This window comes from Elephas maximus, chromosome 11, assembly GCF_024166365.1.
Source record: "Elephas maximus indicus isolate mEleMax1 chromosome 11, mEleMax1 primary haplotype, whole genome shotgun sequence".
In the NCBI taxonomy this organism is placed as follows: Eukaryota; Metazoa; Chordata; class Mammalia; order Proboscidea; family Elephantidae; genus Elephas; species Elephas maximus.
The window spans coordinates 37503902-37575990 of record NC_064829.1 but is presented as its reverse complement, the minus strand read 5'-3'; the positions used below and the strand labels follow the sequence as shown (position 1 = coordinate 37575990).

The 72089-nt window shown below is 36.8% G+C and overlaps 1 protein-coding gene across 1 annotated transcript; it reads right to left on the bottom strand.

Annotated features, from left to right (window-relative positions):
* Positions 1 to 33127: 33127 nt before the first annotated feature.
* Positions 33128 to 34291, bottom strand: LOC126085481 (breast cancer metastasis-suppressor 1-like protein). Its single transcript, XM_049900921.1, is given in 2 exon segments — positions 33128 to 33604; positions 33607 to 34291. Coding segments are annotated over 2 exon segments (990 nt in total). The 5' UTR covers positions 34181 to 34291; the 3' UTR covers positions 33128 to 33188.
* Between the last annotated feature and the right edge of the window lie 37798 nt (positions 34292 to 72089).

Below are 72089 nucleotides of genomic sequence, written 5' to 3'. Positions count from 1 at the left end.
TTTATCTGCTGAGAGTTTTTCGAAGTACTTCGCATCTATTAACTTATTCAATCCTCATGACAAATATATGAGGCTGATATTATTATGTCTATTTTAGAGATGTGAATATTGTCACAAAGGGTGATTGTTGGCTTTTCCAACCGAGCTAGGAGTTTATCAATATGTCCATTTTGATGAAGTTGAATGAAATGACTGATGAAATTATATTTCAGCAAACAAAATGTAGAGAATCACATCAGGTCTGAAGAGGTTTTTATTCTATTCAGCTGTTCATGTGAGGAAGAGGATAAAAATGGTTCGGGTTTAAAAAAAAAGAAAACTACAGAATGCTTCAAGCATTCTGTTTTCTATACAGTGTTAAGTTACAACCATAGAACTTTTTTCTGAGTCTCCTCTTTTCACTTTTGAAATTATCTTACTGCTCTTTATGTATTTTCCTTCTATCCCATACACCTTTCAGCTGCTTCAGATCAAGGTCCTGAGTCCCAGCATCCATTAGTCAGCAAAATGCACTGGGTAATAATAAAAGTGGGCAACATATACTGAACAGTTACTGTTTTCCAGAGATGGTGCTAATTATTCCATATTCATTACTTCATTTAACCTTTACAAAAAACATGAAGTTCTGAGGAATTAAATATATTAAGTAAGCAGACAAGGTCACATGCTACCAAGAAGTGAGACTGGAAATTCAGAATCATTTCTGCTAACTCAAGAGCTTAACCACTATGAGAGAGGAGGCGTGGACAGCGAGGTGCATGAATGCTTCTCAATCCCATTTTACATGAGGACGATTTTCTTCTGCATGTACTGTGCTAATATGTTTTCTTTTTGTTTGTATCTTCATTTGTTTGATTTTTTTTTTAAATGACAAAACTTGCTAACTCTCGTAAAATGTTTCCTTATATTTGGTAACTCTAACCTACTTCATTTGTTTCAAGCACAAAAACCTGTAACTGTTTTAAAGCTTGCATGTCATTGCTTAAGTTTCAAAAAATTCATTGAAGTTTTGATAAACTGCCAAAAGAGGATTTTACTGCTATAAACAATATAATTTGAGAAAAGTATTTTTTTTTTTTTCGGATTTTATGGCCCTCCTTTTTTTTTTTTTAATTTTTATTGTGCTTTAAGTGAAAGTTTACAAATCAAGTCAGTCTGTCACATATAAGCTTATGTATATACCTTACTACATACTCCCATTTACTCTCCCCCTAATGAGTCAGCCTGATCCCTCGTTCCAGTCTCTGCTTTCGTGACTGTTTTGCCAGTTTCTAACCCTCTCTACCCTCCCATCTCCCCTCCAGACAGGAGATGCCAACACAGTCTCAAGTGTCCACCTGATACAAGTAGCTCACTCTTCATCAACTTCTCTCTCCAACCCATTGTCCAGTCCCTTTCATGTCTGATGAGTTGACTTCAGGAATGGTTCCTGTCCTGGGCCAGCAGAAGGTTTGAGGACCATGACTGCTGGGATTCTTCTAGTCTCAGTCAGACCATTAAGTCTGGTCTTTTTATGAGAGTTTGGGGTCTGCATCCCACTGTTCTCCTGCTCCCTCAGGGGTTCTCTGTTGTGCTCCCTGTCAGGGCAGTCATCAGTTGTGGCCAGGCAGCATCTAGTTCTTCTGGTCTCAGGATGATGTAAGTCTCTAGTTCATGTGGCCCTTTCTGTCTCTTGGGCTCATAGTTATTGTGTGACCTTGGTGTTCTTCATTCTCCTTTGATCCAGATGGGTTGAGACCAATTGATGCATCTTAGATGGCCGATTGTTAGCATTTAAGACCCCAGACGTCACACTTCAAAGTGGGATGCAGAATGTTTTCATAATAGAATTTATTTTCCCAATTGACTTAGAAGTGGCCTTAAGCCACAGTCCCCAAACCCCCGCCCTTCTTCCGCTGACCTTCGAAGCATTCAGTTTATCCCGGAAACTTCTTTGCTTTTGTTCCAGTCCAGTTGGGCTTACCTTCCCTGTATTGAGTGTTGTCCTTCTCTTCACCTAAAGTAGTTCTTATCTACTAACTACTCAGTAAATACCCCTTTTCCACCCTCCCTCCCTCCCTCTCCCCTCTGGTAACCACGAAAGAATGTGTTCTTCTCAGTTTATACTATTTCTCAAGATCTTATAATAGTGGTCTTATACAATATTTGTCCTTTTACATCTAATTTCACTCAGCATAATGCCTTCCAGGTTCCTCCATGTTATGAAATGTTTCACAGATTCATCACTGTTCTTTATCGATGCGTAGTATTCCATTGTGTGAATATACCACGATTTATTTAACCATTCATCCATTGATGGACACCTTGGTTGCTTCCAGCTTTTTGCTATTGTAAACAGAGCTGCAATAAAAATGGTTGTGCATATATCTGTTTGTGTGAAGGCTCTTGTTTCTCCAGGGTATATTCCGAGGAGTGGGATTTCTGGGTTGTATGGTAGTTCTATTTCTAACTGTTTAAGATAACGCCAGATAGATTTCCAAAGTGGTTGTACCATTTTACATTCCCACCAGCAGTGTATAAGAGTTCCAATCTCTCCGCAGCCTCTCCAACATTTATTGTTTTGTGTTTTTTGGATTAATGCCAGCCTTGTTGGAGTGAGATGGAATCTCATTGTAGTTTTAATTTGCATTTCTCTAATGGCTAATGATCGGGAGCATTTTCTCATGTATCTGTTAGCTGCCTGAATATCTTCTTTAGTGAAGTGCGTGCTCATATCCTTTGCCCACTTTTTGATTGGGTTGTTTGTCTTTTTGTGGTTGAGTTTTGACAGAATCATACAGATTTTAGAGATCAGGCGCTGGTCGGAGATGTCATAGCTGAAAAGTTTTTCCCAATCTGTAGGTGGTCTTTTTACTCTTTTGGTGAAGTCTTTAGATGAGCATAGGTGTTTGATTTTTAGGAGTTCCCAGTTATCTGGTTTCTCTTCATTATTTTTAGTAATGTTTTCTATTCTGTTTATGCCTTGTATTAGGGCTCCTAATGTTGTCCCTATTTTTTCTTCCATGATTTTTATCCTTTTAGTCTTTATGTTTAGGTCTTTGATCCACTTGGAGTTAGTTTTTGTGCATGGTGTGAGGTATGGGTCCTGTTTCATTTTTTTGCAAATGGATATCCAGTTATGCCAGCACCATTTGTTAAAAAGACTATCTTTTCCCCAATTAACTGACACTGGGCCTTTGTCAAATATCAGCTGCTCATACGTGGATGGATTTATATCTGGGTTCTCAATTCTGTTCCATTGGTCTATGTGCCTGTTGTACCAATACCAGGCTGTTTTGACTACAGTGGCTGTAAAATATGTTCTAAAATCAGGTAGAGTGAGGCCTCCCACTTTCTTCTTCTTTTTCAGTAATGCTTTACTTATCTGGGGCTTCTTTCCCTTCCATATGAAGTTGGTGGTTTGTTTCTCCATCACTTTAAAAAATGTCATTGGAATTTGGATCAGAAGTGCATTGTATGTATAGATGGCTTTTGGTAGAATAGACATTTTTACTATGTTAAGTCTTCCTATCCATGAGCAAGGGTCCTTTTTAGGTTCTTGCACTAGTATTTTGTAGTTTTCTTTGTATAAGTCTTTTACATCTTTGGTAAGATTTATTCCTAAGTATTTTATCTTCTTGGTGGCTACTGTGAATGGTATTGATTTGGTTATTTCCTCTTCGATGTTCTTTTTGTTGATGTAGAGGAATCCAAGTGATTTTTTTTATTAACTTTTATTGAGCTTCAAGTGAACGTTTACAAATCAAGTCAGTCTGCCACATAAAAGTTTATATACATCTTACTCCGTACTCCCACTTGCTCTCCCCCTAATGAATCAGCCCTTCCAGTCTCTCCTTTCTGACAATTTTGCCAGTTTCCAACTCTCTCTATCCTCCCATCCCCCCTGCAGACAGGAGATGCCAACACAGTCTCAAGTGTCCACCTGATATAATTAGCTCACTCTTCATCAGCATCTCTCTCCTACCCACTGTCCAGTCCCTTTCATATCTGATGAGTTGTCTTCGGGAATGGTTCCTGTCCTGGGCCAACAAAAGGTTTGGGGACCATGACCGCCGGGATTCCTCCAGTCTCAGTCAGGCCATTAAGTATGGTCTTTTTATGAGAATTTGGGGTCTGCATCCCACTGATCTCCTGCTCCCTCAGGGGTCCTCTGCTGTGCTCCCTGTCAGGGCAGTCATCGATTGTGGCCGGACACCAACTAGTTCTTCTGGTCTCAGGATGATGTAGGTCTCTGTTTCATGTGGCCCTTTCTGTCTCTTGGGCTCTTAGTTCTTGTGTGACCTTGGTGTTCTTCATTATCCCTTGCTCCAGGTGGGTTGAGACCAATTGATGCATCTTAGATGGCCGCTTGTTAGCATTTAAGATCCCAGACGCCACATCTCAAAGTGGGATGCAGAATATTTTCATAATAGAATTATTTTGCCAATTGACTTAGAAGTCCCCTTAAACCATGGTCCCCAGACACCCGCCCTTGCTCCGTTGACCTTTGAAGCATTCATTTTATCCTGGAAACTTCTTTGCTTTTGGTCCAGTCCAATTGAGCTGACCTTCCATGTATTGAGTGTTGTCCTTCCCTTCACCTAAAGCAGTTCTTATCTACTAATTAATCAATAAAAAACCTTCTCCCCTCTCCCTCCCCGCCTCGTAACCACAAAAGTATGTGTTCTTCTCAGTTTATACTATTTCTCAATATCTTATAATAGTGGTCTTCTACAATATTTGTCCTTTTGCCTCTTACTAATTTTGCTCAGCGTAATGCCTTCCAGGTTCCTCCATGTTATGAAATGTTTCACAGATTCGTCACTGTTCTTTATCGATGCGTAGTATTCCATTGTGTGAATATACCACAATTTATTCACCCATTCGTCCGTTGATGGACACCTTGGTTGCTTCCAGCTTTTTGCTATTGTAAACAGAGCTGCAATAAACATGAGTGTGCGTATATCTGTTTGTGTGAAGGCTCTTATTTCTCTAGGGTATATTCCGAGGAGTGGGATTTCTGGGTTGTATGGTAGTTCTATTTCTAACTGTTTAAGATAACGCCAGATAGATTTCCAAAGTGGTTGTACCATTTTACATTCCCACCAGCAGTGTATAAGAATTCCAATCTCTCCGCAGCCTCTCCAACATTTATTATTTTGTGTTTTTTGGATTAATGCCAGCCTTGTTGGAGTGAGAAGGAATCTCATTGTAGTTTTAATTTGCATTTCTCTAATGGTTAATGATCGAGAGCTTTTTCTCATGTATCTGTTAGCTGCCTGAATATCTATCTTCTTTAGTGAAGTGTGTGTTCATATACTTTGCCCACTTCTTGATTGGGTGGTTTGTCTTTTTGTGGTTAAGTTTTGACAGAATCATACAGATTTTAGCTATCAGGTACTGGTCGGAGATGTCATAGCTGAAAATTCTTTCCCAGTGTGTAGGTGGTCTTTTTACTCTTTTGGCGAAGTCTTTAGATGAGCATAGGTGTTTGATTTTTAGGAGCTCCCAGTTATCTGGTTTCTCTTCATCATTTTTGGTAATGTTTTCTATTCTGTTTATGCCTTGTATTAGGGCTCCTAAGGTTGTCCCTATTTTTTCTTCCATAATCTTTATCGTTTTAGTCTTTATGTTTAGGTCTTTGATCCACTTGGAGTTAGTTTTTGTGCATGGTGTGAGGTATGGGTCCTGTTTCATTTTTTTGCAAATGGATATCCAGTTATGCCAGCACCATTTGTTAAAAAGACTATCTTTTCCCCAATTAACTGACACTGGGCCTTTGTGAAATAGCAGCTGCTCATATGTGGATAGATTTATATCTGGGTTCTCAATTCTGTTCCACTGGTCTATGTGTCTGTTGGTGTACCAATACCAGGCTGTTTTGAGTACTGTGGGTGTATAATAGGTTCTGAAACCAGGTAGAGTGAGGCCTCCCACTTTCTTCTTCTTTTTCAATAATGCTTTGCTTATCCAAGGCTTCTTTCCCTTCCATATGAAGTTGGTGATTTGCTTCTCTATCACCTTAGAAAATGACATTGGAATTTGGATCGGAAGTGCATTGTATGTATAGATGGCTTTTGGTAGAATAGACATTTTTACTATGTTAAGTCTTTCTATCCATGAGCAAGGTATGTTTTTCCACTTAAGTATGTCCTTTTGAATTTCTTGTAGTAGAGCTTTGTAGTTTTCTTTGTATAGGTCTTTTACATCCTTGGTAAGATTTATGCCTAAGTATTTTATCTTCTTGGGGGCTACTGTGAATGGTATTGATTTGGTGATTTCCTCTTCAATGTTCTTTTTGTTGATGTAGAGGAATCCAAGTGATTTTTGTATGTTTATCTTATAACCTGAGACTCTGCCAAAGTCTTCTATTAGTTTCAGTAGTTTTCTGGAGGATTCCTTAGGGTTTTCTGTGTATAAGATCATGTCATCTGCAATTAGAGATAATTTTACTTCCTCCTTGCCAATCTGGATGCCCTTTATTTCTTTGTCTAGCCTAATTGCTCTGGATAGGACTTCTAGCACAATGTTGAATAAGAGCGGTAATAAAGGGCATCCTTGTCTGGTTCCCGTTCTCAAGGGAAAAGCTTTCAGGTTCTCTCCATTTAGGGTGATGTTAGCTGTTGGCTTTACATAGATGCCCTTTATTATGTTGAGGAATTTTCCTTCAATTCCTGTTTTGGTGAGAGTTTTTATCATAAATGGGTGTTGGACTTTGTCAAATGCCTTTTCTGCATCAATTGATAAGATCATGTGGTTTTTGTCTTTTGTTTTATTTATATGGTGGATTACATTAATGGTTTTTCTAATACTAAACCAGCCTTGCATACCGGGTATAAATCCCACTTGGCCGTGATGAATTTTTTTTTTGATATGTTGTTGAATTCTATTGGCTAGAATTTTGTTGAGGATTTTTGCATCTATGTTCATGAGGGATATAGGTCTGTAATTTTCTTTTTTTGTAATGTCTTTACCTGGTTTTGGTATCAGGGAGATGGTGGCTTGATAGTATGAGTTAGGTAGTGTTCCGTCATTTTCTATGCTTTGAAATACCTTTAGTAGTAGTGGTGTTAAGTCTTCTCTGAAAGTTTGGTAGAACTCTGCAGTGAAGCCGTTCGGGCCAGGGCTTTTTTTTTGTTGAAAGTTTTTTGATTACCATTTCAATCTCTTTTTTTGTTATGGGTCTATTTAGTTGTTCTACTTCTGATTGTGTTAGTTTAGGTAGGTGGTGTTTTTCTAGGCATTCATCTGTTTCTTCTAGGTTTGCAAATTTGTTAGAGTACAATTTTTCATAGTAATCTGATATGATTCTTTTAATTTCAGTTGGGTCTGTTGTCATTTGGCCCCTTTCATTTCTTATTCAGTTTATTTGTTTCCTTTCCTGCATTTCTTTAGTCAGCCTGGCCAATGGTTTATCAATTTTGTTAATTTTTTCAAAGAACCAGCTTTTGGCTTTGTTAATTCTTTCAATTGTTTTTCTGTTCTCTAATTCATTTAGTTCAGCTCTAATTTTTATTATTTCTTTTCTTTTGGTGCCTGATGGATTCTTTTGTTGCTCTCTTTCTATTTGTTGAAGTTGTAGGGACAGTTCTCTGATTTTGGCTCTTTCTTCTTTATATATGAGTGCATTTATTGATATAAATTGACCTCTGAGCACTGCTTTTGCTGTGTCCCAGAGGTTTTGATAGGAAGTGTTTTCATTCTCGTTTCATTCTATGAATTTCTTTATTCTCTCCTTAACGTCTTTTACAACCCAGTCTTTTTTGAGCAGGGTATTGTTCAGTTTCCAAATATTTGATTTCTTTTCCCTGATTTTTCTGTTATTGATTTCCACTTTTATGACCTCGTGGTCTGAGAAGATGCTTTGTAATATTTCGATGTTTTGGATTCTGCAAAGGTTTATTTTATGACCTAATATGTGATCTATTCTAGAAAATGTTCCATGTGCAGCAGAAAAAAATTATACTTTGCAGCTGTTGGTTGAAGTGTTCTTTATCAGTCTATGAGTCAAGTTGGTTGATTGTAGCAGTTAGGTCTTCCGTGTCCATATTGAGCTTCTTACTGAAAGTCCTATCCTTCTCCGAACGTGTTGTGTTGAAGTCTCCTACTATAATTGTGGAGGTGTCTATCTCACTTTTCAGTTCTGTTAAAGTTTGTTTTATGTTTCTTGCAGCCCTGTCATTGGGTGCATAAATATTTAAAACGGTTATATTTTCCTGGTCAATTGTCCCTTTAATCATTATATAGTGTCCTTCTTTATCCTTTGTGGTGGATTTAACTTTAAAGTCTATTTTGTCAGAAATTAATATTGCTACTCTTGCTATTTTTTGATTGTTGTTTGCTTGATATATTTTTTCCGTCCTTTGAGTTTTAGTTTGTTTGTGTCTCTAAGTCTAAGGTGTGTCTCTTGTAGGCAGCATATAGACGGATCATGTTTCTTTATCCAGTCTGAGACTCTGTCTCTTTATTGGTGCGTTTAGTGCATTTACATTCAGGGTAATTAGAGATGTGTGTTTAGTGCTATCATTTTGGTGCTTTTATGTGTGTGTTTTTGACAATTTCATTTTTCCACTTACGTTTTTGTGAAAAAAAAAAATTTCTTTTTTTTTTATGCTGAGACATTTTTCTTTGTAAATTGTGTGTTCCTCATTTTCATAGTATTTGACTTTATGTTTGCTGAGTCGTTATGTTTTTCTTGGTTTTTATTTTGAGTTATGGAATTGTTAGACCTCTTTGTGGCTACCTTAATATTTACCCCTATTTTTCTAAGTAAAAACCTAACTTGTGTTGCCCTATATCGCCTTATTTTCCTCTCCATGTGGCAGTTCTATGCCTCTTGTATTTAGTCCCTCTTTTTGATCATTGTGATCTTTTACATAATGACTTCAATGATTCCGTTTCAAGCATTTTTCTCTTTTTAAAATTAAGCTTAATTTGTTTTTGTGATTTCCCCATTTGAGTTGATATCAGGATGTTCTGTTTTGTGACCTTGTGTTGTGCTGGTATCTGATATTATTGATTTATCTGATCAAACAATTTCCTTTAGTATTTCTTGCAGCTTTGTTTTGGTTTTTGCAAATTCTCCAAGCTTGTGTTTATCTGTAAATGTTTTAATTTTGCCTTCATATTTGAGAGAGAGTTTTGCTGGATATATGGCCCTTGGCTGACAGTTTTTCTCCTTCAGTGCTCTATATATGTCATCCCATTGCCTTCTTGCCTGCATGGTTTCTGCTGAGTAGTCTGAACTTATTGATTCTCCCTTGAAGGAGACCTTTCTTTTCTCCCCGGCTGCTTTTAAAATTTTCTCTTTATCTTTGGTTTTGGCAAGTTTGATGATAATATGTCGTGGTGATTTTCTTTTTGGATCAATCTTATATGGGGTTCGATGAGCATCTTGGGTAGATATCCTTTCATCTTTCATGATGTCAGGGAAGTTTTCTGCCAACCGATCTTCAACTATTCTCTCTGTATTTTCTGTTACCCCTCCCTGTTCTGGAACTCCAATCACACGCATGTTATTCTTCTTGATAGAGTCCCACATGATTCTTAGGGTTTCTTCATTTTTTTAAATTCTTTTTTCTGATTTTTCCTCAAGTGTATTGCTCTCAACTGCCTTATCCTCCACCTCCCCCACTCTGCATTTCAATTGCTTGATTCTGCTCCTCTGACTTCCTATTGAGTTGTCCAATTCTGTAATTTTACTGTTAATCTTTTGGATTTCTGAATGCTGTCTCTCTATGGATTCTTGCAGCTTATCACTTTTTCCACTATGTTCTTGAATAATCTTTTTGATTTCTTCAACTGCTTTATCAGTGTGTTGGTTGGCTTTTTCTGTAGATTTTCTTCAACAGCACCGGGTTTTATTGATGGGAGCCTTATTTCATTTATGAGGTCATCCCTAATGTCTTGAAGCATTCTGTAAATTAGTTTTTTATACATTGCATCTGGCAATTCCAGGATTGTATCTTCATTTGGGAAAGATTTTGATTCTTAAATCTGGGGAGTTGTAGACGCAATCATGGTCTGCTTCTTTATGTGGTTTGATATTGACTGCTGTCTCCGAGCCATCTATAAGATATTGTAATGATTTATTTTATATTTGCTCACTGTGTCTTATCTTGTTTTGTTTTCTTTCAATATACATAGATGGGGTACTAGATTGCGCTGTCTTGATTGTTGTAACCTTTGAATCACTTTTGTCCTCTTTCCAGCTGGTTTGGGCTGTTACCAGAAATATAAGCCTAAGGGTCCATTCACTATTCTTGAGTAGAATCTGATTTTGGGTTACCAAGTGTGTGATGTAGACTGTCACCTATTCACTTAGAGGAGTAGTGGTGATAGCTGTGTGCACCAGATTCTAGTAGCAGCAGGGGGTCACATTCCGGGGGGGGGCAGGATGCTGACAGGCTTCCCCCAAATGCCAGTGAGGTAGATGTGTTTCTATTCCTAAAGCACTTTGGCGGGTGGGTTCTGCAGCTGTACCTTAGGCCCCCAATGCATATACCTCTATAGATTGGTAGGTGTCACTATCCTCAGACCCCTATGGCAGGAGGCTAGGTGGTTTGGGTGGAGCTTCAGCCCTCAGTTCCCCATTGTGGGTCAGTAAGGGCTCCGTTTAATAGGCAGAGATGTCAGACCTGGGAAACATGTCTTTCCAGTAATCAGGTAAAACAATTACAGTCAGATCACTATTAGAATTGCCTTCGCATTATAATAGCCACCTTGTTCCCTGTAGGGATGAAAGCCCAAGACCGTGGATCTCATATGCTTGGCGGGAGCTGGTTCTGTATTTTTAGTCCAATTTCGGGAAGTCAGGGAAGGATTGTGGTCCTTGGGTTTTTTGTAGCTGCTTCTCTCAGCCAGAGAATGGGTTAGGAAAAGACAAAAACAAAAAAGCAAAAAAAAAAAAAAACGCAGAGCACTTCACTCTCTGGCCTAAGAAATTCAAATGTTAATGAAGTCACCTGTGAAGGGGATGGAAGGGATCTGATAGATAGGAGAGAGTAGCACCCAAGAATATAGACAAATTTACTTACCTTGCTTGGTGATGACTGTTTTATCTGAGATTCCCGAGGGGTGTGTAGCCTGTGTGCATTGGCTGGGTCGAGATTTTTCCCAAGGGTCAGGCCTGTGTCCTGTGCTTGTGCTGTCTCAGAAGCCTTGGTCAGTTCCTCCGCTCCCAGTCCAAAGCCCAGCACCAAGGTTCCCTGGCTGGGATGCCACACTCCAGGCTCCAAAACCAGTCACTCCCTCCCAGTGACTTCCCTTTCTCTCAGCCACTTCACTGCACTGCCTACATGCACTGGTTGGGCTTCTCCCAAGGTCACTTCTGGGGGCCAGGGCTGCATCCCATGTTTGTGCTTTCTCAGGAAGCTGTGCTCAGCTCCCCTGCGTCCAGTCCAAAGCCCGCCACCAAAGTTTTCTGATTGGGACGCTTGCTCCAGGCTCTGAAAACAGTCGCTGTTTCCCCGTGGTTGCTTGTTCTCTCGTTAGCCTCATCAGTGTGCAGCCTGCTTGCGCTGGCTGAGTATCTGTCACTCAGGTCAAGTCTTTAGATCTGTGTTTGATGGTCAGGGTTTGTAGATTTTCACGTATGTGATTGATTCACTTGTTTTTCCGAGTCTTTGTTGCAAGAGGGATAGAGGTAGCTTCTACCTAGTCTGCCATCTTGGCCCCGCCTCCCTTTTTTTTCTTCCCTAGTTTGATGTGTGTGTATTGTATTTTGTTATATGGATAAAAAAAAGTTGAAAAGTCAAGTTAGTAAATTGGTGTGCAACTTTTTATCATTTTTTTAATGACAGTAAAAAAATTACCAGAAGAAGCTTTTATTACTTCTATTACTGACACCAAAATTCTTGCATGTGTCTTGAATCACAAAGGTGTGATGAGAGGTACTTCCATAAAGTGAACAAAATATCAACTTTATAAAATTTGTAATTTATCCACACCTTTAAAATAGGAAGTCTGACAGAGCGAGAGAAAAGAGAGATGGGTACAACTTAGATAAACGAGACTTTGAATATGTTAATTTCTTTAAGCATATTTTTAACCCACATCTCTAAATTGCCAACTAATTTAAAATATGACTTGAAAACATTATCAAGAAGTGACATCAGCAAAAGTGTTGGAATAACATTTTCCAAGGGCCTATCCCCCCACAAAAACACCCCCAAAAATAAAAAAATCTGTTAGAATCAACTTTGTCAGAACTCTGCATAATAGTCAAAGGTTTAAGCCACCAAGTGAATGCTAAGTCAAGGAAGAAGCAACTTAAAAATGTTAGTCTATCTTTTTGGCCTTTTTAAGTGCCTTTGCCCCAACTCCTCCCTGGTTTGGTGGGGGTTTGAATATGGCAGACTACATTTCTAGTGTGGGATTCTGGTTCCTGGCTCTAGAGGAAACTGGGGGGGGGGGGGGGCAGATTTTGTTCTCAAAGAATTGTGTTTGTCCTTTTTTTTTTTTTTTAATCTATTTGGGCATTACCTGGGAGCCCTGGTGGTGCAGTGGTTAAGAGTTCAGCTGACAGCAGTTCGAATCCACTGATCACTCCTTGTAAACCCTGTAAGGCAGTTCTACTGTGGTCTATAGGGTTGCTATGAGTTGGAATTGACTTGAGGGCAACAGGTTTGGTTTTTCTGGTTGCGGGTTACCTGAAGGACTGTCACAAGATCTTGCCTTTTTTTCACCTAACTAGGAACTCTGTCAGGGAAGAAAAGTGTCCATGCAGGGGGCATTCCTCAAAAACACTGAAAGGCAAATGAACAACCTGCTGTCACCTGAGTCAAAACCTTCCAATTTCAGCAAACAATAGATACACCAAAAGCCTGAGGAAAAGAAGAACAAAATTGGATAACTCACATGTCCCATTTTCACAACTTATTGCAAAGCTACAGTAATTAAAACAGCGTGGTACTTGCATAAAGCTACACATTCAGACCAGTGGAATTGAACTGAGAATCAAAAAAAAAAAAAAAAAAAAAAAAAAAACCCATACATCTATGGTGGATTCATTTATTAAAAGAGTTACGTGTTCATTCAGCGAGGAAAGAATAGTATCTTCAACAAATGATGCTCGTACAATTTGATACCATATGCAAAATAACAAAACTGAACACCCACTCTCACACCATATACAAAAATTAACTCAAATGGATCAATGACCTAAATATAAGAGCGAAAACGATAGCACTCTTAGGAAAAAAAAAAAAAAAAAAGCAGGACTACATCTTTATGATGTAGAATTTGGCAATGAACTTTTAGATATGACACCAAAAAGATGAATAGCAAAGCAAAACAAAACAACAAATAGATACATTAGATTTCATCAAAGTTATAAAATTTTGTACCTCAAATTGCCTTATAAAGAAAATGAAAACACAATCCACAGAATGGCAGAAAATACTCATAAATCATTTATCGGAAAAAGATTTGTTGCTGTTGTTGTTAGGTGCAGTAGAGTTGGTTCTGACTGATAACGACCCCATGTACCACAAAATGAAACACTGCCCGGAACTGCACCATCCTTATAATCATTGTTATGCTTGAGCCCATTGTTGTAGCCACTGTGTCAATTCACCTTGTTGAAGGCCTTCCTCTTTTCCACTGACCCTGTACTTTACTAAGTATGATGTCCTTCTCCAGGAACTGATCCCTCCTGACAATATGTCCAAAGTATGTAAGACGCAGTCTTTCCATCCTTCCTCCTAGATGTCCAAAGTATGTAAGATGCAGTCTCTCCATCCTTGCTCCTAAGGAGCATTCTGGTTGCATTTATTCCCAGGCAGATTCGTTCATTCTTTTGGCAGTCCATGGTATTTTCAATATTCTGCGACAACAGCGCAATTCAAAGGCTTCAGTTCTTCAGTATTCCTTATTCACTGTCCAGCTTTCACATGCATATGATGTAACTGAAAATACTATGGCTTGGGTCAGGTGCACCTTAGTCTTCAAGGTGGTATATATGCTTTTCAACACTTTAAAGAGGTTCTTTGCAGCAGATTTGCCCAGTGCAATGCATCTTTTGATTTCTTGACTGGTGCTTCCACGGGTGATGATTATGGATCCAAGTAAAATGAAATCCTTGACAACTTCAATCTTTTCTCTGTTTATCATGATGTAACTTAATGATCCAGTTGTGAGGATTTTTGTTTTCTATATGTTGAGGTATAATCCGTACTAAAGTCTGTGGTCTTTGATCTTCATCAGTAAGTGTTTCAAGTCCTCTTCACTTTCAGCAAACAAGGTTGTGTCATCTGCATAATGCAGGTTGTTAATGAGTCTTCCTCCAATCCTGATGCCCCATTCTTCTTCATATAGTCCAGCTTCCTGGATTATTTTCTCAGCATACAGATTGAATTGGTATGGTGAAAGGATACAACTCTGACACACACACTTCCTGATGTTAAACCACTCATTATCCCCTTGTTCTGTCCAAAAAACTGCCTCTTGATCTATGTACAGGTTCCTCATGAGCTCAATTAAGTGCTCTGGAATTCTCATTCTTCACAATGACACCCAGAGTTTGTTATGATCCACACAGCTGAATGCCTTTGCATAGTCAATAAAACACTGGTAAACACCCTTGTGGCATTCTTTGCTTTCAGCCAGGATCCATCTGAAATTAGCAATGATATCCCTGGTTCCATGTCCTCTTCTGAATCCTGCCTCAATTTCTGGGAGGTCCTTGTTGATATACTGCTGCAGCCACTTTTGAATGATCTTCAGCAAAATTTTGCTTGTGTGTGATATTAATGATATTGTTCTATAATTTCCTCATTCGGTAGGATTACCTTTCTTGGGAATAGGCATAAATATGGATCTCTTTCAGTAGATGCCTTCCAAATTTCTTAGCATAGACGAGTGAGCACTTTCAGCACTGCATCAGTTTGTTGAAACATCTCAATTGATATCCCCTCAATTCCTGGAGCCTTCTTTTTTTTGCCAATGCCTTCAGTGCAGCTTGGACTTCCTCTTTCAGTGCCTTCAGTTCCTGATCATATGCTACCTCTTGAAATGGTTGAACAGTGACTAATTCTTCTTGGTATAATGGTTCTGTGTATTCCTTCCATCTTCTTTTGATGCTTCCTGCATTTTTTAATATTTCTCCCATGGAATCCTTCACTAAAATGGAAAACCCAGAGAGGATCATTGAAAAACTGCTCACAGAAAAATTCTCTAGTAGAATGAAAGAGGAAAAGCCGATCCACCCAGAAGCTCAAAAAACTCCATATAGGATAGGCCCGAAAAGAAAATCACCAAAGGATATCATAATCACATGCCCTAAAACCAAATACAAAGAAAAAATCCTGAGAGCAAATCCAGAAAAATGAAAAGTCACATACTAAAAAAATACAGAGGGGAAAAAATGAGACTAAGCTCTGATTACTATAGAAGGCAATGGGATAACATATATAAAATGTTGAAAGAAAAAATTGCCAACCAAGAATAATATATTCTGCAAAACTCTCCCTCAAATATGATGGTAAAATTAGGACATTTCCAGATAAACAGAAATTGAGGAAATATGTAAAAGCCAAACCAAACTTATTATTAAATTATTATATTATTGAATTATTAAAGCGTGTCCTTTAGTTAAAGAACCAACATTAGGCAACAGCCTGAATCTAGGATGCAAGACCACATCTTCCAGTGATAAACCTAAGTAATGAACTCGAAAGGATAAAACAAAACTAAAAGATTTACAGCAGGAAACCAGAGAGATTAATCTGTAAATGACAACAACATCAGTACAATAAAATAGGGAATAAAGGGTGTAGTTGTAGAACTTTCAAATGGAAAGGAACCTCAAGATGATGGAAAGTAATAAAAGTCTGGTTCAAACTTAGGAAAATAAGAGTAACATTCAAAGTAACCACAAAGTTAACAAACCTACTCATCAAAATAAAGAAGAAAAAATAAAGTCTCAGTAAACAGAAAACCTACAAAAATGAAGCAAATGAAAAAAAAAAATCCACAAACAAGGAATTCAGCAACAGGAGAGTAAGAGGAAAAAAGAAAACATCAGCATCACACACAAAAAAATCACTATAAAATGACAGGAATAAACTTATACCTTTCAAAAATTACACTGTACATAGCCTAAATGCACCCATAAAAAGACAAAGGGAGACAGAATGGATACAAAAAAACAGGACTCATCAATGTGCTGTCTACAAGAGACACTCCTTAGAAGCAAAGGCATAAATTTATCAAAAATCAAAGGATGGAAAAAAATGTATTAAGCAAACAGCTACTAAAAAAGGGAAGGAGTAGCAATGCTAATCTCAGATAATTTTTTTTTTTTATCTGAGATAGAGTTTAAAAGAAAATCCAGCCTAAAAGACAAAGAAAGACATTATATAATGATCACAAAGGCAATTCACCATGAAGACATAACCATAACAAATAAATGGTCACCCAATTACAGGGCTCCAAAATACATAAAACAAACTCTAACAGCACTGAAGAGAGAAATGGACAGTACCACAATAATAATGAGAGACTTCAATACACCACTCTTGGTAAAGGACAGAATATTTAGAAAGAAACTCAACAAACATACGAGAGATCTAAAGGCCACACAATCAACCAATGTGACCACATAGGTATTTCCAGAACACTCCACCCAATAGCTGCAAACTACATATTCTTTTGCAACACACAAGAAATGCTCTCCAGAATAAACCACATCTTAGGCCACAAAGAAACCCTCAACAAATCCAAAACATTGAGATAATACAAAGTAACTTTCCTGACCACAACATCAACAAAGTAGAAATTAACAACAGGAAGAGCAAAAAAAAAAAAAAAAAAATCATACTTGGAAGCTGGGGGAGGGGCCAAGATGGTTGACTAGGTAGACACTACCTCGGATCCCTCTTGCAACAAAGACTCGGAAAAACAAGTGAATCGATCACATACATGACAATCTACGAACCCTGAACAACAAACACAGATCTAAAGAGTTGACCTGAGTGACAGAGACGGAGAACGAACAAGTACGGGGAAGCAGCGACTGTTTTCGGAGCCTGGAGCCAGCGTCCCAGTCAGGTAACCTTGGCGCTGGGCTTAGGACTGGGCGCAGGGGAGCTGAACACAACATCTTGTGAAGGCTCAAACACGGGGTGCAGCCCTACCCCCTGAACTGACCCCAGGAGGGGTCGCAGCTGGTCCGTGCAGGTGGCGTGGTGACGCGGCTGGTGGGAGGAGTACCCGGGAGGCAGTGACTGGTTTTGGAGCCGGGCGTGCAGCGTCCCAGCCGGGGAACCTTGGCGCCGGGCTTTGGACTGGGCACAGGGTAGCTGAGCACAGGATCTGGTCATGGCGAAACACGGGGCACAGCCTTACTCCCCTGAACTAATCCCGGGAGGGGGCCCAGGCAGTCCGCGGAGGCAGTGCGGCGACGCGGCTGGAGGGACGAGAAGTCCCCGGGAGGCAGCGACTGATTTTGGAGCCGGGAGTGCAGCGTCCCAGCAGGGGAAGCTTAACGCTGAGCTTTGGACTGGCAGCAGAGGATCTGATCGTGGCTTCAGTGGGCCAGACCCTTGAGGGCAATCACCACACAGCCAGCACACATAGGGGCACGCCCCTCGGGAGTCTCAGATAGAATAGTCATCCCAAGCAAGATAAGCAACTTTGGCTATATTCTGGGGTGCTACTCTCTCCTGTTTTTCTGAACCCTCCCCTCCCCTTCCCAGGTGGCTTCATTAACATTGGAATTTCCTGAGCCAGAGGGAGAACAGCTCTGGCTCCACGGCTTTGCTTTTCCCTTTTCTTTTTCTTTTTTTTGGTCTTTTCCTAACCCATTCTTCCAGTCTGAGAGAAAAGAGAAGCAACCACAAAAAACCCAAGGACCAAAAATCCTTCCCTAATTGGACTAAAAACACAGAACCAGCTCTAGCCAAGCATATATGATCCAAATCTCGGACTTTCATCCTTACAGGGAACAAGGTGGCTATTATAATGCAAAGGCAGTTCTGATAGGGATCTGACTGCATTTTTTTTTTAGCGGATTGACTGGAAAAACAAATTTCCCAGGTCTGATATCTCTGCTTATTCAACAGAGCCCTAACTGACCCACAACAGGGAACTGAGGGCTGAAGCTCCCCCCAGACCACCTAGCCTCTTGCCTTAGGGGTCTAAGGAGGGTGACACCTACCAATCTGTAGAGGCACTTGCATTGGGGGCCTAAGGTACAGGTGCAGAGCCCTCCCACCAAGGTGCTTTTGGAATAGAGACACACCTACCTCACTGACACTTGGGGGAAGCCTGTCAGTATCCTGCCCCCCTGGAGTGTGAACCCCAGCTGCTACTAGAATCTGGTGCACACAACTATCACCACTACTCCTCAAGGTGGATAGGTGACAGTGTGCATCACACACTTGATGACCCAAAATCTGATTCTACTCAAGAATAGTGAATAGACTCAGGCATATATATCTGGCAACAGCCCAAACCAGCTGATAATAGGTCATAAGTAAGTCAGGGCTACAACAAACAAGACAGCACAAAACAAGATAAGACTCAGTGAGCAAATATAGAATAAATCACTACTATATCTTAGTGATGGCTTGGAGACAGCAGTCGATATCAAAACACATAAAGAAGCAGACCATGACAGCTTCTACTAACCCCCAAATGAAAGAATCAAAATCTTTCCCAAATGAAGATACAACCCTGGAATTATCAGATACAGAATATAAAAAACTAATTTACAGAATGCTTCAAGACATCAGGGATGACCTCAGAAATGAAATAAGGCAAACTGCAGAAAAAGCCAAGGAACACACTGATAAAACAGTTGAAGAACTCAAAAACATTATTCAAGAACATAGTGGAAAAATTAATAAGTTGCAAGAATCCATAGAGAGACAGCATGCAGAAATCCAAAAGATTAACAATAAAATTACAGAATTAGATAACCCAATAGGAAGTCAGAAGAGCAGACCCAAGCAATTAGAATGCAGAGTGGGAAATCTGGAGGACCAGGGAATTAACACCAACATAGCTGAAAAAAAATCACATAAAAGAATTTAAAAAAATGAAGAAAACCTCAGAATCATGTGGGACTCTATCAAGAAGGAAAACTTGCGTGTGATTGGAGTCCCAGAACAGGGAGGGAGAACAGAAAACACAGAGAAAATAGTTGAAGATCTGCTGACAGAAAAATTCCCTGACATCATGAAAGACGAAAGGATATCTATCCAAGATGCTCATCGAACCCCATTTAAGATTGATCCAAAAAGAAAAACACCAAAACATATTATAATCAAACTTGCCAAAACGAAATATTAAGAGAAAATTTTAAAAGCAGCCAGGGATAAAAGAAAGGTATCCTTCATGGGAGAATCAATAAGAACAAGTTCAGACTACTCAACAGAAACCATGCAGGCAAGAAGGCAATGGGATGACATATACAGAGCACTGATGGAGAAAAACTGCCAGCCAAGGATCATATATCCAGCAAAACTCTCTCTGAAATATGAAGGCGAAATTAAGATATTTACAGATAAACACAAGCTTAGAGAATATGCAAATCCAAACCAAAGCTACAAGAAATACTGAAGGAAATTGTTTGGTCAGAAAACCAATAATATCAGATACCAGCACAACACAAGGTCACAGAACAGAACATCCTGGTATCAACTCAAATAGGGAAATCACAAAAACAAATCAACATTAATTAAAAAAAAATGCTCAAAACAGGGAATCATTGAAGTCAATATGTAAAAGATCACAATAATCAAAAAGAGGGACTAAATACAGGTGGCATAGAACTGCCATATGGAGAGGGATACAAGGCGATATAGGACAATACAAGTTAGGTTTTTACTTAGAAAAATAGGGGTAAATATTAAGGTAACCACAAAGAGGTATAACAACCCCATAACTCAAAATAAAAGCCGAGAAAAACGTAACGACTCAACAAACATAAAGTCAAATACTATGAAAATGAGAATCTTACAATTTACAAAGAAAAATGTCTCAGCACAAGAAAGTAAGTGGAAAAATGAAATTGTCAACAATACACATAAAAAGGCATCAAAATGACAACATTAAACACTTATCTTTAATTACGCTGACTGTAAATGGACTAAATGCACCAATAAAGAGACAGAGAGTCTCAGACTGGATAAAGAAACATGATCCGTCTATATGCTGCCTACAAGAGACACACCTTAGACTTAGAGACACAAACAAACTAAAACTCAAAGGATGGAAAAAAATATATCAAGCAAACAATAAGCAAAAAAGAAGAGGAGTAGCAATATTAATTTCTGACAAAATAGACTTTAAACTTAAATCCACCACAAAGGCTAAAGAAGGACACTACATAATGATTAAAGGGACAATTGATCAGGAAGATATAACCATATTAAATATTTATGCACCCAATGACAGGGCTGCAAGATACATAAATCAAATTTTAACAGAACTGAAAAGTGAGATAGACACCTCCACAATTATAGTAGGAGACTTCAACACACCACTTTTGGAGAAGGACAGGACATCCAGTAAGAAGCTCTAATAGAGACAAAGAAGACCTAATTACAACAATCAACCAACTTGACCTCATTGACTTATACAGAACTCTCTCCCCAACTGCTGCAAAGTGTACTTTTTTTTCTAGCGCACATGGAACATTCTCTAGAATAAACCACATATTAGGTCATAGAAGAAACCTTTGCAGGATCCAAAACATCGAAATATTACAAAGCATCTTCTCAGACCACAAGGCCATAAAAGTAGAAATCAATAACAGAAAAACTAGGGAAAAGAAATCAAATACTTGGAAACTGAACAATACCCTGCTCAAAAAAGACTGGGTTATAGAAGACATTAAGGAGGAAATAAGGAAATTCATAGAATGCAATGAGAATGAAAATACTTCCTATCAAAAGCTCTGGGACACAGCAAAAGCAGTGCTCAGAGGCCGATTTATATCGATAAATGCACACATACAAAAAGAAGAAAGAGCCAAAATCAGAGAAGTGTCTCTACAATTTGAACAAATAGAAAGTGAGCAACAAAAGAATCCATCAGGCACCAGAAGAAAACAAATAATGAAAACTAGAGCTGAACTAAATGAATTAGAGCACAAAAAAAACAATTGAAAGAATTAACAAAGCCAAAAGCTGGTTCTTTGAAAAAATTAACAAAATTGATAAACCATTGGCTAGACTGACTAAAGAAATACAGGAAAGGAAACAAATAACCCGAATAAGAAATGAGATGGGCCACATCACAACAGACCCAACTGAAATTAGAACAATCATATCAGATTATTACGAAAAATTGTGCTCTAACAAATTTGCAAACCTAGAAGAAATAGATGAATTCCTAGAAAAACACTACCTACCTAAACTAACACAATCAGAAGTAGAACAACTAAATAGACCCATAACAAAAAAAGAGATTGAAATGGTAATCAAAAAACTCCCAACAAAAAAAAGCCCTGGCCCGGACGGCTTCACTGCAGAGTTCTACCAAACTTTCAAAGAGATAACACCACTACTACTAAAGGTATTTCAAAGCATAGAAAATGACGGAATACTACCTAACTCATTCTATGAAGCCACCATCTCCCTGATACCAAAACCAGGTAAAGACATTACAAAAAAAGAAAATTACAGACCTATATCCCTCATGAACATAGATGCAAAAATCCTCAACAAAATTCTAGCCAATAGAATTTAACAACATATCAAAAAAAATACTTCACCACGACCAAGTGGGATTTATACCAGGTATGCAAGGCTGGTTTAATATTAGAAAAACCGTTAATGTAATCCACCATATAAATAAAACAAAAGACAAAAACCACATGATCTTATCAATTGATGCAGAAACGGCATTTCACAAAGTTCAACACCCATTTATGATAAAAACTCTCAGCAAAATAGGAATTGAAGGAAAATTCCTCAACATAATAAAGGGCATCTATGCCAAGCCAACAGCCAACGTCACTCTAAATGGAGAGAGCCTGAAAGCATTTCCACTGAGAACGGGAACCAGACAAGGATGCCCTTTATCACCGCTCTTATTCAACATTGTGCTAGAAGTCCTATCCAGAGCAATTAGGCTAGACAAAGAAATAAAGGGCATCCGGATTGGCAAGGAGGAAGTAAAATTATCTCTAATTGCAGATGACATGATCTCATACACAGAAAACCCTAAGGAATCCTCCAGAAAACTACTGAAACTAATAGAAGAGTTTGGCAGAGTCTCAGGTTATAAGATAAACATACAAAAATCACTTGGATTCCTCTACATCAACAAAAAGAACATTGAAGAGGAAATCACCAAATCAATACCATTCACAGTAGCCCCCAAGAAGATAAAATACTTAGGAATAAATCTTACCAAGGATGTAAAAGACCTATACAAAGAAAACTACAAAGCTCTACTACAAGAAATTCAAAAGGACAGACTTAAGTGGAAAAACATACCCTGCTCATGGATAGGAAGACTTAACGTAGTAAAAATGTCTATTCTACCAAAAGCCATCTACACATACAATGCACTTCCGATCCAAATTCCAATGTCATTTTTTAAGGTGATAGAGAAGCAAATCACGAACTTCATATGGAAGGGAAAGAAGCCCCGGATAAGCAAAGCATTATTGAAAAAGAAGAAGAAAGTGGGAGGCCTCACTCTACCTGATTTCAGAACCTATTATACACCCACAGTAGTCAAAACAGCCTGGTATTGGTACACCAACAGACACATAGACCAGTGGAACAGAATTGAGAACCCAGATATAAATCTATCCACATATGAGCAGCTGCTATTTCACAAAGGCCCAGTGTCAGTTAATTGGGGAAAAGATAGTCTTTTTAACAAATGGTGCTGGCATAACTGGATATCCATTTGCAAAAAAATGAAACAGGACCCATACCTCACACCATGCACAAAAACTAACTCCAAGTGGATCAAAGACCTAAACATAAAAACTAAAACAATAAAGATCATGGAAGAAAAAACAGGGACAACCTTAGGAGCCCTATTACAAGGCATAAACAGAATACAAAACATTACCAAAAATGATGAAGAGAAACCAGATAACTGGGAGCTCCTGAAAATCAAACACCTATGCTCATCTAAAGACTTCACCAAAAGAGTAAAAAGACCACCTACAGATTGGGAAAGAATTTTCAGCTATGACATCTCCGACCAGCGCCTGATCTCTAAAATCTACATGATTCTGTCAAAACTCAACCACAAAAAGACAAACAACCCAATTAAGAAGTGGGCAAAGGATATGAACACACACTTCACTAAAGAAGATATTCAGGCAGCTAACAGATACATGAGAAAATGCTCCCGATCATTAGCCATTAGAGAAATACAAATTAAAACTACAATGAGATTCCATCTCACTCCAACAAGGCTGGCATTAATCCAAAAAACACAAAACAATAAATGTTGGAGAGCCTGCAGAGAGATTGGAATTCTTTTACACTGCTGGTGGGAATGTAAAATGGTACAATCACTTTGGAAATCTATCTGGCGTTATCTTAAACAGTTAGAAATAGAACTACCATACAACCCAGAAATCCCATTCCTCGGAATATACCCTAGAGAAATAAGAGCCTTCACACAAACGGATATATGCACACCCGTGTTCATTGCAGCTCTGTTTACAATAGCAAAAAGCTGGAAGCAACCAAGGTGTCCATCAACGGATGAACGGTTAAATAAATTGTGGTATATCCATACAATGGAATACTACGCATCGTTAAAGAACAGTGACGAATCTGTGAAACATTTCATAACATGGAGGAACCTGGAAGGCATTATGCTGAGCGAAATTAGTCAGAGGCAAAAGGACAAATATTGTATAAGACCACTATTACAAGATCTTGAGAAATAGTATAAACTGAGAAGAACACATACTTTTGTGGTTACGAGGGGGAGAGGGAGGGAGGGTGGAAGAGGGTTTTTTACTGATTAATTAGTAGATGAGAACTGCTTTAGGTGAAGGGAAGGACAACACTCAATACATGGAAGGTCAGCTCAACTGGACTGGACCAAAAGCAAAGAAGTTTCCGGGATAAACTGAATGCTTCAAAGGTCAGCGGAGCAAGGGCGGGGGTTTGGGAACCATGGTTTAAGGGGACTTCTAAGTCAATTGGCAAAATAATTCTATTATGAAAACATTCTGCATCCCACTTTGAAATGTGGCGTCTGGGGTCTTAAATGCTAACAAGCAGCCAACGAAGATGCATCAATTGGTCTCAACCCACCTGGATCAAAGGGGAATGAAGAACACCGAGGTCACACGATAACTAAGAGCCCAAGAGACAGAAAGGGCCACATGAAACAGAGACTTACATCATCCTGAGACCAGAAGAACTAGATGGTGCCCGGCCACAATCGATGACTGCCCTGACAGGGAACACAACAGAGAACTCCTGAGGGAGCGGGAGATCAGTGGGATGCAGACCCCAAATTCTCATAAAAAGACCATACTTAATGGTCTGACTGAGACTAGAGAAATCCCGGCGGTCATGGTCCTCAAACTTTCTGTTGGCACAAGACAGGATCCATTCCCGAAGACAACTCATCGGACATGAAAGGGACTGGACAGTGGGTAGGAGAGAGATGCTGATGAAGAGTGAGCTGATTATATCAGGTGGACACTTGAGACTGTGTTGGCATCTCCTGTCTGGAGGAGGGATGGGAGGATAGAGAGAGTTGTAAGCTGGCAAAATTGTCACGAAAGGAGAGACTGGAAGTGCTGACTCATTAGGGGGAGAGCAAGTGGGAGTACGGAGTAAGGTGTATATAAACTTATATGTGACATTCTGACCTGATTTGTAAACGTTCACTTGAAGCTTAATTAAAGTTAATAAAAAAAAAAAAAATACCTGGAAGCTGAGTAACCCTCTGCTTATAAACCAGTGGGTAACAGAAGAAATCAAAGACAGAATAAAAAATTTCCTAGAATCAAATGAGAAGGACAACACATCATATTTAAATCTTTGTGACAGAGCAAAGGCAGTGCTCAGAGGTCAATGGATGCACACATAAAAAAAGAATAAAGGGACAAAATCAAAACATTAGCTACACAATTCAAACAAATAGAGAACAGCAAAACAAGCCCACAGCAACCAGAAGAAAAGAAATAAGGAAGAGTAGAAATAAATGAAATAAAGAATAGAAAAACAATAGAAAGAATCAACAAAACCGAAAGTTGATTCTTTGAAAGGATCAACAAACCACTGGCCAAACTGACAAAAGAAAAACAGGAAAGGAAGCTAACCCAAATAATAAACGAAATGGGGGACATTACAACAGACACAACTGAAATAAAAAGGATCATAACAGAGTGTTATGAAAAAGTATACCCCAACAAATTTGAAAATCTAGAGAAAACGGACAAACTTCTAAACAGACACTACCCACTCAAACTGAAGTTGAAAATCTGAATGGACCCCCCCAAAAAGGAGAAATTGCAAAGTTACTGAAAAAAAACAAAAACAAAAACTTCCAACAAATAAAAGCATCATCCTAGTTGGGTTAACTGGAGCATTCTACCAAACATTCAAAGAATTGCTTACATCAGTTCTACTCAAACTATTTCAGAACATAGAAAAGGAAGGGGTAATTTCAAATTTATTCTATGAAGCCAGCATAACCCTGATACCAAAACCAAGCAAAGACATCAAAAAAAAAAAAAGAAAATTACAGATATTTCTCATGAATATAGATGCAAATTCTCAACAAAATTCTAGCCAATAGAATTCAGCATTGTATCAAAAAAATAATATACCATGACCAGGTGTGTTTCATAGCAGGTATACAAGGACAGCTTAACATTAGAAAATCAATCGACATAATCCACCACATAAATAAAGGAAAATAATTACATGATCATCTCAATCAATGCAGAAAAGGCATTAGACAAAATCCAACACATATTCCTGAAAAATATTCTCAATAAAATAGGTATAGGCAGGAAATTCATCAACATAATAATGGGCATCTATAGAAAACCAAAAATCCACATCCTTCTTAATGGAAAGAAGCTGCAAACATTCCACCTGAGAACAGGATAAGACAAAGAAAAAGTAAAATAGCCCCTCCTTGTGGATGATATGGTACTATACATAGAAAACCCAAAAGACTCCATGAGAAAACTATTGGAACTAATGGAAAGATCCAGCAGAGTAACAGCATATAAGACAAACATAAAAAAAATCAGTTGGATTCCTATACACCAGTAAAGAGAACAACCAAAAAGAAATCAGGAAAACAATATCATTTATAATAAAAAAAAAAAACAATCATTTATAATAGCCCCTAAAAAAAAATAAAATACTGAGGAATAAATCTAACCAGGGATGTAAAAGAGCTATACAAAGAAAACTACAGAACACTACTGCAAGAAATCAAAAGATGTATACATAAATGGAAAAACATATCGTGGTCATGGTTAGGTAGACTCAATGTCATGAAAATGTCAATTCTATCCAAAGCAATCTACAAATACAATGCAATCGTGATTCAAATACCAACAACAATCTTTAAAGAGATGGAAAAACTAATCATTCAAGTTATATGGAAAGGGAAGATGCCCGGGATAAGTAAAGCACTATTGAAGAAGAACCTACTATAGAACTACAGTAGTCAAAACAGCCTGGTACTGGTACAACCGTGGATACATTGACCCAAAGGGCAGAATTGAGAACCCAGATGTAAATCCATCCACCTATGGTCACCTGATCTTCGGCAAGGGCCCAAAGTCCATCAAGTGGGGAAAAGGTACTCTTTTTAACAAATGGTGCTGGCAAAGCTGGATATCCATCTGCAAAAAAATGGAACAGAACCCATACCTCACTCCATACACAAAATCTAATTCAAAATGGATCAAAGATCTAAATATGAAACCAAAAATTATAAAGATCATGGGAGAAAAAAATAGGATTAAAGCTAGAGGCCCTAATCCATGGCATTAACAGGTTACAAACCATACGTTACAGCACACAAACTCTAGAAGATAAGCTGTATAACTGGGATCTTCTAAAAGTTAAACACTTGTGCTCATCACATGACTTCACAAAAAGAGAACCTACAGACTGGGGAAAAAAAATTTGGCTATGACAATTCCAACAAAGTTCTAATTTCTAAAATCTACAGGAAAATCCAACACCTGTATGACAAAAAGACAAATAATCTAATTAAAACATGGGCAAAGAATATGAACAGACACTTCACCAAAGAAGACCTTCAAGTGGCTAACAGACACATAAGGAGATGCTCGCAATCACTAGCTATTAGAGAAATGCAAATCAAAACCACAATGAGATACCAACTCACCCCAACATTACTGGCACAAATTAAAAAAAAAAAACAGAAAATAACAAATGTTGGAAAGGCTGCAGAGAGATTGGAACTCTTATGCATTGCTGGTGGGAATGCAAAATTGTATGACCATTTTGGAAAATGGTATGGGGCTTCCTTAAAAAGCTAGACACAGAAATACTATATGATCTAGCAATCCCACTCCTTGGAATATATCCTGGAGAAATAAGAGCCATCACATGAATAGACCTATTCATACCCATATTCATTGCAACACTATTTACAATAGCAAAAAGATAGAAACAACCTACATACCTAGCAACAGATGAATGAATAAACAAACGATTGTACATACACTCAACGGAATACTATGCAGTGATAAAGAACAGGGATGAACCTGTTGAGCATGTGACAACAGGAACGAATTTGGAGGGCATTACGCTGAGTGAAATAAGTCAATCACAAAAGGAAAAATACTGTATGAGACCACTAGTATAAAAACTCATGAAAAGGTTCACACAAAAAAAGGAAGAATCTTTGATAGTTACAAGGGAGGGGAGGGGCAAGGACGGAAAAACACTAAGTCAACAATAGTAAGCGTTAACTTTGGTGAAGGGTAAGACAGTACACAATACTGAGGAAGCCAGCATAACTTGTACAAGATAAGGACAGTGAAGCTGCATAGACACATCCATACTCCCTTAGGGACGGAATTACTGGGCTGAGGGCTGTGGGGACCATGGTCTCAGAGAACATCAAGCTCAACTGACACAGCATAGTTTATAAAGAAAGTGTTCTACATTCTACTTTGGTGAGTAGTGTCTGGGGTCTTAAAAGCTTGTGAGTAGCCATTTAAGATACTCCACTGGTGTCACCCTGCCTGGAAAAAAGGAGAATGAAGAAAACCAAAGACATAAAGGAAATTTTAGTCCAAAGGAAATTTTAGTCCAAAGGACTAATGGACAACATGTACTACAGCCTTCACCATACTGAGTCCAGCAAATTAATGGTGCCCGGCTAACACTGCTGACTGTTCTGACAGTAATCACAAGAGAGGGTCCCAAAACAGAGCTGAAGAAAATGTAGAACAAAATTCTAACTCTCTCTCTCTCTCACACACACACACAGACACACACACACAAGACTAAGTGCTCCAACGGAGACTGGAGAAATCCCAGGAGTATGGCCCTTGGACACCCTTTTAGCTCAGTACTGAAGTCAATCCTCAGGTTCGTCCTTCAGCCAAAGATTAGACAGGCCCATAAAACAAAACAAGAATAAAAGGGCACACCAGCCCAGAGACAAGGACAAGAAGGCAGGAAGGGGCAGGAAAGCTGGTAAGGGGGAACTGAAGTTTGAAAAGAGGAGAATATTGACATGTCGTCGGGTTGGGAACCAACGTCATAAAACACTATATATACTAATTGTTTAATGAGAGGCTAGTTTGTTCCGTAAGACTTCCTGTAAAGTACAATAAAAAAATGTACATCATATAACCAATTTTTAAATCCGAATAATTTATAGTAAATGCTTATATCATAGTTACTATAGGTCTAACACAGTTAAAATTAATGTTTTTGTATATTTTAACTCAATTCATAAAAGCGCTATAATTATCCCCATCTCATAGATGTGATAACACAGGTAAAAAAAAAAAAAATGGAGGTAAAATTAATTATCCAAGGTCATGGAGTAAACAGCAGAAGAGGTTGGATTTGAACCAAGAGCTTTAGTTCAGAGTTTGAAACTTTTGGTACTATTTTTGGCTGCCTCCTCTACTTTGCTGTCATTACTTCAAGTGTCTAGTACACTAGGTCATTTTATTACTCACCAACATTTTATCTAAAGGGTCATATTAACTTTGTATTATTATTTGAGGCAGAATAGACATATATAACTTTTGGTCTCAGGAAAAAGATTTACGTTTCTTTTCTTTTCCTATATTAAAACAATCTACCGACCTATCATCCATCCATCTTTCTTTCTTTGGGCAATTTAATCTTCGTGCGGTGGGGTAATAATGGGATATATCACAAAGGATTGTAGTGATTATTATTATTAGAACTCATACAGAACCAGTCATCTGGTGAAAATTTAAAATGTTAGCTTTTATTATGTACAGGAGATGATATATGGTAGTGGTTAAACATCAATTATGAAGTCACACTATCTGGGTTTAAGATCTGCATTTGTCATTTATTAGCCATGTAACTTTAAGCAAGTTCTCGTCTTCCATTTTCTCATCTCTAAGATGGGTACAATAACAGAACCTACTTCACTCAGCTGTTTTAAGAACCTGGCACAGAAAACGATTAAATAAATGTTTGCTATTCATGTGTGCAGACTTACAAGTAGCTGCAAATTAACGTGTGTTAGTAGTTTATTTATTTTCTGGCAGATTTGATTGTTGCCAGAAGAGCGAACAAATTCAAATTTGTCTTGAAAGAATTACAGACAGAATGCTCCTAAGAAGGGAGTATAGCGAAACTTTGTCTCACATACTTCATTGTTGTTGTTGTTAGGTACGCTCCAGTCAGTTCTGACTCACAGCAACCCTATGCACAACAGAAAGAACTACTCCCCAGCTCTGCACCATCCTCATAATTGTTGTTATGGTTGAGCCCATTGTTGCAGCCACTGTGTCAATCCACCTCGCTGAGGGTCTTCCTCTTTTTCACTGACCCTCTACTTTACCAAGCATGATGTCCTTCTCCAGGGACTGATCCCTCCTGAAAACATTTCTTAAGTATGTGAGACATAGTCTTGCAATCCTTGCTTCTCAGGAGCATTTTGGTTGTACTTCTTCCAAGACAGATTTGTTCATTCTTTTGGCAGTCCATGGTATATTCGATATTCTTTGCCAATGCCACAATTCAAAGGCATTGGTTCTCACATACTTTGGACATATTATAAGAAGGGATCAGTCCCTGGAGAAGGACTTCATACTTGGTAAAGTAGAGGGTCAGTGAAAAAGAGGAAGACCCTCAACGAGATGAATTGACACAGTGGCTGCAAGAATGGGCTCAAGCATATTAATGATTTTGAGGATGGCGCAGGACTGGCAGTGTTCCGTTCTGTTGCACATAGGGTCACTATGAATTGGAATTGACTTGATGACATTGAACAACAGTAGTTTACTTCACTTTATGCAATAAATATATTCTTGTGTTTTAATAAAGGATTTATAAACTTTATATTTGCTTTATATCATATCTTTAAATCATTAAAATTTTTCCTATTAATAAATATAAAAATTTAAATTTAATTCTGGAGCTTGCTTTTCAAACATCCACTTCCCTACCATGTTCCAATACCCACCTCTTCCAATTTGAAATAAATCGCAATGTTGTATGATATTGCATAATATTAAACCTGATTACAAAGAGTGGCCTATAAATGCAATTTTAGGGAATGGAACAAGGATTGAGATTAGGTTTTGATGATCAAAGGGGGCTTTAAATCTCAGCAAGGAGAATAAAAAATAATTTAAAAGATAAATTTTATACAATGGTTTATAGAAAATTTAGTATATGTTACATACTCTTAGAAATGGAAGGGAGTGTTGACAGCCAATTGGATTATCCTCTATTGCTCTAGCCTCGTCCAAATATATCGTATTAATTATTCTTATCATAAAGCATTGCATTCCCCTGTAAACCAGTTGAAAATTGCTCATTTCTTTATGATATAGCTGATATATAGTTATTCTATTTAATTTTGGAAACCCTGGTGGCATAGTGGTTAAGTGCTATGGCTACTAACCAAAGGGTCGGCAGTTCGAATCTGCCAGACGCTCCTTGGAAACTCTATGGGGCAGTTCTACTCCGTCCTATAGGGTTGCTATGAGTCGGAATCGACTCGAGGGCACTGTTTTTTTTTTTTTTTTTAATTTAATTTTAGTAAGTTTTTCTCAATATTAAATAAACTATATATCTGTAAACTTATATTCCTCATCATTAAGTAAAGGAACCCTGGTTGAGCAATAGTTAAAGCGCTTGACTGCTAACCAAAAAGTTGGCAGTTTGAACCCAGCAGCCATTCCTCAAGAGAAAAGACCTGATGATCTGATCCAGTAAAGTTTACTGCCCAGGAAACCCTAGGGGGCAGCTCTATGATGTCTTATATGGTCCCTATGAGTTGAAATTGATTTGACAGCACACAGCATTAAGTAGCTACAAGCAACTCCTACGTATATATGTAGAGCTTTAAATTACAAGTTATTTTAAGTAACCAGCAAACTAGCATTTATGGTAATTGTGTGTCCAAAACTATGCTAGATGCTATGACAGTGAACAAAATATAAGACATCTTTGTGCACAAAGAGTGGGAGAAAATAAGTGAAGATGAATTAAGAGCTAAAAACTGAAAGACTAATTTTTTTTTTTGGACACTCGAACACATCTTTTTATTATATACTAAATTTAAAAATACAAATCTTATTAAAAATGCTTATCAAACTTTGTATACATAAGTACTGTCAAATACTATTGGATTATGACATTATACACATTTGCTAAGGTTAATTAGAAACAGAACAAAGTAACATTACTTTGCTGATAATGAGTTTCAGAAGTCAAATATTTTAAAGTTTGGCAACTGTGAAGTAGTGATCTGCACAGGAAAATGTTTGCAGAGGTAAAAGAGTTAAAAAAAAAACAAAAAACGGAATAATGCAGATATTTCTGCCCTAAGTGTTAATAACTAGATTTCTTCCTCATCCTCTTAAGTGTCACTATAACAAAAATTAAAGTGCACAAGACCACCAGGAAAACTTGTTTTGGTTATACCCTAACCATACATTACAGCCATCGTGTTGTGCTGCCATATTGAGGGTTTTGACTCTTTTAACGGCTCCTGAGGCTTTGGAAGTTAATTTTGAATGTGGCGAAGGGAAAGGAGGCCAACACTTTCTAAATTGCACCAAATGGCCTTAAAGTGTAAAAACACTGAAGATAAAAATATTAATTTGGGAATAGATTCAAGGAAGTTATCCCTGTCTATTTCGCCCTAGGAATAAAATTAGAATAAAGACCTAGCTTTACCTCTGGAAAAGGCTTACTTAAAATCTGTTCCAAAAGATCAGACATGTGCAGCAAGCACACAATACTGTCAGTTACTGCCCACCATTTATATGCTGCATCATAAATGCCAGGCATAAATACCTGCTCTCTACAGGTTCACAAGAAATACAGGTACTATGGAAGCATGTCATTACTTGACACTAACTTTACTAATTAACATTATAATTTGTAAAAATAGGTCACCACCATACAATCAAAAAAGAGGAGAAGGAAATCTGCTAGTCTACAAAAGTGCTCCTTTTGGCTTTCAAACCCAATAGCTTAATTTTGGGTAAAACAAGATTGTAAAGTAAAACCATCAGTTCTAAATAAGCGGATGATACCATATATACATACGCAAACATATTATATTTAAATTTCAATGCTGATTTCATACTAATGTACTAGTACAAACCATTTACAGGAAATATTTCATCAGGCTTATTTACAAACACACAATGAATGACAAAGATACAGAAAATTTTAAAAATTGCTGATAACTGCAGCCATTTAGCAACAGAGTTCACTAAAGATAAGACAAATTTGCATAATTTAAAAAAAAGAAAAAAGTTTAGTAAGAAACTCTACCACATATATCTATTGGTCACTGGACCTAACAGACAAATAAATGTAATGATCATGATTAAACTTTTATTACTGTTTCTTTTAATAATGTATCAATATGAGGTCTACTTAAAGTAAAAAAAAAAAGTACTACCTACAAATACATATCCTCTCACAATTCAATGAGAATATTAAATTATTCAATACATTTTTTACTCTTGTGGCACATCACACTTGGTAACACTAATAAGGTAGATTTAGATAACACTTAAATCATGATTACGAGTGTTTAATTGAATATTTTCCTTTCTGTAGCTGTGAAATGTAAAGCTTAGATTTGCTTCCATCAGGCCTCTTAAACCAAACTTCATCATGGTTAATTGTTGTAATTACAGCACTCGTAGGACATTCATCTTTTTTATCAATACATATTGTTTGTCCACGTATATACCAGTCACCATCATAATACAGTCTTCCTTCTTCAGACCTAGCACTGTGCAGATGTTTTTCCAATTTCACAGGTGCTAAAGGGATCAGTTCAAAAAGTTCTGTTTTCACTCTGTGTGGACCCAATGTAGCCATTGCCTTCCTAATTGTTGTCCAGTCTTCAAGAATATCAAGATCTTGAAGCATATAAACTATATATGGACCTGATACAACAACTGGCTTCTTTTTGTCAGGACTGAAAGGATCCTCCTCTTTTTTCTTGACTGAAGTTCATCATTCCATAACTCTGAGGTAATATCAATGCTGTGCCTATCCTCTTCAAGCCTTCTTATCTTCTCCTCTAGTTCACTCTGGACTGTATCATATAACAAAACCTTTTCACTCTCACAATGCTGGCGAGAAGCTTGAATTTCACATTCATATTTGTTCTTTACAGATTCTAAGCAGAGCTCTCTATAGATTCCTGCTACCTTTGTACGGATTTGCATGTTTTCTTGTAAAGTTGCCAGTGGTTCCAAATATTCTGGTGCCTTTCCAGCTATGACTTCTTGTAGTTTTGCATCCACCTGACTTAATCGTTCTTTATAAAGCTGATCTTTGAGATCCGTAAACTGTTTTTCAAGATTAGACATTTCATCTAAACATTCCATTCTTCTTCTTTCACAGTCTTCATCATCCATTTCTGAGCTATCTCCATCCTCGGAGACCGACGAGCTCTCGGTGTCCTCGTCCTCGGAGCTGCTCCCCTCGTTCTCAGCGTAGTCCACTTCCATCTCATCGTGATGGTTCGTCTCCTTCTTATCCCCTCGGGAATGCACCGGCATTTTCCAGCCACGCCGTCGCTTCCCACTCCCGGCGCCCAGCCCGGCCACCGCCGCTTCAATGAAGGGCGCGCCGAACGCCCGGACCCACCCCACTGCCGAGCTTGTTCTGAACCCACTCTGAAAGACTAATTTTAAGAGCAACAGAATTCAGAGAAGAGCTCACTATGGGCTGCGACTCCACGGAAAGGGTCAGGAGAGAATCCTCAGGAAAAAGAAAGAAATTGAAAGGCAAAAGCCCTACTGTGGTTGAAAGGAATCTGGACAACAAAACCAAAAAAAAACTTTTTTTTTTTTTTCTTTTTTAAGGACAAAGGAGCTGAAATAATCTCTTCACTTAGAAACCCACAAATCTGTAGTTCTTGGGGCGACTAATAAGATTAAACACTGGAAGACAACCTGTGCAAGCCTTGCAGAAATCTCTGGGAATCAGTACAGGAAAAGAGAGTCAAATTTGGAAGAGAAATATCCCTGTCAAGAGATGAATTCTCTGTGTAGATACAGAAAGTGAAAGTTAACAGCAGCTGCTGGTTTCAGACTGAGTTTTAAACTTTTAGTGTATAGAAATGGAAAAGAAGACATATTTTTTAGTCAAATTACATTTAAAAGAAGAAAATTAACTAATATTAATAAATGCAAGATAGTTAATTTTTTTTTTTTTTTTTTAGTCCCTGGGTAGCGCAAATGGTTAAGTCCATGATTACCAGCAAAAGATTGGTGGTTGGAACCCACCCAAAGGGGTCTCAGAAGACAGGCCTAGTGATTTGCTTCTGAAAGGACACAGCCTTGAAAATCCTGCGGAGCAGTTCTATCTGCACACACGGGCTCACTATGAGTTGTAATCGACTTAACAGAAACTGACAACATGACAAATAAACACAAATGGAATATGCACACGCACACATAAAATTTATATTTATAATTTTTTTAAAGAATAATTGTGATAATGATTAGTGATTAAATGAAAACTTTTTAAGTGATGCTTGTTTACTAAACAAACAAACAAACAAACAAAAAAACCAAACTCATTGCCATCGAGTTAACTCTACAGGACAGCGTAGAATTGCCTCATAGGGTTTCCAAAGAGCACCTGGTTTCCAAAGAACACCTGCTGACCTGGTTAACAGCCATTGCTCTTAACCACTACACCACCAGGGTTTCCACTGTTTACTAGGGCACTTAAAGTAATAATATCTTCCATTTGTACCAAAAAAAAAAAAAAAAAACCCATTGCCTTTGAGTCGATTCCAACTCATAGTGACCCTATAGGGCAGAATAGAGCCACCCCAAAATGTTTCCAAGGAGCACCTGCCTAGTGGATCCGAATTGCCGACCATTTGGTTAGCAGCCATAGCACTTAACCACTATGCCACCAGGGTTTCCTCTGTTTGTACAGGGTTGTATAAATTTGTATTGAAACTTGGTGGTGTGTTTTCATACTCAGCATCATTTAATAACAACTTCGGGAAGAGTAACAGTATTAATTAAAATTCTCCTATTAAATTTTTGAGAGAAGAGAAATATTAATACTCAGAAGTTAACATTTTTGGGTATGATAACAAGGATTGCAAGTGTCAGAAAAAATGCAGGTGTTTTAAATACTAACAGTATGTTCTTTTACCAGGACATCCCTTTTATTCTTCATCTGTTGGATAAATGTATTTGTATATATAAAATGTATTATGAATGAAACACACATAATATATACTCATCTATGTGCATATATGCACATTATATGTAATTTTTTAACTTTAAATAAAGGCTTTAATTAACTTTATTTTTTGTTGCTGTTCACTAAAGTTTCAATACTTTTAAATCCTCTTCACGGTTTTGATAATTAGCTTTTCTCTACCTAATTTCTGTATCTTCTAACCTTACCAAGGAAATCCTAAGTGAAGTAGTGGTAAAGAGCTATAGCTGTTAACCAAAAGGTTGACAGTTCGAATCCACCAGATGCTCCTTGGAAATCCTATGGGGCACTTCTACTCTGTCCTTTAAGGTCAGTATGAGTTGGAATTGACTTGATGGCAATGATTTTTTTTTTTTACTTTTTTTGAACCATACCAAAAGGCAAAAAAAAAAAAAAAAAAAAAATTTTAATTGGTAGGAATCAGTGATGTTTACAGGGTCAGAGTCAAGAATCAATCTGAACTCTTCGATAATAATCTTTCAGTCCTAGAGTTTTGGGAGTCTAACAATGGCACAAGGATCTCTGTACACAGAACAATCAATATCTCCCCCATGTGGAGGTTGAATTGTTAAAGAGCATTGTTGTAGTTCCTCTGGCTCAAAAGAAAAAAGGGGGAAAAAAAGGAAAGGACAGATAAAGTAAGGACAAGACCGTAATTTGATTGGATTGACAAATGATTGGATTGACGAATTTTCACTGGTGATAGCTAAATAATTTTTTTATCTAGACAGTTTTTTAGTTCAAATTACAGTTGGAAGCCCTCTCATCTTGATTAAAGAATGCAGACAACCAGATAGTCAGATTTTTGTTGTTGTTGTTCTGAAGCATCGCTTAAATAAAGCATCTTATTCAAATCCCAAAGTTCTTCAAAGTGACTACTCTCAATCCAAATTGTGCTAATTAGAAATAAGCTAGTGATTTAACATTAGAGGGAGAAAACATGAAGGAAGCTGGTGTTTCACCTAGGGGAGTTGTAGTATTAAATTGAGAAGACCCTCTAAGTACTCTAAGGTAGAGAGGGTAGAATTGTGCAATCTCGAATCTCTGGAACTAGGTAACAAATCAATGTTCTCTAACTTGGGAATAGATAAAAACTTCCACCTGAAGGCAGGAAAATTAACGGTGGTTCTCAGAGATTAACGGTGACTCGTAGATTTTTTTTTTAAACAATTTTATTGATTTATAGTACATATGTATCAATAAGTAAGTTGGACATATTCAATGTGTAAAAATATATGATTTTAGACACATGTATATGCTTGTAAAATACTCTCCACAGTCAAGTTAATGAAAATATTCACCACCTCTAGAAGTTTCCTCATGCACCTTTTTAATTTCTCTCTTCCACACTTCCAAGTCCCCCATTCCAGGTAATAACTACTCTTTTGTGTCACTATAGAATAGTTTCACTTTCTGGACTTGTACATAAAAGAAATGATACTGCATGCACCTTTTTTGGTTTGACTTTTTCACCCAGCATAACTATTTTGTCCCTCACTCATCTGTTAGTTTGTTGCACTGTGGGGGCTTGTGTGTTGCTGTGATGCTGGAAGCTCTACTACCGGTATTCATGTACTGTCAGGATCACCCACAGTGGACAGGTTTCAGCTGAGCTTCCAGACTAAGACAGATTAGGAAGAAGGACCTAACTGAAAAGAATTGGCCAGTGAAAACCTTATGAATAGCAGCAGAATATGGTCAGATATGGTGCCAGGAGGTGAACCCCTCAAGTTGGAAGGCACTCAAAACATGACTGGGGAAAAGCTGACTTCTCAAAGTGGAGTCAAGCTTAATGACATGGATAAACTCAAGCTTTCAGGACCTCAAGTTGCTGATGTGGCATGACTCAAAATGAGATGAAGCAGCTGTAAACATCCATTAATAATTAGAACATGGAATATACGAAGTATGAATCAAGGAAAATTGGAAATCATCAAAAAGGAAATGGAATCCATAAACATCAATATTCTAGGCATTAGTGAGCTGAAATGGACTGGTATTGGCCATTTTCAATCAAACAACCATATAGTCTACTATTCTGGGAATGACAAATTGAAGAGGAATGGCATTGCATTCATCATCAAAAAGAACATTTCAAGATCTGTCCTGAAGTACAATGCTGTCAATGATAGAATAATATCCATATGCTTACAGGGAAGACCAGTTAAAACCACTATTATTCAAGTTCACACACCAACCTCTAAGGCCAAAGATGGAGAAACTGAAGATTTTTACCAACTTCTGCAGCTTAAAATTGATTGAACATGCAACTGGGATGCAATGATAATTACTGGTGATTGGAATGCGAAAGTTGGAAACAAAGAAGAAAAATTGGTAGCTGTGACATATAGCCTTGGGGGTAGAAATAATACCAGAGATTGCATGATAGGATTTTGCAAAATCAATGACTTCTTCATTGGAAATATCTTTTTTCGACAAAGGTGAGAGCAACTGTACATATGGACCTTGCCAGATGGAATATACAGGAATCAAATCGACTACATCTGTGAAAAGAGACAATGGAAACACAATATCATTAGTCAGAAGAAGGCCAGGGGCCAACTGCAAAACAGATGATCAATTGTTCATACTTAAGCTCAAGTTGAAGCTGAAGAAAATTAGAACATGTCCACAAGAACCAAAGTACGACCTTGAATAAGATGGCAAGACTTCATCTTACATGTTTGAACATGTCATCAGGAGGGACCCGTCCCTGGAGAATGACATCATGCTTGACAGAGTAAAGGGTTTGCAAAAAAGAGGATGATCTTCAATGAGATGAATTGAGACAGTGACTGCAAAAATGGGCTCAAGCATAAAAACGATCATGTGGATGGTGCAGGACTAGGCAGTGTTTCATTCTGTTGTGCAGAACTGACTTCATGACACCTAACAACACAACAATTATTTTGTGATTTGTCCATTTTTTTATTCATATATACATTAGGATAAAAATGTAATTGTGCTATATATATACTAAAATTATTCTTTATATAACATAAATTACAATATCTAAATTATGTATCTCTTTCTTTAGTTGTATTTCCCTAAAAATTTAGGTGAATTTGACCCAAGCCATGGTATTTTCAATTGCCTCGCATGCATGCAAAAGCTGGACAATGAAAAAGGAAGATCAAACTAAAACTGATGCATTTGAACTATGGTGTTAGGGAAGAATATAAGATATACCATGGACAGAAGAAAGAGCAAATCTGTCTTGGAAGAAATATAGCCAGAATACTCAGTAATAAGGAAGGTGAGACTTTGTTTCGTGCGCTTTTGGATATGTTATAAGGAGGAAACTGTTCCTGGAGAAGGACATCATAACTGGTAAATCATAGGGTTAGTGAAAAAAATGAAAACCCTCAAGGAGATGGATCTACTTAGTGGCTGCAACAATGGGCTCAAACATAGAAACAATTGTGAGGATGGCACATAGTCGGCAACGTTTCATTCTGTTGTATGTAAAGTCGCTATGGGTCAGAACTGACTCAATGGCGTCTAACAACAACAACAAAGAGTTCATTCTCTTTAAAAATTCTTCACATAACTTGTGTCCTTTGAAAGGGAAAAAAAAGAGGCCCAAATAGCCAAAGCAATATTGAAAGAACAAATTAGGAGGCCTCACACTTTCTAATCTCAAAACATACTGCATAATCACAGTAATCAAAACAGCCTAACAGTGGTTCCATGAAAGGCACATAGACTGAAACAGAATTGAAAATGCAGAAGTAAATCCATCCATCTATGGACAGCTGATTTTTGAGAAGGGGTCAAAGTTCATTCAAGGGGGAAGAAACAACCTCTTTAACAACTGACAATGGCAAAAACGTGCATCCATTTGAAGAAAAATGAAACAGGATCCATACCTCACACCATACACACACACAAAAAAACTCAAAATAGATTAAAGACCTAAACATTAAAGCTAAAGCTGTAAAGATCTTGGAAGAAAACATATGGACAAAACTATGAGACCTAATTCTCTTTTTAGAAATAGGCTATCAAACACAACTACAAATGCACAAAAAACGGAAGACAAATTAAATAACTGGAACCTCCTAAGACTTAAATACTTATAAAAGACTATGGAAAGAGTACAAAAAGAACCAACAGACTGGAAAAAAATCCTTGGGAATGACATATCTGATAAGGGTCTAATCTCAAAAATATATAGAACACTTCAACAACTCAACAACAAAAAGACAAATAATCCAATCAAAAAATGGGCATAGGGTATGACAGACATTTAGGCAAAGAGGACATTCAGCGGCCAACAAACACAAGAAGTGATGCTTGCCATCATTAGTCATCAGAGAGTTGCAAATCAAAACTGTAAGAGATACTATCTCACCCCTTCATAGATGAAAACTATCAAAACAAAGAAAACAAATGCTGGTGAGGTTGTATGGAGATTAGAACTCTTATACATTGCCAGTGGGACTGTAAAATGGTACAACCACTATGGAAAATGTTATGGCACTGCCTGAAAACACTAGAAATAGAAATACCTTATCATCCAGCATTTCATTCCTAGGTATAGAGCCTAGATATCTAATAGCAGTGGCATGAATGGAAATATGCACACTCATGTTCGTTTCAGTATTATTCACAATAGCAAAAAGAAAGAAACAATCTAAGTGCCCATCTACAGATGCAAGAATAAACAAGTTGTGGTATATATGCAATGGAATACTATGCAGCTGTAAAGAATCATAGTGAGTTTTCTCTTTTTTTTTTTCTTTTCTACTAGATGTTCCCTAAGACCATGGTCCCCAGAGCCCTCAGCCTAGCAGTTTGGTCCCCCAGGGAGTTTGGATGTGTCTATGGAGCTTCCACAACATTGCCTTGGACAAGTTGTACTGGTTTCCCCAGTACTGTGTACTGTCTTACCCTTCACCAATACTACCCCTTATCTATTGTCTATTTAGTGTTTTTCCCTCCTACTCCTCCCCTCCCTTGTAACCATCAAAGGTTGTTTCCTTTTGTGTGTAAACCTTTTCATGAGTTTTTTATAGTAGAGTTCTCATACAATATTTGTCCTTTCGTGATTGACTTATTTCACTCAGCATAATGGCCTCTAGATTCATCCATGTTGTGACATGCTTCATGGATTCATCATTGTTTTTTATAGTTCAGCAGTATTCCATTGTGTGTGTGTTCCATAGTCTATCCATTCATCTGTTGATGGGCACCTAGGTTGTTTCCATCTTTTTGCTATTGTGAATAATGCTGCAATGAACATGGATGTGCATATGTAGATTCATGTGATGGCTCTTATTCTCTAGGATATATTCCTAGGTGTGGGATTGCTGGATCATATGGTACTTCTATTTACAGCTTTTTAAGGAAGCGCCATATCACTTTCCAAAATGGCTTTACCATTTTGCATTCCCACCAGCACTGCATAAGAGTTCCCATCCCTCTTCAGCCTTTCCAACATTTGTTGTTTTCTGTTTTTTTGATTTGTGCCAGTAAGGTTGGGGTGAGATGGTATCACATTGCAGTTCTGATTTGCATTTCTCTAATGGCTAGGGATAGCAAGAATTTCCTCATGTGTCTGTTAGCTGCTTGAATGTCCTCTTTGGTGAAGTGTGTGTTCAAATTCTTTGCCCATTTTTTAATTGGATTATTTGTCTTTTTGTTGTAGAGGCATTGGATTTTTCCTGTAGATTTTAGAGATTAGTCTTTTGTTGGATTTGTCATAGCCAAAATTTTTTTCCTAGTCTGTAGGTTTTCTCTTTTTGCTCTTTGGCAAAGTCTTTTAATGAGCATAAGTGGTTAATTTTTAAAAGGTTTCAGTTACCTAGCTTATCTTCTGGTGTTTGTGTATTGTTAGTTATGATTTTTATCCTGTTAAAGCCGTGTATAAGGGCCTCCATCATTGACCCGATTTTTTCTTCTTCGACCTTTTTAGTTTTTAGTTTTATATTTAGGTCTTTGACCCATTTTGAATAAGTTTTTTTTTTTACGGCGTGAGGTATGGGTCCTATTTCATCTTTTTGAAGATGGACATCCAGTTTTGCCAGCATCATTTATTAAAAACACTCTTTTCTCCATTTCATGGACTTTGAGCCCTTGTTGAAGATAGGTGACCACAGGTGGACAGATTTACATCTGGGTTCTCAATTCTGCTCCATTGGTCAAAGGGGCTGTCATTGTACCAGTACCAAGCTGTTTTTGACTACCATAGCTGTATAGTAGGTTCTGAGGTCAGGTAGTGTGAGTCTTCCAGCTTTATTCTTTTTCTTCAATAGCGCTTTACTTACCTTGGACCTCTTTCCTTTCCATATAAAGTAATAACAAGTTCTTGAAACATCTTATAACTTGGATGAATGTGAAAGACATAATGTTGAGTAAATAAGTCAATCACAAAAGGACAAACATTGTATGCTATCATTTTTATGAAAAAACGAGAATAGGTATACATACAGAAAGCAATGTTCTTTGGTGGTTACCAGGAATGGGAGAGGGAGGGAAGGGAAATCATTGTCTAGATAGTATTTTGGTGATGGGAAAGGCAATAATAAATATAGGTGAAATCTGAACTACCTGACGAAGGTAAATGATGACACTAAGAAACACAGAAGAGTAAGGGGCAATTTGGGTAAATGCTGTAACATATACAATTTTGCAACAACAGTAATAGCAATAAAAAAATGTAAGTGGCTACATAAGTAGATATGCATGCATATGTGTGTTTAGAAGGTACATGTGATTATATGGGTGTGTGTATACAATGCACATAAACATGAATTTACATGTTTATGTGTGCTGTATATGTATATAAACACGTATATACTTGTTTATGTGTGCTGTATATATGTTCATACATATAATAAAGCACATAGGGGCAGAGTTAAGGATACCTCCTAAACATAACCAAACACCTCACGGGTTTGTTTTGCTGGATTTGAAGGCTTAGGGCCATAGTTTTGTGGGACAGCTAGGTCAATTGGCATAACATAGTTTATAAAGATACCCTTTAAATTTGTAACTGAAGCCACTGCCATAGGTCACCTTTCACCAAATAATAGGTTGGCTCATAAAATAAACAATATCACCCATGAACCCCTTCAAATTCAGCAAATCAACCCTGAGAGGTGTTTGGTTATGTCTAGGAAGTATCCGCAACTGTATAGATCTCATCTATTTGAGATCAAACAGTCAACATTTACTCTAAAGCTAAGATGAGAAGGTAAGGGAGGCAGGACAGCTAGATTAATGGAAACATAGCAACTGGAATGGAAATAATTAGAATGCTGACACATTGTGGAAATTGTAACCAATTTTCACTGACCAATATTGTATAGAAGTTGTTAAAAGTGAACCTAATTTGCTATGTAAACTTTCACCAAAAACGAAATGAAATATTTTTTTAAAAGTTAATCGGCTTAATGATTATTTAAAAAGTCAACAAGAATTTTGGGAGCCTTTTCTTCAAAATCAAAGAATTCCGTGTCTCAATTACATCTGTTAAAGACACCCAACAGGTATTGAAATGCAAGAGAATTGAGAACGCAGCATGCCAACAAAATCACAAAAAGTTTTTTAATTGATCAATTCAAATAATATAATGAATATAAATGAATTCAACGTCAATAGAAAGGGCATCCTTTTCTATCACTGTTTGAGCACCATTACGCGGAATATGGGCAGGGAAGACAACAACTTCCAGAGAATCATCCATGTCTTGCTTCAACTTTGAAAAAACATTTTTTGTAGTTTCATGTAAACAGTCCCCGATATATGTATTTGAATTATCTCTACAAAAAGCAGTGCTTTTTTTTTTTTTCCTCATTAACACTACACTTAATAAGAAAGTCCACAAAATGTTGCCATTGTTTCTCAAGCCTGATGTGGAAGGGATTTTACCTGCATAGTCTTACAAGCAAAAAGAAAGGGGATTTTTTTTTTTCCTGCATAGTGGTTACTTGCATCCATGGTTATGCCATGAGACACATTTAGATGTTTGATTATTTTTTAGTAAACAGAGGTATTGAATTTTTTGTTATTGCAGTAGACTTTGTCCTGGCATTTGAAAATTTACTTGTAATTTTGGATTCAGAACATACTTTTGGCAGCAGTACATTCAAACTATCATTTGAGCTAAGACAACTGATGATAACCTATATTTTGGAAGGTCATTCAATTTTTCCTGTGATTATTTATTGTCTTCATTTGAATTTCTTGAATTTGAATTAAAAAATGTGTTATTTAAACTACTTTTTTGGTACTAGTTGAGGAAATCATAAATCTCACGCTTAGCTGTTAGTATATACTGGTGTCTACTTGACTTCCCATGATTTCCAAGTCTGAGTGAATAATTACATATTGCACAAAGAGCTTCAAATGAAATTTTTCTGCTTTATAAATGTCCAAAGTTCAGAAAATTCGCCACAAAGTTTATACTTGTGTTTTGGCATTTTTTGATTCATATATACACAAAAAATAGGCTATAGCAACTATTGTAAGAATTGGAAAAAAAATTGAGTTTGATAATCCCATGGTCACATGAGTGCATCTGTTACTCATAATTCCTACCTCATAACTATAAACTGCTGTTGAACCATTAAAAGGATTGCAAATTTACCAAATAAAAATAACAATAAATAATTCCTTATCTCTGGGCCCTATGAACATTTATTTAATGTCACAGACATTCTGTTTATCCATTTATACACAGCGGCCCTTTGGGAATACGCAATCATTGCAATAACTAAAATATTTTTTATTCACATGAATCAATTTTCAACACCTTGGCAATATTACCCCTGTTGTGCATGCATGATCTATGGCTAATTTGTTCCCACTACTGAAGAAACAAGGAAAGATTCTCCCTTGTTACTCTACCCCAGGCATTGTGAATCATGAGATTTCCCAACCCATCTGTTGGAAATGAACACTCTTCCTTTCCCTGTGTTGGTGTCAGCCATGGTTATCTCTGATCCTTTTGAGTGTTTCTTCCTTTGGCCTACTATAGTCTTCCCATACTCTGCATTGATCTGTGCTCAGATGAATACTGATGGTGGAGCCTCTGCAGGCCTCTGGAGTTCTCAATGCTGCACTCTCCTTCCTGAGGATTTTGTTTCCTGTAAACTCTAGCTGCTTTGCTCTCCCCAGATTCTCAGTCCATCTACCCAAATAATATAGTGGGTTCTACCTGAATTTTTTCTTCCTGCGTGCCTCCTTGGAAATTCTCTCAGGGCAGTTAGCTGGCAGAATAATAGGGCTCACCTCGTTTGTGTCCTGTCTCTCAGAGTATATTCCCTTTCATTGCCTGATGCCAGAGTCTTGAAAACCACTGTTTTATATGTTTTGTACATACTAATTTGGTTTGGTGAGAGGATAAATCTGGTCTCTGTTACTACATCTTGGATAGAAACAGAAACTTTCCTTTATATAAGATTTCAAAATAGTAATCCAAGATAAATTTGAAAAAAGGACAAGGATTTCAGGAGAAATCTTCTAAATTTTTTATTCCTCAGAGTAGCCCAAGAATGGACTTATCATGTCTATGCCTCTCCACTTCCTATAAATATTCTTCTGACAGACAACTGATACTTAAGACTCTGGACAAGCTTTTAGATAGTAGAACCAGGTGTTAGAGCATTAAAAACTAATTTCACCAGTAAACAATACAAATCTATTCAGAAACCACAAAATGCCCCAGAGGACCTTATTTCTGAGAAAACAAGTAATAGAAATAAACTCAACACTGCAGAACCCCAATGAAATAACAATTGGAGATCCAGGCTGCATGAAACTTGCCTCATTGCCATGGGTAGTACGGCCTCAAGTAGGTGAACATGAGAGAGGTCTCAAATTTGCCCACTTCACTGAGTAGTTGAGTCCAGGTCCAATACAACAAGGGTTCCACCTGAACCTTATTTAAGCTTTTCTTTGTATTGATACTCACCAGTAAAGATCTCCAGGAATACACCTGTAATCAAAGATAATCAAGTACCACTTTGTTTATTGACAATTGTTGCAGAGAATGTCACGAGGGGTTTGTTATAAGTACATATAATCGATAACTTCAGAGAGGATTTAAGGAAGGATGCTTTTTCTTTAAATAAAGGGGAACAATGCTATGATTGTGTATCTTAGTAATTTCTAATTGAAAATGGGAGTAACAAAACATTGCTAAACTGTAGTTGCCAAAGAAGAAGCAGTCCCTCATTTGGTCACCTTTGTGGATTGTACAGTGTTGTTTTTTCTGTGCTCAAACATGATTATATAATGTTTTCCTCTTAGCCTATCATGTTCAAAAGTGACTTGTCTAATACTGATGTTCTTTAAAATGGTTTGTGTTTAGCAGAAGAATATCACAGCTTAGGTTTTTGTTGGGTGTTAATACAACAAGCTTCTAGCTAACAGATGTCCCAGACTAATTTTTATCTTTGTGATTATCAAACATATCGACAATATGTTAAAGTAATATATGCACACAGCTTGAAAATGCAAATTGTCTACAAGGTTGTTAATGAAAATAACACTTTCTTATCCCCATCCCTTGCTTTCTGCATTTCATATTCCTAAGGAAACACTATTAAGGACATTAGCTGTTTAATTCATGGCCATATTTATTCAGTTCATGTATGTATAGTCCTACATCCCCACGCAGCCTCTCCTCTCATTCTCCAAATGGAGCTTTATTATAATTTTGCATTATATCAATAGTCAATGTTATTAAACAATGTGACTCCTCTCCTTTAGTCCTTGTAGCTGTTCTATAACTTGATATGTTCCCTTTGCTGTGAAACACCCTTCACTTCTCTTATATATTGGTAATATTATTTCCTAACTTCCTCTATCTGAGTTTAATCCCTCGCTTTTATTGATCATATATTCCAGCAGTTTCTTGAAAAAAATGTGAGAAATACATTTTTTGAGATCCTGTATATTAAATAAAATATTTCATGCTCATATTTAAAGTAGAATTCTATGTTGAAAATAATTTTTCTACAGGATTTGGAAGGCATTTCTTCATAATATTCCTTTTTTTTTTCTTTTGATTTCTGAACCTGTATATCAGATTCTGGGAGTTTCTCTTTATCCTTTCTGTTTTGAAATTTTGCAACTATGTGCTCAGTGTGGGTCATTTTAGCCAGAGGGTATTAGTCACCCGGCACGCCCTTTCAATCTGGAAACCAATGTCCTTGAGTTCTGTAACATTTTGATTTATAATTTTTTTCTTTGTATACATTTTCTTCTTTTACAATATCTATTTTTGGGCTTTTGGATTCATAGATTTCTTCTCTAATTTTATAATTTTTACTCTCCTACTTTTCATCTGTCTTTTTTTATCTACTTTCTAGAAATTTATGTAGATTTATATTGTATGCTAATTATGGATTTACAAAAAATTTTCATACTATTTGTATTTTCTGGACACTTTTTCTGTATTATTTCATTTCATGGTATTTACTTCTTCATAAATGTAATATATCCTCTTATCTCTCCAAGGTATTATAGTTCTTTGAAATGTTTGTTTCCTGCTTAATCCATTTCTCTACTTTTAACATAGTTTTCTTGAATCTCTAGAGTTTTGGGTGCCTATTTAAATTTCAAAGTAAAGCACACATGGCAGAGCTGTGTAAGCTCTTTGTACAAAGTAGGTCATTTTTTGTTGTGTTCTCAGTAATCAATATAAATTGTAAAAGGTCCATGTTCAAGTACCATTAGGGGTAAAGAACTTTAATAGACAATTCATAGAAGACTTAAATGAAATATTAAAACCATAAAAAAAGGACAGAAAAGATGCTTAGCTGAAATGGTAGTCAAGTAAATACAAAATAAAATCATGGAAGTTAATTTCAACAGAATTTCTGATAAACTAAATAACATGAATGACCATCAGTACAGCATGATTAAATAAATATACTGTAGTATATTCCTATCAATGAACGCTAGTGATTTTTTTAAAGAGATAAATGTATATATGATAAAATAGAAAATAATTTCTAATGCAATCTTGAATTTAATAAATAATTTGCATAATAATACATATAGTAATTTAACATTAATTAAATTTGTATAAATGATCCCAAAACAATATATTATGGAATGTTAATGAGTACATACAAAGAGTTTGCAAGAACGGAAACAATATAAAAGCCGGGTTATGTTTGAATACAAGGAGAATTACCAGAAATCTTGTTGTTGTTGTTGTTAGGTGCCATCAAGTAGGTTCCAACTCGTAGCAACCCTAGGTACCACAGAAAGAAACACTGCCCGCTCCTGCACCATCCTTACAATCATTGTTATGCTTGAGCCCATCGTTGCAGCCACTGTGTCACTCCACCTTGTTGAGGGTCTTCCTCTTTCTGCTGACCCTGTACTTTACCAAGCATGATGTCCTTCTCCAGGGGCTGATTCCTTCTGATAGTATGTCCAAAGTATGTAAGACACAGTCTCGCCATCCTTGCTTCTAAGGAGCATTCTGGTTGTACTTCTTCCAAGGCAGATTTGTTTGTTCTTTTGGCAGTCCACAGTATATTCAATATTCTTTGCCAACACCACAATTCGAAGGCGTCAATCCTTCTTTGATTTTCTTTATTCATTGTCCAGCTTTCACAAGCATATGATGAGATTGAAAATACCACGGCTTGGGTCAGGCACACCTTAGTCTTCAAGGTGACATCTATACTTTTCAACAGTTTATAGAGGTCCTTTGGAGCAGATTTGCCCAATACAATGCATCTTATGATTTTTTCACTGCTGTTTCCATGAGTGTTGATCGTGGATCCATGTAAATGAAATCCTTAACTACTTCAATCTTTTCTCTGTTTATCATGATGTGGCCTATTCAATTGTGAGGATTTTTGTTTTCTTTATAATGATGCATAATCCATACTGAAAGCTGTGGTCTTTGATCTTCATGGGTAAGTGCTCCAAGTCCTCTTCACTTTCAGCAAGCAAGGTTGTAAATGAATCTTCCTCCAATCCTGATGCCCCATTCTTCTTCATATAGTCCAGCTTCTCGGATTACTTGTTCAGCATACAGATTGAATAGTTATGACAAAAGGATACAACCTTGACACACACCTTTCTTGATTTTAAACTACTCAGTATCCCCTTGTTCTGTCCGCACAACTGCCTCTTGATCTATGTACAGGTTCCTTATAAGCACAATTAAGTGTTCCAGAATTCTAATTCTTCACAATGTTTTCCATAATTTGTTATGATCCACACAGTCAAATGACTTAGCATAGTCCAGAAAATACAGGTAAACATCCTTCTGTTAGTTTCTGCTTTCAGCCAGGATCCATCTGACATCAGCAATGATATCCCTGGTTCCATGTCCTCTTCTGAATCTAGCCTGAAATTCCAGCAGTTCCCTGTAGATATATTGCTACAGCCGCTTTTGAATGATCTTCAGCAAAATTTTGCTTCCGTGTGATATTAATGATATTGTTTGATAATTTCCACATTTGTTGGATCACCTTTCTTGGGAATAGGCATAAATATGGATCTCTTCCAGTTGGTTGGCCAGGTAGCTGTCTTCCATATTTATTGGCGTAGATGAGTGAGCACTTGCAGCACTGCATCTGTTTGTTGAAACCTCTCAATTGATATTCCATAAATTCCTGGAGCCTTGTCTTTCGCCAATGCCTTCAGGGCAGCTTGGATTTCTTCCTTCAGTTCCATCGGTTCCTGATTATATGCTACCTCTTGAAATGGCTAAACATTGACAAATTCTTTTTGGTATAATGACTGTGTATTCCTTCCACCTTCTTTTGATGTTTCCTGCGTTATTGAATATTTTTCCCCATTGAATCCTTCACTACTGCAACTCGAGGCTTGAATTTTTTCTTCAGTTATTTCAGCTTAAGAAACGCTGAGCATGTTCTTCCCTTTTGACTTTCTATCTCCAGCTCTTTGCATGTGTCATTGTAATACTTTGTCTTCTTGAGCCACCCTTTGAAATCTTCTGTTCAGTTCTTTTACTTCATCATTTCTTTTGCTTTAGCTGTTTAACATTCAAGAGCAAGTTTCAGAGTCTCCATCTTCGTCTTTTCTTTCTTTCCTGTCTTCTCAATGACCTCTTGCTTTCTTCAAGTATGACATCCTTGATCGTCTGGTCTTCAGTCATTAGTGTTCAATGCATCAAGTCTATTCTTGAGATGGTCTCTAAATTCAGGTGGGATATATTCAAGGTAATATTTTGGCTTTCATGGACTTGCTCTGTTTTCTTCAGTTTCAACTTGAACTTGCATATGAGCAATTGATGGTCTGTTCCATAATCAGCACCTGGCCTTGTTCTGACTGATGATACTGATCTTAGCAAATAAAAAAAAAGAAAGAAAATGAGACAATTACTAGCTCAAAGGGACACATTGTTCAGTTGTGTATAATATTCACAAAGTTATATCTTAAGCCATTGTGTACTAATATTGGATGAATACAGATAAGGGAAATGTTTTCTAAGTAATGGTGGTGTGTGCAGGTGATGAGGGGGTAGTTTGTATAAGAGCTAAATCCTCACTTTCCATGACAGTGAATAATCTCTCTATTGAAAGTCTGAAGAAATATCATTATTGGCATGTAAACTAGCAAAAACAGTAATTCCAATGAGAAAAAACATATAAAAATACTTACAAATTTTTGCCCTGGTGGGATGAGAAGGATAGGAAATGAACAAGGAAGAGCCCATATTTTTATTTCAAATATTGTAGAGTTATTTTTTCAAACTACATAATGTAAAATTTGATAAAAATAAAAATTATGGTGCTCTGCTGATGCAGTGATTAAGCTCTCAGCTGCTAACTGAAAGTTCAGTGGTTTGAACTCACCAGCTGCTCCATAGGAGAAAGATGTAGAAGTCTGCTTCTTTAAAACCTTTGAAACCCTATGGGGCACTTCCACTTTATCCTACAGGGTCCATATCAGTAAGAATCGACATCACGACAGTGGATTTGGTTTTGGAATTGCAAGGAGTTTGGAAATACGACTTTATTGTGGATGAGCATATGCCCACCTAGAATTCAAGGGAAAAGAGAAGAATGGGGCAAATAAGAGTAAATAGCCATTTTGATCACATTGTGATTCCATTGTTTTTCTTTTTTTACAACAATCACTTTGTTGTTGTTGTTGTTAGGTGCCATCGAGTTGGCTCTAACTCATAGTGACTATGTATGACAGAATGAAATGTTGCCTTGCCTTATTTCATCTTCAGGATAGTTGGTTTGTTTTAGTCCTTTGTTGTGGCTACTGTGTCAATCCACCTCACTGAGAGTCCTTCATTTTTGTTGACCCTCTCCTTTATCAAAATGATGTGTTTCTCTAGTGATTGGTCTTGACTGACGATGTGTTCAAAGTAATTGACTGATGTCTTGTCATCCTTGTTTCTAAGGAACATTCTGATTGTATTTCTTCTAAGACTGATTTGTTCATTCTTCTGACAGTCCATGGTATATTCAATATTCTTCATCAACATTACAATTTGAACGCATCAATTCTTCTTTACTTCTTTTTCACGTGCATATGAGTTGATTGAAAAGACCATAGGTTGGGTAAGACACACCTTAGTCATCAAAATGACACCTTTGATTTTTTATACTTTATAGAGGTCTTTTGCAGCAGTTTTCCCGAATACAATACATCATTTAATTCCTTGACTACCGCTTCCATGGTTATTGATTGTTGATTCAAGTACAATGAAATTGTTGACAAATTCATTTTTTTCACGTTTATCCTGATGCTGTTTATCAGTCCAGTTTTGAAGATTTTGGTTTCTTTATGTTGAGGTATAATCCATACTGACGGCTATAGTCTTGAGAGAGATAGAAGATGAACAAGGAAGAGCTCATATTCTTGTTTTAAATACTGTGAAATTATTTATTTTAAAACTACATAATGTAAAATTTGATAAAAATAAAAATTTCAACAAAGTACACAAATTTTATTATTTATTTTGTGAGAGATGGCAATATGTCCCTTAGTATTATTCTCCTTGTCATGGATTGAAGTGTGTCCTCCAAAAATATTTGCCATCTTGACTAGGTCATGATTCCCTTGTATGGTTGTACTATTGTCTACAATTTTATCATCTGATGTGATTTCTCTATGTGTTATAAATCCTATCACTATGATGTAGTTGTATAAGATGGATTAGTGGCAGTTATATTGATGATGTCTACAAGTTTAGATAGTGTTTGAAGCCAATCTCTTTTGAAATATAAAAGAGAGAAGTGAACAGAGGGACATGGGGACCTCATACCACTGAGAAAGCAGTGCCAGGAGTAGAGCTCATCCTTTGGACCTGAGGTTCCTGGACTGAGATGTTCCCAGACCAGGGGAAGACTGATTTCAAGGATTTTCCTCCAGATTTGACAGAAAAAAGAAAACCTTCCCCGGGAGCTGATGCCCTGATTTTGGACTTATAGCCTACTAGACTGTGAGTGAATAAATTTCTCTTTGCTTAAGCCATCCACTTGTGGTATTTCTATTACAGCAGCACTAGAAGACTCTATACTTGTGATCTATTATTGCCATAAGCTATCTTTTAAAAATCAATATACAAAGGACAAAGCTCCCCTGTAATCATTGTTTATCATAATTTCATAACCCAATTTTGATTTTAAAAGGTGCTAACCATATTCTTCTCCTACATAATTTTACCGATTGACCCTGTCTAATTTTTTTCATGAGTTTCTAAACATCATGAAAATTAACAAATAAGTCAAAAAACCATACAATCAGTCAAATGAAAACCCAAACCTTCTGATGAAAAACTAAGAGGGAATATAATATTTTCTTAATTTTTAAAAATTAGCCCAAGATTTCTTTTTACTTTAAATTTCTAAAATGATCACTTCTACTTTATCTTTACTATTTGAAAATGAAGAGAGAATGAACCAGCCTTATTCCTTGTCAAAGTTCATCGTTTCACGTCTGTTACTAATCCTGGACTATAAGGAGAAAATAGCAGAAACAATACCTTAAAAAGAATCATACCAAGTAGAATCCACTGATATCATGTAACAGCAATAGAAATCAAAACACACCATTCTTTAACATACTCATGAATATTACTGAGGGGAAAATACAAGAACTTTATGTAAAATCCAGATACTGTATTGATATCATTGCCCTACTCACATTGGTTTCCAAAGCAGAGGGAAACTAAGGTAAAATTATTTACTATGCAAAGGTAACGGAGCCCTGGTGGTGCAATTGTTTAGTGCTTAGCTGCTAACTGAAAGGATGGCAATTCAAACCCTCCCAGTAGCTCTGTGGGAGAACAAAAAACTGGGTTTTCTGTAAAGATTACAGTATAGGAAACCCATGGCACAATTCTACTCTGTCCTATAGGGTGACTATGAGTTGGAATTGACTCATAGACACCTAACAACAACAACAACAACAGCCAAAGATGACTTTCTTCTTATTAAAGCCAATCCACAATTTGGAGTAGAAGCAGAATCAACCTTTCTCCCTGCATAGAACCTCAGGTGGAAAATTATCCAAGGCGCTAACAAGGAGAGAGTCTGTCATTTGTTATTTTGGATTTTGAGCTTCTAAAAACCCTCGGTTCCTATTGTCAAAGGTGTGTGTGTGTGTTCTCTGCAGAGCTTTGAACTGGTTCAAACTGGTTCAGTCATGCCAATGAATCAAAATTGGAAAAAATCTGAATTTTAAAATTTGGGTGAAACAGAAGAGTAAGTGGAATGGGAAGAATTATGGATTGAAGCCCTGGAATGGGAGACTTGGAAGAGGCCTAGTGAGCCTTTTCAGCAGCCTGATACAGGAGATTCAATTATTGGCAGGACTGTATAAAGTGACTCATATTGAAAGTGGTACATTTGGCCACCATCTTTGAGCAAGGCACCACTCTTTTTGACTCTGCCAGTCAAGAGATTTGATTGCTGTGCAATGCACATGCTGCTCTTGTTTTCTAATAGGAAGGTTAAGTTTCTAGCATGGCTTTGACCTGTAAATTTTCCGGTTTCGCTTATCTTTCTGCTTTACTCACATTTTAAAAATTTGGGTCTGTTACAGTTTTGCTTCATTGGCCATGACTGAACAAGACAGAGCTTGTTTGAAGCTGTAATTCTATGAAACAGTCCTCTATACTAGTTCCTTCTGCACTAGACCATATTTATGAAAGCTATGATTTATGATTTTCCCAAATTTCAACATATTAAGTAATAGCAACAAAAAATGGTTCTTAAACAGGGACAAATATCAACATCACATTTGAAACTTCTGACTAAGCTGACCAATACCCAGGTCCCACTCTCAGATATTTTCGTTCAGTTGGTCTGGATTCTGGCCTTGGCATCTGTATTTATCAAAATCATTTATTTAGGTGTCTCAATTTATACTCCCTCAACTTGAAGGCAACATGTTTGGATCGTTTGGTTTTGTACTGAAATTCTTGACTAATCCATAAAATTATCTCCATTAATTCAGCACAATTCAGTTGAAAAAAAAAAAAAAAGACTTCAGACTTTTAATCAATATATTAACATGAGATTGAAATAACATATAAAGATGCTATATTTGTTTGTAAAATGAACTCCACACTAGATTGCATTGCACAACGCCTGCGGCATGATTGATCACACACTTACCTGAAGCAAAACCAAAGAAGATATGTTGACTGATGCTCTTCAATATATGTTCTATGTGGGTGTTTATAAAACAATATACATCTGGGGGAAGCCATTTTACTGCAGTAATCCTACTTTTGAATCATCAGCACCAGCTTTTATAGAAAAGGGTAGAAAAAGAGGTTGTGGTGAAGAAAATGAAGATGGTTGTAACTAGAATGTGCAAGACCAGCTGAAGAGGACAATTTGAAGCTCTAGGTTCAGTCATTACAAAAAAAAAAAAAAAAAATCACCATCATAAGCCTGCTTATATTCAAGAAGATGGGCAAGAGGTTCTACACCTGATGGGGGATGGCAGGTGTCTAGAAGAGCGTGTGGTTTGAAAAATACTGTTGCTGCCAATTTTAGAAATTGTAATCTGCTTCTTAACATTGTAAAAACTTTCACTTCATACACCGACCCCTAGTGTTCAGAAACTAGTTTGTTCCTGAACTTCTGACCAAAACCAAAAAATCCCATTGCCATTGAGTCAATTCCAACTCATAGTGACCCTATGGGACAGAATAAAACTGCCCCATAGGATTTTAAAGGCTGTAAAACTTTATTAATAATAATAAATCTTTATGGAAGTAGACTGCCACATCTTTCTCCCGCAGAGCAGCTGGTGGGTTTGAACTGCCAGTCTCTTGGTTAGCAGCTGAAAGCTTTAACTGTGCCACCATGACTCCTTTTCTGAACTTCCTATAAGCTATAAATACAAGTATTAAGGGGTTTTAAGTTTTATGTATGCTTTACATCAAAACTGTTTGTTATTCATAATTATTGTAATTAATCAGTTATCACATGAATACTTGCTAAATTATATAAGAGTTTTTAGGGATTGTTCAATCTATTTACAATTTAACAAAAATAAATCTGTTTAGTCATCTTCATTTTTCACAATTTATTGTTAGATTCAAAAATATCTTAAAATATCCATCATTCTTCAACTACTAAACACATTCAACATAACAAAACATATGAGATTTTTACCTCTGTAAAGTTAATTATAAGAAGTGTCGATTTCCAGACGTATCTGTGATTTTTATATTCTTATTGCTATTAAATTTTAGCCCAACATGTTTCAGTTTTCATTTGAATATATTGTAGTTTCATTATAAATCATATAATACATCTGGAAAAAGAAAACCAAGGAGAACAGAGTAGTTTTGAATTTATTTTTATAAGATATTTTATAACTACTGTGACTTTTGAAATGGGAGAATTTTTGTTTGGTTGGTTGGTTTGTGGGCTGTTTTATTTTATTTATCTTCTTTTAATTAAGTGTGCTTTTAGTTATTCCCAGAATCCTGGTGAAGGATAATATCTTCCTGAGAATTATTTCATGAAAAAATTTTATCAAGCTCATGAACTAATTAACATTTGTATGGAAAAATCAGATATAACATTTCTATTGAAACAAAGCCATCTAATTTTTTTTTCTTTTTGCTTAAAACTAATTTTTACTCACTTCTGTATTTAAATGTATTGTGGGATCATAGTAATAATCAATGTAAGAATCTATGATTTGATAAAATTCCTGATTGAGATTTTATTTTAGTATAATAGAAACCTAATACATATTACCAAAATGGCTTTCATAAAACATGACCAACATTTACACAGTATAGGTTATAAAGTAATAATTTATTATTTGTTTTTCTAAATTTTTAAAATAGTTTAAATTGGGAATGCTTTTGTATTATATACATGAAGCCCTGTTACAGAACTAGACAGTGGCTTCAGGATATTTGAAAGGATAGGGCTTGTAACATGTTAATGGATCTTTTTTTTTTTTTTTTTCCAAATATGGCCTAACTAAGCCACTAAGCAAAGGAGGTATTTACATATAGCATCATGCCCATAGAAATTGCTTTTAATACTATCAATTGGTTCAGTATTATAATCAGATAGTGAAGTAACACTTAATTTGCAATACTCCTTAGAACACTTTATTATTTTTCATAAATGGTCTATATATTAAGAAAATTATGATCTGCTTGAAGAAGAGGTATTAAAATATAGTGAACTAGAAAATTAAATTTCTAGATTATTTCCTAGATCATAAATTTCTAGATTATTTCCTAGATCATAAAAATCTAGGAAATAATCTAGAAATTTAATTTTCTAGTTCACTATATTTTAATACCTCTTCTTCAAGCCATCAGATCAATAGCTTCCACAGCTTTTCAATTAATGTGTTCTTCATTGCCATATGAAAATGGTATTTATATCTTTGCATATGCACAGGATTTGACACATTTAAAGTCATTTTCATGTGACTTTTATTTTACATCCAGACTATGATATCCTTTTTTGTTTATTCCTCTAAAAAATCCTCATTATGTTTTCTCCTAAAGAAAGTTCATAATACTTGCCACATCTTTATAACATGGATTTAAACAGATATCATAAATCTAGAAATTTTTGCCCAGTAAGTTGTCAAAAGGATGTTGCTCATATCTGCCACCTGGTTTTCAGATCAGGTGGTCTGACTCTAGAGACCACTTTTACACAAACCACCTTTTAGAAAAGGACAGACCAAGCTATAAATTTTGATTAGTTACTAGTTGTGTGACCATGGGCGAGTTAAACTCAAGCTTCAGTTTCTTCATCTGTAAAACTGACACAATAAAATCGACTGCATCAGTTTGCTATAGAAGCACTTGGCTGCTAACAGAAAGTTTGGCAGTTTGAACCCACCCAGCAGCTTTGTGGGATAAAAACCTGGCAATTCGCTTCCATAAGGATTAAAACCAAAACCAAACCAAACCCATTGCTGTTGAGTTGATTCCAACTCATACAGACCCTACGGGACAGAGTAGAACTGCCATGTAGGGTTTCCAAAGAGCCCCTGGTGGATTCCAACTGCTGGCCTTTTGGTTGGTTAGCAGATTACTGCCAAGAAAACCCTACATGGCAGTTCTACTCTGTCACGTGGAGTTGTTATGAGTTGGAATGGACTTGACGGCACCCAACAACCACAACAACAACAAAATTAAAGTGTCTGGTAGATCTTAGCCATAACCAGGCAGTTATATATTTTTCATCATTTCGCTAAATTATTTCTTGTTAAAGATGAACAAAATTTCATCTTCAAAATCAGATTGGCTCCCCTCAAAGCAAGGTGATTTCTCTAATAGCTAATTAACAATTTTACTCATGGGAAGCAGACAATTTAAGGCAATTGAAAATATTCTGGGAAAAAAAATTTTTTTTTTTTTAATATAGAGCTTAAAAAGTAAACTGTATATTTGTTAAGGATAAAAAGGGGGATGAGCTGAATTCTCAAAACATTCAAATAAATCTTAGAATTCACTTTTGGATGAACAATGTTTTTTTAACTAGGTAATTGAGATAATTTGTGGATAGCCAGGTGTAAACAAGGAATTGCCAGGTTTTCGTGAATATAATGTCTTGACAAAGCTTAATTTCTACTCAATTTTTAATATCTAGCCCATAAAATACAGTATTAATTGTGAAATTTAGCATTTTTGCAATTATGTTCAAAATTCAAAAGGATGCTTGCCCTTGATATAGGTACTTGCCAGTGCGCTTTTTATAAAAATAGTTTTATATTTTTAGGTAAGTCATTCAACTGACCTCTGAAGTTAAATTTTTAAATTCTTGGCTTCTACATCTTTCTGAACTTTTTCCAATCATTTTAAAATGCAGTTGTTACTTGTAATTTTGGTGAATGAAATAGAAGTTTCTAGAATCTTTAGGAATCAGAATATGAATATGTCTCAAGCTTAAGCTTTTTAACTATTTTCTTAGAAATTCATGATTTTCACAGATGAATATTAAGTATTCAGCATTTTGTGGTGCTCTATCATCAACATATACATACATATATATACATTATATACGTATATATATATACACACACAATCACACACACACATATAGCAAATTGCCAGCTAGGCTATTCTATGTTTAAGAGTTGTAATTGCTTCATACTTCAAACATTTCTTATATTTTCCCATCTGGCACACAGAAACTTTAATACATTTTTAAACTTAATGGGAAATACCTACATTTGGAAGGTCTAAAAATTAGTTGCTAACTATTGGAAAATGGCATATTTATCAACACAAGCCACACAGAATTATAGTCCGTTGCTTTGTGCCATGAAGGAAACAACACATTGTAAAGTTCTGTTAAAGTTGCTGAAAAAATTGCCTAGATGGAAATCATAATTTATAAATACGGTAGCTCTCTTGCTGTTTAATTAGATCATGCCTGTAATATCATAACTTTTTTTTTTCTAAAATAGTTTTAGAGAATTTTTTTTTTATATTAAATAGACCATTTCATTTACATTTTAACACATTTTTATAAGTGTTGGAAAAGTCTGATAATGTTTTCAGGTGTTCTTATTTTATTGAAAAGCTTCTTTCCGTCATTCAAAGAAAATCTCTTTTTATTAGACCTCCATTTCTGTTGTAACTGCATTTTAAGTGCATTAAACCTGGCACTACTAGAACATCTATTTCAAAAGACTGTAATCTACTATGCTTTTCTCCCTTGTCAAGAATGCAAGCAATAGACTAAAATCCATCCAACAGTATAAAAACCAGAGGAAACAGTTGAGTGGTCTATTAAAATGGGAGAAATCTTAGAAATAAAAACAGAGGTGAAAATGAAAGAAATATAGTTATTTTAGAATCATAAACATTTATAAAGTATAAATAACCATGATAAAGCAAATTTCAAATCACTAATTCAGAATTTTTAAAATCATTACAGGGATTGACACAATATTCACCTTTCAATTTTCTATTAAAAAAAAAAAAACTCCATAAAGGAAAATTACTAGAATGCCCACAATTATATAAAATGCATAAGATATGTTGTTAGACATCACAACATATCTTATGCATTTTATATAATTGTTGTTAGACATACTTAAAAAATGCTGTGATTTAGCTTTTGGCTGTGCCCTTTAAATATATATATTATAAGCATAGATGTCCACTGGTTAAGGTATTGCATCACAATGTTATTTTAAAAACTTGAAAGACATCAAATAAATTATATTTAGTTTCAATAACTCCACTAGATATTTGAAAAGAATCAAGACAAATTCCTCTAAAAGTAATTTATAAAAAAACTTTCCCATTAATTCTCACCTTTTCCTCAAAACAGCATTCTTTGTGGTGCAAGAGATGGTGAGATAGAGGAGGCCATTGGGGGGGTCACTCTCTACCAAGAGTGCCAGGGAAAGAAACTGCCTCCTAACATGTCAAGACTTCCCAGGTTTGTTGTTTTCAGTATTAGCCACCAATGCAACATTTCTTCCAGCCATGACCAATGGTCTTGTGGCTATGTGCAAGACAGCCTCCTGAGAGAGAATTTAGGATAAGATGACTATGCACAAAGGAATAAAAGACCTTCAGAAAGAACAGAGTTAAGAGGGATCAAAGTCAATGGAAGTGAAAAAAGAAAATCAAACAAAAGCACTCCCTCTTCCTGCCTCTCATAACACAGCATTTTATTTGAAGTAATGATGCTCTCCCAATCTCTAGTCAACCATTCACTGCCTCCTCTCAGCCCCACATGGGCTCTGTAGTTGAGCGTTATCTGCTTTTCATAACCTCAGCTGCTTCCAAGTTACTTGTAAGGTTGCCTGCAGCAAGGAAATTGTGCAGGTTACTGCCTTTCTCTCTGTGTCCAATGTGCTTATTATTTAGTTGGTACCAAATAGTTGCATACGTAATTGTTTTGTAATTGTTTCTTGGGCTGTTAGCCTGATTTCCTCAGTGCAATCTTAGGCCTCCTGAGGAAAGAGGTTCTGTTATTTTTTTTAACATTCACATTACTCAGCTCAAAGTACATTCTTGGGGTATTGATAACACTTCCAGACAACCCATGTTTTTTAGTTTTGTGTTTTGCTTTCTCTTTTCTGTAAGATTTTATAGTTTCCAATTAGTTACAGAGTGGTTTTCAGAGGTGAAAAATGGTTTACCTTACCGCCAACTGGAAGGTGCCATGAATACAAATATACACATACATACAGAAACAATAGAAATTTTTTTTAAAAGTTGAGCAGTGGATTAATTCTCTTATAAGTATAACCCACATTTGTATGAAAGATGGAGTTTCAAAGAGAGTTAGAACATAAGGACTCTTAACAAAGCAGTGAGTCTCAGTTCAGATACTGCCACCTTAAACTGTGGCATCTTGGCCAACCGAGAGATGGAGTTTTTTCTCCGAAGGGCAACGTTTCTGGCTATCATGTGTCCCTGGCTTGGTTCGTACCTTGCTATGGTGTTTCTCTCTGATGTGTTGGAGAGATTCAAGTAGCTGGGTGCTATCTTACCTTTGTTGTATTCCTTTTTGAGACCACAAACCTGTATACTTTGACTTCTAAGATGCTTATGACTCTTTATGATACAGAACCTTCATCCCCTCTGAATTATAGTCCAGATTATGTCCTCCAGGGTGCCAGCACGGAAGGGGTGGGGCCAGGCGATAATCTGAGTGAAAATCCCCTCTACTCTCTGGCTTAGGCCATTGTTCCTGGGACAATCTAATATTTCTTGAGCACCTCCCTATCTTCCCTTAGGTCAGTTTGTTCCTTAACAGTTATTGAGAAGTTAAAAGTGATGGCTTAGCAATTTTACTCTTACGAAGTTAGGGTGCGGCCATCAGCCCAAATACTTTCATCCTTTTCTTTTCAATTGTTCCCTTGAAACATCTTGCAAATTAACCTTGCCAAATCTTCAAATATGATCCAAGAAACTTGTATTTGCAGCATGGTAGTGGAAGCATCTGTATAATGAAGATTAAATTACAGGCCTTTCTAAACTGCTTTTTTATGTTACGGAATTCTCTCCTCCCCACATGCCAATTTAAAGATTAATTGTGTGGTTGACATTAATTGTGCTAGTGGACATTGGGATCTACGCGGCATGGTGGAAACCAGTTGCCATCAAGTTGATTGTGACTTATGACAACTTTATTGTGTCAGAGTAGAACTGTGCTCCCTAGGGTTTTCAATCACTGATTTTTTGGAAGTAGATCACCAGGCCTTTCTTTAAGGTACCCCTGGGTGGACTTGAACCTCCAACCTTTCCATTACCAGCCAAGCATGTTAACTGTTTGTACTACCTAGGGACTCCGAGGTTTGATAGATTTGTTGCTAATGCTGTGTAAATATCCCTGTAGCAAATGTGGGGAACTCAGTACTTTACAGTTTTACAATTTTAAAGATTCTGCGTTTTTCAACACTGCTACTACTATCATTCACACAAGCACATATATGCATACAATGCAAATATATTTTTTAAAGAAAGCTTCTAACTGATCAAATCAGGTGAATAATTTTATTAAAACAGCACAGAAACTGTTTACCTTGGACATTTGTAGGGCGGTACATAAAACCACCTATTCTTAGGGTCCTATTCCCAAATTCAGATTTGGCAAAATGATTTGGCCACATTTCGCTAAGCAGGAGAATGGTTAGGTTCAAAAGTCTGAGTAGTGGTTACCATAAACTTGCATATATATATATATGTTTTTTTAATTTAAGGTTTTGATTAATAGACTATTTTTTAGAGCAGTTTCAGGTTTACAGAAAAATTGCACAGCAAGTAGAGTTCCCATATACACCCCCACCCCCCACACACATACAGTTTCTCTTGTTAATGTATTAAATGTTTTTACTAGAGGAATGTGGAGAAATTTGTGGGCACTTGGGATTTTGTAAGGGTTAATTTGTCAGAATTTGTGTTAAAGGGCTTTAATAAGACTTGAGTGCCTGTAGTCATTCTGGAACTTTCTGACCTAGTCTATCCTACCTTCAACATATCCCATCTGCAAAACAGAATTCTGGGATGACAAACAGAGGATTCCAGTGTTTAGGGACTGGAGGCACAGAAGCTTCTTTCCAGGGTTAGAAATCTCATAACTGTGGCCACATTCCCTATGAGGATGGGTTTTGGGATGAGGTGGAAAGTATGGTCCTGATTTCTAATGCTGTGGTCACTGGGGCGAGGCATGGGTAGTTTGATGAAACCAAGTGCAGCCATATGTAAAGATTTGAATATTTTGGTGGAATTCAATCACCTTCTTGGGTGGGTGCAGAAGTGCCTAGAGGAGATGTGTGGGTCAAATTCCTCAGATGCTATTCCTGGGGTTAGTTGGCTACCAGTCATCTGTGACAGTGCTTATATCCTCATAGTTTTAGGGCTCAGAAACAGGAAATTCTTTTTTGAGCAATAACTAGAAATTTTAATATATGTTTTGTACTCTGGTTTTAGCTTACACGGCATTTACTTTTTTTTTTTTTTTGACTTTTGCACATCTCACTAGAACACATTTTTACATAAATTTTGGGTACTCTCTGCAAAAGGCAAAAATTATTCTTTTTATAGGAGGGAAAATAAATGTCCTTGGCATCAGCTAGAATTCCTACTGTGTATTCTGTGGGAGTAACTAATGTGCATTCTATTTTATAAATTTGATGACTAAGGAGCCCTGGTGGTGCAGAGGTTAAAATGTTTGACTGCTAACCAAAAGGTCAGCAGTTCGAAACCACCAGTGGCTCTACAGTAGAAGGATGTGGCAGTCTGCTTCCACAAAGATTTAGAGCCTTGGAAACTCTATAAGGTCACTATGAGTCAGAACTGACTCCATGACTGTGGGTATTTTTGGGCTTATAGTCATAGTCAACAGCGAAATGAAGCCCTAGTGGCACAGTGGTTCAACGTTTGGCTGCTAACCAAAAGGTCAGCAGTTTGAACGCACCAGCCACTCCTTGGAAACACTATGGGGCAGTTCTAGCCTGTCCTACAGGATCACAATGAGTTAGAATTGACTCAATGGCAACGAATGTAACACTGAAATCATCCTGCATCAGCCACCAATACTTTCCAAACCAGACCCACTGCATCCAGATGATTCTGACTCATAGCCATGTAGAACAGAGTAGAATTGCTCCACAGGGTTTGCAAGACTGTAAATCTTTACGGAAGCAGAGTGCTACACCTTTATCCCAAGGCTAGTGGGTTCTAACTGCTGACCTTTTGGTTAGCAACTGAGCACTTTAAACACTGTGCCACCAGGTACCTGTGCATGAATACTCACAATGATATAAAAAAATATATAGACCGAGTTCAGAAACAAAACCTGCTACAAAGAATGGGATTTTTGCCAACTCCAAAAGGAGCCTGCAGTCTGTAGAGGGAGACTCGCAGAAAAGGGTATGTCACTGGCCTATGAGTGGATAGGATGTGTTGTAGGTAGAAAGTGTACCCTCTGCCCAACTCCAATGGAGAAAAGTAGGTTTCACTTCTATAAAATGGGACAATAGTTCATCATGGGATATGTTCAGCTTAATAATTGATAGAGGAGAAGAATGAAAGAAGTAATATATATATATACATGCACAATATAATGGATCTAATTTCAATCCTATCATTAGAGAAAACCAAAAAACCACTTTGGCAGTCCCATTGAGATAGGGTTCTGCTAGAAATCTTTGACTCTGCTGCTCATTGCTTGACCTGGAAATTCACTGAATATTGGAGAGAGACATGAGCCTGGGTGAGGCACCCACACCTCCATCAGAGCTACTGAAGCCTTGAGGCATAGGTTAGGCTACCAGCCCAGTGTCTTTATAACAAATTATTTTTGAGTATTTGGAGGTATTTTTTAAATCACTTTGACCTTCAAAATATGGGTCTGTGTTTCTGTTCCTATTCCTCCACCCACCACAGCTTTCTTTTGCTTTTCTCTCTGCAAATTGTGTTTTAGAAAGATATTTATGCACAGTGGCTTCACCCAGCTCCTCCTGGCACAATGCAATATGCTAACGTGTCAGGAGGGGGCATATGCTTCTTTCTGCCTGTGGAGTCTGAGCCCAAAGCCAGTTGCCCTCTAGTCAATTCCAACTCATAGCAACCCTATAGGACAGAATAGAATTGCTTCTATAGGGTTTTCTAGAAGCGGCTGGTGAACTCAAAATGTCAATCTTTTGGTTAGCGACCGAGCTCTTACCACTACGCCACAAGGAGTCCAGTCTGAGCCAAGTGTTGGTTTATTCAAACGTTTCTGGTAGAATTAAATAAGATGGGAATTATTTTTCTTATCATTAACTTTTATTATGATTTTCTGATTAAATAGGAAAATATTAACAGTCTAAAATAACTCATATTCTGATCCCGTATTATTTTTATTCCATTTTTCTATGAATTTAAAATAACTGATAAATTGCACTTATAATTTTGTAAAGAATTTTAGATTCTGTTTTTTTCCCCTCGATATTTTTACATAAAGTAGGCCCTGTTACCAAAGACTTTCTGCAAATATAATTTCTGTTTACTTAAATATTCAAACATATTAATATGCAGTAATTTATAGAATCCATCTCCTATCATTGAATTTTTGCGGTATTTCCAATTGTTGCTTCTTATTATAATGACCTCTACACATGTTTTCGGGTTATACACATGTTATGCAGGTCATGTTGTTTTATTAGCAGGCAACACGATAAGTGAAAGGACAAAGTAATAGGCAATGAACTTTGTGAAGCTTTTTTTGAATGTTGGAAAAAGCTTTCTTTCCATAAAGATTATACAAAATGTTACTATTACTAGAATCATGTGAGAATTCATTTTATATTTCATCTTCTTCACATATCTTTTTAAATTGCTAATGGGTAATAATTACTTGACCAACCGTTGGGTATTATTTTTTTTAAGGTATTCCAGCATCTTCTTTATCTATAAGAGTAAGGATTTAATTAAATATTGAGGACTAAAATTATTGCCCAAGGGCTTTTTTTTTTCACAGTGTCTTCACAGTTTTATTTCATTAGTAGAGTTTGATATAAGCCCTAGTGACACATGCAACCAGATGTGTATGATTGTTTTCAGTATACGATGTGTGAATAAATTGTCAGTCTTTTTTTTTTAATTAAAATTTTTTTTTTCTTATTTTAAACCTCTTCCACAGAATTTGGAGTTGAAGTAGATTTGCACAATGAGTGTATCTAGTTTGAATAATTCCGGATCTTTCTATAAATTTCAGTCTCTCATATAGTGTCCAGGCTAAAGAGGTGGTAACTTCCTATGGTAAAATAGTTGGCATGAATCCTTAGTGACTGATTACTGTTCATATGAACATGTTTGTTCCCAAAGACTTCTAAACAACTTGTAATAATGAGAAGCTTCCCCCCAAAATAATTATATTGCACATTAACAACTGACTACTAGAACCATCAATCATGTGATCTTTGAAGTCTTGACAAAGTCTCAATTCTCCTGAAAAGTTTGTCAAAGGGCATCTTAAGGAAATACTGTAGGCTCATGAATATTTATTAATACCACTGTAAATCTGGCAGTATCCTCAGGCTTTTTGACCTTAACCTTCTGAATGTGATATACTATGTGAACTAAATTATGTTACTAATGTCTAGGATAATCAATATTGGAAGATCTGATTGCTCTGACATTTCCTCAAGTCCAATATATTATATTGTATATACATTACCCTTTCAAGACAGTTTTTGCTGTGGCAAAATACTCACTTTGCATGCTTTAATCTGAAAGAACTTCTTTAGTGTAACATCCCAAAGCCAAGTCAGGGTTGAGTTTGCCTATAATTTTCAGTTATGTTGAAGGATGTGCTTCTTGCATGTTGATCACTTTGGAGTTGAAAGTTGCATATGCTGATGTATAATAGATACTTGTATATAAAAAAAGGAATTTTTATCTTTAATTTTTGGTTAATTAAATACTTGTAATATTTTTCAAACACTGGTTATATGCCAGACCCTGTTGTATGTTCTGGGTCCACCGTCATGGTTATGGGAACACAGAATTTAAAGAAACGTGAAGGCTGCTACCAAGAAAAAAGTATATAGTAGGACAAAAGAACATAGAAGGGAAAAGAAATCTAGTTTGATGGATGAAAAATCTTTTTTTTAGAAAGTAGCATTTAAACTGAGATTGGAAGGAAGCATGAACATTAGTTAGAAGTTCTGTGGGGGAAAAACCTGAAAAAAACCTGTTGCCGTCAAGTTAATTCCAACTCATAGTAACCCTATAGGACAGAGTAGAACTTCCCCATAGAGTTTCCAAGGAGTGCCTGGTGGATTCTAACTGCTGACCTTTTGGTTAGCAGCCATAGTGTTTAACCACTACATCACCAGGGTTTCCAAGAGGAATCAATATAATGAAAACTATAAAACTAGTAGAAGTATGACATATTAAAGGTACTAAAAAAGACTGTGATAACTGGAGCATAGACAATGGGTGTTAAGACTAAAGATGTAGGCTCTGGCAATGGAGTAGCAGGACATATCAGCCTTGTTAACATCTTTAACTTTATGTCAGAGGATGTCATTGAAGAGTTTTCAGCAGGGAAATGATATAATAGTATTTATGTTTAATAATATGTTTAATAATTATCACAGTGCATGCAACAAATAAAAGTAACTGGGAAGAAGTAGGGTGAATATACAAAGACCTGGTGGAGGTAATGGTGGCAGTCAAGCCATGTTAACATAGTGGATGGGTGGATATAGCACGTAAACAAGAGCAAATTGGAAAACACTATATGAGAGATATTTGAGAGGGAAAACTAACAAGAACTTGTAACTAATTCTACATAGAGCTGAACAATATGAATTTTTAAGTTGAGTTAGTGGATATGAGGATAAAGATTAGGGTTAGGATTAGAACTGGACATGTCGAAGGGCTTGTGAAACACTGAAGTGCAGACAAGATTTGGCCATTGAATAGAGAAGTCTAAATTTCACAAGATAGTTCTGGGATATAAATTAAGACTTAAGATTCATTAGGATATATATGATTAAGCCATGAGAATTGACAAGACTGCCTATGAAACAGCTTTAGAAGGAAAGAAAGCCTGAAAAACAAAACTCCAAATTTAAATGTCTAGGAAAGAGAGAAAAACTGCAAAAACAGTCTGAGAAGGACCAGCACTACAGATAGGAAGAAAACATGGTGAAATCAGGGGAAAATGATGGTTCAAGAAAGAAGAAATGTTCACCAGTGTCTTGGCATCAATCTTCTCCTGGGTCTAGGAGGTTCTCAGTACTGGGACCCCGAGTTCAAAGGATGCGCTCCGCTCTCAGCAATTCTTTCCTGGTGATACTGGCCCTGGCAATGGAATAGCAGGACATATCAGCCTTGTTAACATCTCTGCTTGCTTCTCTCTCCTTTTATCTCTTATAAGATAAATGTGATGCTGATCACACCCCAGGGAAACTCCTCTTACATCAGATCAGCGTTATGACCTGAGTAAGGGTGCTGACTTACGTAGGTTGATGAATCCCACCCTAATATTGCCTCATTAACATAGCAAACATAACCTAATCCTCATTGATATAACATAATCCTGCCTCATAACACAGAGTTCAGGGTTTACAACACACAAAATAGAGGACAATTATGTCAGATCACAAAATGGAGAACAACCACACAATACTGGGAATCATGGCCTAGCCAAGTTGACACATATTTTGGGGGGACACAATTCATTCCACAACAACTAGTATCAAAAATTTCTGATAGATCAAGACAGGTAAGAACTGAAAAGCACTGAATTTGATAATGCAACATTAAGCCATAAATAAAATTACTTACATCAAAGTGTGTTGTGTGTGTGGTTGGAAGCCAATTCGAGTGTTTAAGGAATGAGTGGGAGTAAGGGAATTGATGCTATAAGGGTAGTCAAAAATAAAACACAGTTTCTTAATCTAAAGTCTTTACTGAGTTGCTATAAATTCGTATAGTCAAGAGAACCCGTTGAAAAGATTAATTTCTGCTACGTAGCATGTCTACAGCATACCATCTGAAGAAATCCTTATAAGAAACTCCACAACTACATTGTTGACTTGATTTGTGAATTTTAAGAACTTGTAATGTTACTGAGATTTTTTTTTTTTTTAAATAATTTTACAGGTTCAGAAAATATGTTAGTTCTATGGGAATCTGAAGGCTATAAAATATCTTATTAAGACAGGATTTGGGCTAAAGCCAATTAGAAGTATATCATGATTTTGTTCAGGTTGCTTATTTTGTTTCCTTATGATGAAATGAGAACTTCTCAGTACATCATGTTTGGAAGTTAGTTTTCTAACATACCTTGCATCCGTATGCTCTCACTCAGTCATTTCATGCTGTAATTCTGCTCAGCAGATCAGATGGAAATTGCATTTCATTGTTTATCATTAGCATTTCAATGATCTAATTTTGACCAGAATTATTTTTAAATTATTTTATTAATGTTAAAAGATCAAAATTATTTTATCTATCCTTATTAGGAGGAGATGTTATAGTAGGAATCTGTACATAACCAATAATTGAGTATGTATTAAAACTATTATTTATGGGGCCATGAATTTCTCTGTACTGATAAAGGCTAAATCAGTGTATTGTACAATTGTGGTACTCCACAAGGAAACAAATTCCCTTCTAGCCACATGGTCATCTTAACCTTATGCTTCTCTAGTGGGAATGTGATGAGTTTCAATTTTCTTGGACATTCATTTCCTTGAAGGATAATAGTCCATTCTATTAAGTTCTTTGATAGCCAAGAAATGTAAGCAAGGTAGGAAAAGAAGCTCTAAGCCAATCTATTGTAGTAGGAGAAGGGTCTATTTTGTCTCCAAGCTCCACTCCTGTAATAGACAGGCCCAGTGCTCTGGGAGAATGTGTAATTGCAGGTTGCATTGATTGCTCTGATTCTCAGTCAACTGAAAGTGAGCTTCTTTTTTTCAATATATTGTTTGTTTTGGCAGCAAAGCCAATGAGAAGTACAACATGGGTATCAAATTGTGTGATTTACTATATACATTAATCAGACCGTGATCAACTGGAGAATTAATAACCATAGTAGTTAAGAGTTCAGCTGCTAACCAAAAGGTCAGCAGTTCTACATTACCAGCCCCTCCTTGGAAACCCTGTGAGGAAGTTCTACTCTGTCCTATAGCATCACTATGAGTAGGAATAAATTGGACGGCAACAAGTTTAGTTTTGTTTGTGTTTTGATTCCCCAGAAGTTTATTTAACTGCCCTTTATATACAACTCAAATTTTTCCCTGCCTGAATCAATTCTTTGCCTGCTACATGATCCATAGCAAGTTCCTTCACCATTTTTTCCCCTAAGGTTGTGCTAAAGGACTCATACCAGTTACTATTTGCCATTAGTTGACTCTGACTCAAGGCAACCCATGTGTGTCAGAGTAGAAATGTGCTCCACAGGGTTTTCAATGGGTGATTTTTTTGCAAAGTAAATACCAAGCCTTTCTTCCCAGGAACCTCTGGATGGACTCAAACCTCTAATATTCCAGTTAGCAGTGGAGCATATTAACCATATGGACCACACAGGGAGACCTTTGTTTTGTTAAGAGCTCCTAGTTGCTGTTTATCCCATTTGCATGAGGATGGGATTTCCACCATGATAATTATGTTAGCATGAGGCTTCTATTGCTACGACCCACAAGGAGCAGAGTTCACTCCATTTCAGTCTTATTAGAGACTTTGACCCTATCTAATCAAATACCCAGTGCTGCTTCTATTCTTCTTCTAGTGATCAGCAAAAGTAAAAAATTATTCCACCATTTGATCTGATTTTTATTCTTCTTAGAGTCTGTTGACATGTTCAATTTTTCTTGAGTTTGCTACCTTAATTCATAAGGAAAAAAGTTTCCTTCTCCCTGCATGGTCATCATTAACTTAGTCTCTATGGGGGCTTCTTTAAGAGGTTCACATTAAGGTTTGATTCTCTTGAATTTAGTACTTTAAATTCCTTTTTTTTTTTTTTTAAGGTAAATGATTCATTTCCCTTTTATTATATAACAGATTACTCCTTTAATCAATATTGCCTACCCAATAATTTTCATGTCTCTTTCTAAATATTTGTATTTCCCTAAATTAAGTACTATTTCATTTTTTCATGTTTGATTTCATTTTATTTGTCCAATTATTAACTTGACATGAATGAAGTATAATTAGAATAGTTCTGCTTACAACCCCAGACCTACTTACCTTCTGCCCCTTGGGCCTCAGCCATTGTCTCTGGGCTTGGAGTAAGTTGAACGTCCAATGATCACAAAGTCATAAGCGCTGCTTCTCTTTGCTAAACTCCTGGCACGTAGACTACCTCAGCTTCCCAAGAATGCAGCCTGAGATGAAGCAAGCCCTCCATCACGCCTCCAAGGCAAGGTTCCAAGCTATTTCAGCAATGTCTACCCAGACTGGGCTTCTGGAAGCTCTGGCTTCCCAGCCATTTGGATGGTGGGGGGTGGGGGTGGTGGTGAGGGGATAATATCCAGAAGTTCTGGGGGTTATTGCTTTATGAGGTTGAATTTGGCACCTTCTACTTCCCTCCCTTACTGGACTTCCCTGAGACAAAGTGATTCTATTTAGCTTCTCCAAAGACCTCCACATGATAAATCGTGTATCAACCATCTGAGTATTTTTGAAAAGATTTGATCAACAAGGTATTGAAACTCTTGTGTTCATGATCTTTTCTTCCTTACTCCACTGCCCTGGAATTGGACCTCCCAATAAAGCAACAGCCAGTAAACTTGAGTTTTCTAGACTCCAACATCACTTTTGTTATACCTGTCTTTATTAAGCTGCTGCTGTTGTTGTTGTTAGGTGCCATTGAGTCAGTTCCGACTCATGGAGAACCTATGTACAACAGAACAAAACACTGCCCAGTCCTGCACCATCCTCACAATCATTGTTATGCTTGAGCCCATTGTTGCAGCCACTGTGTCAATCCATCTCACTGAGGGTCTTCCTCATTTTCTCGGACCCTCTACTTTACCAAGTTTGAGGCCCTTCTCCAGGGACAGATCCCTGTTGATAACATGTCCAAAGTATGTGAGACATAGTCTCACCATTCTTGGTTCTAAGGAGCATTCTGGTTGTACTTCTTCCAAGACAGATTTTTTGTTTGTTCTTTTGGTAGTCCATAGTATGTTCAATATTCTTCTCCAACACCATAATTCTTTGGTCTTCCTTATTCATTGCCCAACTTTCACACACATAGGAAGCGATTGAAAACACCTGGCTTGGGTCAGGTGCACCTCAATCTTCGAGGTGGCATCCCTGCTTTTCAACGCTTTAAGAGAGGTCTTTTGCAGCCAATTTGCCCAAGGCAGTGTATCTTTTGATTTCTTGACTGCTGCTTCCATGGGTTTTGATTGTGGATCCAAGTAAAATGAAATCCCTGACAATTTCAATATTTTTTACATTTATCATGATGTTGCTCATTGGTCCAGTAATGAGGATTTTTGTTTTCTTTAAGTTGAGATGCAATCCATACTGAAGGCTGTGTTCTTTTTAAACTCTTCACTGCTTCAATCTCTTTTCTAAAGGATGGCGTTCTCTTAACTGGACCCTATTGCTGCATTTAGAAGTAATATCATTTGACTACCTTAGAAAGTTGTGACTTACTTCATTGTCTTTTCATTCGAGGGATGTCATGCTTGCCAAACCCTGCTATTTCTGCATACTGTAACTCAAAATTTTTTGTGTTTTGTAATAAGCACCAAAATATTGTATGCTTTCCCCTTATGCTAAATCACAGTGTTTCTTTAACTAAGTGCTGGTCTAATTTACCTTAAAGATCAAAAATC